The sequence below is a fragment of the Rhododendron vialii genome, chromosome 5a (assembly GCF_030253575.1).
Source record: "Rhododendron vialii isolate Sample 1 chromosome 5a, ASM3025357v1".
NCBI lineage: Eukaryota > Viridiplantae > Streptophyta > Magnoliopsida > Ericales > Ericaceae > Rhododendron > Rhododendron vialii.
The window spans coordinates 11,244,339-11,307,093 of NC_080561.1; the positions used below are offsets into that span (position 1 = coordinate 11,244,339).

General features: G+C 39.2%; 10 protein-coding genes and 2 long non-coding RNA genes across 17 annotated transcripts; 9 read left to right on the forward strand and 3 right to left on the reverse strand.

Moving 5' to 3' along the window:
- Positions 1 to 1,755: 1,755 nt before the first annotated feature.
- LOC131327558 (uncharacterized) lies at positions 1,756 to 2,889 on the forward strand. Its single transcript, XM_058360710.1, has 2 exons — positions 1,756 to 2,528; positions 2,682 to 2,889. Exons 1-2 carry the CDS (start codon positions 1,756 to 1,758, stop codon positions 2,887 to 2,889), a joined length of 981 nt encoding a protein of 326 aa, XP_058216693.1.
- Positions 2,890 to 5,700: 2,811 nt separating this feature from the next.
- LOC131327559 (uncharacterized) lies at positions 5,701 to 6,857 on the forward strand. Its single transcript, XM_058360711.1, has 3 exons — positions 5,701 to 6,322; positions 6,698 to 6,792; positions 6,846 to 6,857. The coding sequence occupies exons 1-3, from the start codon at positions 5,701 to 5,703 to the stop codon at positions 6,855 to 6,857; spliced, it is 729 nt and encodes a 242-aa protein (XP_058216694.1).
- Positions 6,858 to 7,392: 535 nt separating this feature from the next.
- Positions 7,393 to 8,091, forward strand: LOC131327110 (uncharacterized). The gene is made up of 2 exons (XR_009200194.1): positions 7,393 to 7,471; positions 7,897 to 8,091. It is a non-coding gene; the product is annotated as an uncharacterized LOC131327110 (long non-coding RNA).
- A 104-nt stretch (positions 8,092 to 8,195) lies between these two features.
- LOC131327560 (uncharacterized) lies at positions 8,196 to 10,693 on the forward strand. Its single transcript, XM_058360712.1, has 6 exons — positions 8,196 to 8,344; positions 8,460 to 8,476; positions 8,587 to 8,628; positions 8,719 to 8,742; positions 8,959 to 9,049; positions 9,148 to 10,693. Exons 1-6 carry the CDS (start codon positions 8,196 to 8,198, stop codon positions 10,691 to 10,693), a joined length of 1,869 nt encoding a protein of 622 aa, XP_058216695.1.
- A 27-nt stretch (positions 10,694 to 10,720) lies between these two features.
- Positions 10,721 to 13,815, forward strand: LOC131327562 (uncharacterized). The gene is made up of 6 exons (XM_058360713.1): positions 10,721 to 11,006; positions 11,228 to 11,286; positions 11,383 to 12,654; positions 13,185 to 13,337; positions 13,525 to 13,581; positions 13,789 to 13,815. Exons 1-6 carry the CDS (start codon positions 10,721 to 10,723, stop codon positions 13,813 to 13,815), a joined length of 1,854 nt encoding a protein of 617 aa, XP_058216696.1.
- A 1,066-nt stretch (positions 13,816 to 14,881) lies between these two features.
- LOC131327108 (replication protein A 70 kDa DNA-binding subunit B-like) lies at positions 14,882 to 16,378 on the forward strand. The gene is made up of 7 exons (XM_058360115.1): positions 14,882 to 15,171; positions 15,244 to 15,328; positions 15,412 to 15,536; positions 15,612 to 15,690; positions 15,797 to 15,926; positions 16,006 to 16,163; positions 16,269 to 16,378. The coding sequence occupies exons 1-5, from the start codon at positions 14,910 to 14,912 to the stop codon at positions 15,921 to 15,923; spliced, it is 678 nt and encodes a 225-aa protein (XP_058216098.1). The 5' UTR covers positions 14,882 to 14,909; the 3' UTR covers positions 15,924 to 15,926; positions 16,006 to 16,163; positions 16,269 to 16,378.
- A 2,612-nt stretch (positions 16,379 to 18,990) lies between these two features.
- LOC131327109 (uncharacterized) lies at positions 18,991 to 20,608 on the reverse strand. The gene is made up of 3 exons (XR_009200193.1): positions 20,397 to 20,608; positions 19,591 to 19,839; positions 18,991 to 19,385 (listed from the first exon to the last, which is right to left on the reverse strand). It is a non-coding gene; the product is annotated as an uncharacterized LOC131327109 (long non-coding RNA).
- A 2,616-nt stretch (positions 20,609 to 23,224) lies between these two features.
- On the reverse strand, positions 23,225 to 46,365 carry LOC131327106 (pentatricopeptide repeat-containing protein At1g52640, mitochondrial-like). 5 transcript variants are annotated; one of them, XM_058360109.1, is made up of 5 exons: positions 44,294 to 46,365; positions 24,285 to 24,554; positions 24,127 to 24,200; positions 23,583 to 23,772; positions 23,225 to 23,495 (listed from the first exon to the last, which is right to left on the reverse strand). In XM_058360109.1, the coding sequence occupies exon 1, from the start codon at positions 46,327 to 46,329 to the stop codon at positions 44,527 to 44,529; it is 1,803 nt and encodes a 600-aa protein (XP_058216092.1). In that variant the 5' UTR covers positions 46,330 to 46,365; the 3' UTR covers positions 23,225 to 23,495; positions 23,583 to 23,772; positions 24,127 to 24,200; positions 24,285 to 24,554; positions 44,294 to 44,526. The 5 variants fall into 5 exon arrangements, with proteins under 5 accessions (XP_058216092.1, XP_058216094.1, XP_058216091.1 ...); XM_058360111.1 differs by lacking the exon at positions 23,583 to 23,772; XM_058360108.1 differs by having other exon boundaries at positions 23,225 to 23,772.
- On the forward strand, positions 30,456 to 33,139 carry LOC131327563 (uncharacterized). The gene is made up of 2 exons (XM_058360714.1): positions 30,456 to 30,515; positions 32,183 to 33,139. Exons 1-2 carry the CDS (start codon positions 30,456 to 30,458, stop codon positions 33,137 to 33,139), a joined length of 1,017 nt encoding a protein of 338 aa, XP_058216697.1.
- Positions 33,524 to 35,233, forward strand: LOC131327107 (uncharacterized). Its single transcript, XM_058360114.1, has 3 exons — positions 33,524 to 34,121; positions 34,217 to 34,335; positions 34,429 to 35,233. Exons 1-3 carry the CDS (start codon positions 33,593 to 33,595, stop codon positions 34,630 to 34,632), a joined length of 852 nt encoding a protein of 283 aa, XP_058216097.1. The 5' UTR covers positions 33,524 to 33,592; the 3' UTR covers positions 34,633 to 35,233.
- LOC131327564 (protein DWD HYPERSENSITIVE TO UV-B 1-like) lies at positions 35,242 to 44,505 on the reverse strand. Its single transcript, XM_058360715.1, has 9 exons — positions 44,476 to 44,505; positions 44,294 to 44,386; positions 43,800 to 43,916; positions 43,020 to 43,659; positions 41,263 to 41,699; positions 40,667 to 40,861; positions 37,140 to 37,196; positions 35,625 to 35,687; positions 35,242 to 35,520 (listed from the first exon to the last, which is right to left on the reverse strand). Exons 1-9 carry the CDS (start codon positions 44,503 to 44,505, stop codon positions 35,437 to 35,439), a joined length of 1,716 nt encoding a protein of 571 aa, XP_058216698.1. The 3' UTR covers positions 35,242 to 35,436.
- Positions 46,366 to 47,334: 969 nt separating the features above from the next.
- Positions 47,335 to 54,682, forward strand: LOC131326475 (alpha-L-fucosidase 2-like). Of its 2 annotated transcripts, XM_058359264.1 has the most exons (10): positions 47,335 to 47,628; positions 48,516 to 48,661; positions 48,924 to 49,828; positions 50,785 to 50,917; positions 51,349 to 51,507; positions 52,519 to 52,743; positions 52,863 to 52,964; positions 53,079 to 53,214; positions 53,364 to 53,559; positions 54,164 to 54,682. In XM_058359264.1, the coding sequence occupies exons 1-10, from the start codon at positions 47,421 to 47,423 to the stop codon at positions 54,483 to 54,485; spliced, it is 2,532 nt and encodes an 843-aa protein (XP_058215247.1). In that variant the 5' UTR covers positions 47,335 to 47,420; the 3' UTR covers positions 54,486 to 54,682. The 2 variants fall into 2 exon arrangements, with proteins under 2 accessions (XP_058215247.1, XP_058215248.1); XM_058359265.1 differs by lacking the exon at positions 47,335 to 47,628 and having other exon boundaries at positions 48,528 to 48,661; positions 48,988 to 49,828.
- The last annotated feature ends 8,073 nt before the right edge of the window (positions 54,683 to 62,755 follow it).

Consider the following 62,755-nt stretch of genomic DNA (forward strand, 5'->3'; position numbering starts at 1 on the left):
CAGGAGAGAAAAAAAGAAAACGCAAAGAGAAGGATCGAAGAAGAGAGGATTTGCGTTAACGGAAGTTCTAATCTCGGTAGGTAACTCTTCGTCTCTTTTGCTTATTGATCAGTTAATATGTCTTGTAATTGAGATGGGTTGTTCTTGGGCATTTTTATTTGGAAAGAAAGGCCATGTTAGTAAATGATGGAAGTGGTTTGTTAAGTGAAATAATCTCTTTGTATGCAGATGATAGTTTAATTTCCTACCTAGCTGATAATTTTACTTGACTTGCCATAAAAAGGAAGAACCCTAGATTTGAACAGAGGTTTTGGAAACAGTTAATGGTTACGGGAATGGATCGAATTGGTGTAATCTGTGGTGACTTAGGCCTAGGTATTAACAATATCACTGGCCTTCAATTTAATTGAATGGTTTTATGCGCACTAATTTGTGGAATTGGACAAAAGAGCAGTAGACAAGGAAGAAGGAAAAAAACAAAAATAAAAGGGGTTTGGTTAGCAACGTGGAATAATAGTTCCTCAATGGCTGTCAAATAAGTATTTTTATCATGTGTGGTCGAGCTTATGGAAGTCTGTTACACACTAATTGCTATTCGCCTAATCGGATAACTTTTTGATTATGAAATTGACACTCTCTTATGTGGTCCGATGTACTGAATTTTATTACGTGGTTAGTCTAGAAGGAATTTGATGCTAGAGTAATGGTTGCAATCCTTTCAATTTATGGGTATCTTTGAAATCGTACTCACATGTATGGATTTATGTGTTACTCGTCAGGTTCGGAGGCGACTACGAGCACCGTGACTCCACGTAGGGAGTGAGCTCGTGTTGGTACCTTTTGGGTTGGGCCTCGAGGTGGGTGTTCTTATTTTTAATAGCAGAAGATGAGACACGGTGTAGAGTTATTTTTTGTTCGTATTGAAATGGTTAATATTTGGCTTGAGCTCCTAAGCGAGAATATGATCGTAGCCTTAGTGGCGTTATAATATGGCCTTAGTGGCGTTATTGATTATTGCCTTAATGGTGTGAATAAATATTGCCTTAGTGGCATGACGACTATTGCCGTAGTGGCGTAAAGAGTATTACCTTGTGCCGTAGATATGGGAATTGCCTTAGTGGCTTTATAAATTGCCTTAGTGGCGTTATAAGAATTACGTAACGGAAAGTTACTGCGGGGCTGAATAATCTTGTTTAAATTGTTTGATAGCACTTGTCTTTATTGCTTCTCTTATTACGAATAAGAACATTCACTGGGCAAGTTGACAGCTTACACCCCCACAGTGTTTTCTTTTCAGGTGCGTGACGGCACGCGGGTCCACTGCAGAGTCTAGACTGGAGTTGTGTATATAGTGGTCTAGCTTTTTGACTCTTTTGATTATGTGCCTATTTTTGGAGCTTGTATATGTTGTAAATACCCGTGGGCACGTCTTGTATGACAGTTGTTTCCGTATATTTGCAAGTTAAGTTTTTTTTTTTTTTTGAGTTGGACGCTTGGCTGGTGTTTTTATTTACTGTTTGAGCAGGGCCAAGGTGTGGGTCCATCCCATTTGGAAAATAATTTAGCGTGGTATTTTCCAAGATGGGGTGTGACAATTTTTGGTATCAGAGCCAATGGTTATTTGGTTCTGTAGACATTTTTTAGTCTAGAACTTGCAGTGGACCATAGGGAGTCTGTTGAGTTGGTGGTTAGCTTATCTTTGCATGCGTGGTAAATATTGAACTGCAATGATATTTGTTGCTTATCTTGAGTTCAATGACAGACAAAGTTATGGACGGTCAGGAGAAAGATTCAGGGGATCAAGCGGGTCAAGGTGACCCTAGTGCTCAAAGTCAATCGGATATCATGCAGGCTCTTGCACGGTTTATTGAGTTTCAAATGGGTGCACAAGCAAGCTCATCAAATCAGCCACGTAGTACAGTTCATGAACAGTTTATGAAACTTCAACCTCCAACATTCTCTGGTGGTGTGGAACCATTGGAAGCAGAGGAGTGGTTAAAGAGGATGGAGTATATTTTTGATGTCATGAGTGTTTCTGATGATCAAAAAGTTACTCTTGCTCCTTTCATGTTAAAAGATCAAGCTCGATTTTGGTGGGAAGCTACTAAAGGATTGCTCACTACACCAGCAATTGGGGAACCAGAGCCTTCAGTGCCAAAAAAGGTTACTTGGAAAGAATTTATCGCGGCCTTCAATGAGCAATACTTTCCTCTGTTGTATCGATATGATATGGAGCACGAGTTTTCAAGGTTGAGGCAAGGAAGTATGTCTGTTGCTGAATATGATGCTAACTTCATCAAATTATCTCGGTTTGCACCAGACTTAATCCATACAGAGGATGCTAAGTGTAGAAGATTTCAGTTTGGTTTGGATCCCGACATTCGAGCTGGAGTTGCTACTCATGAAGCAAAGAGATATTCTGACTTGATACACAAATCAAAGATTTCAGAAAAGAGTGTTAATGAGAAGAAAGAAAGGCAAGCACAATATAGGAAGGGTCGATTTGAGGCTGGATCAGCTAGACAAAGGTTTTAGGGATCTCAATTGAGCGGAGTTCAGGGTAGGCCACAACAGAATGTTCCATTTGGTGGTCACCAAGGTCAGAGTTTGCAGAAGCAACAACCTAGACAACAAACCAGTGTTTCCTCAGGTAGTGGTACACGGGATATTACTTGTTTCAGTTATGGAGCGAGTGGGCATGTGGCACGAGATTGTAAGGGAAAACAACAAGAGAGATGTTATCGTTGCAATCAATCTGGGCATAAGATTTGTGATTGTCCTGTGACATCTGTTGCTTCTCAATCGGTGGGTAGTGTGGCTGGTGGCAGTACAGCTTCATCTAGGACTCCTCAGAGAGGTGGAGGATCTTCCAGTGGACCTCGCACTTAGGCCAGGGTATTTTCTATGACTCGGCAAGATGCTCAAGCGACACCTGATGTTGTTACAGGTACACTTAATGTTTCTAGTAGGGATGCACATATTTTAATTGATACTGGCTCTACTCATTCGTATGTGTCCCTATCATTTGGCATGCATTTAAATCAGCCCCTTACATTATTAGATCATTGCTTATTTGTGTCTACTCCTATTGGGGAAGTGGTGGTGGTAGATGTGATATATAGGGGTTGTGTGGTACGTGTGGGTGAAAAAGAATTACTTGTGAATTTAGTGCCTCTTGACATGCATGATTTTGATATAATATTGGGTATGGATTGGTTGGCATCATATCATGCTTCTATAGATTGTTTCAAGAAAGAGGTAATATTTCGGGTTCCTAATGAATCTGAGGTTAAATTTTGTGGCGAGCGAAATGTTACTCCTACTTGTCTTATATCAGCAATTGAAGCCAGGAAATTGCTCAGAAAGGGTTGTGAATGTTATTTGGCACATGTGATAGATACAACAAAATTAGAGATGAAATTGGAGGATATTCCAGTGGTACGGGAATTTACAGATGTGTTTCCAGAGGAGTTGCCGGGAATTGTGCCGGATAGAGAGGTAGAGTTTTCTATTGAGTTACTTCCAGTGACTGCTCCTATATCTATAGCACCTTACCTAATGGCTCCTACCGAGTTGAAAGAATTAAAAATTCAGCTACAAGATTTGCTTGACCGAGGTTTTATTCAACCTAGTGTGTCGCCCTGGGGAGCTCCAGTGTTGTTTGTTAAAAAGAAGGATGGTACATTGAGATTGTGTATTGATTACCGTCAGCTCAATAAGGTAACAGTTCACAACAAGTATCCCTTACCTCGGATTGATGATTTATTTGATCAGTTGTAGGGAGCTACGGTGTTTTCAAAAATTGATCTCTGATCGGGGTATCATCAAATAAAAGTGAAAGATAGTGATGTTCTAAAGACTGCTTTTCGTACAAGATACGGGCACTATAAATTCCTAGTAATGCCTTTCGGGTTGACTAATGCTCCAGCCGTGTTTATGGACTTAATGAATCGGGTATTTCAGCCTTATCTTGACTCGTTCATTATTGTCTTTATTGATGATATCTTGATATACTCACGAAGCAGAGAGGAACATGTGAAGCATCTACGCATTGCATTGCAGATTCTACGAGAAAAATGATTGTTTGCAAAGTTAAGCAAATGTGAGTTCTGGTTGGATAGGGTGGTTTTCTTGGGACATGTGATATCTGGAGATGGAATTTGTGTTGACCTTGCGAAGGTGGAAGCTGTAGTTAAATGGGAATGCCCAACGAATGTCTCTGAGATCCGAAGTTTCTTGGGTTTGGCAGGCTATTATCTTCGATTTATTAAAGGTTTCTCAGCGATTGCTAGACCATTGACTAGATTGACTCAGAAAGCAGTGAAGTTTGAGTGGACTGACGCTTGTGAGCATAGTTTTCAAGAGCTAAAGGCTAGATTGGTTTCAGCTCCAGTTTTGACTATTCCTTCTGGCGCAAGAGACTTTGTTATCTATAGTGATGCTTCACACCAGGGTTTGGGATGCATGTTGATGCAGCGCGGAAAGGTAATTGCTTATGCTTCAAGACAATTAAAGAACCATGAACGCAATTATCCAACTCATGATTTGGAGTTAGCGGCAGTTGTGTTTGCATTAAAGTTGTGGAGACATTACTTATATGGCGAAGCTTGTGAGATTTTTACCGACCATCAGAGTTTGAAATATTTGTTTACATAGAAGGACTTGAACTTGAGACAAAGGCGATGGATAGAGTTAATTAACGATTATGATTGCAGTATTCACTACCATCCAGGGAAAGCTAATGTTGTGGCAGATGCTCTGAGCAGAAAATCTTCAAGTAGAATGGCATGTGTTCAATGTACTCATGTTGATATTTTTAAAGAGTTGACTTTGATGGGTGTGCAATTAGCCTTGACAAATACTAATGCTTTGATAGCTCATTTTAGAGTGAAACCTTTATTAATTGATTGGATTCGGGAGACTAAATATTGAGATCGAAAATTGAAAAAATATATCGATGGCGTGAGAGATGGGACGCGAACAGACTTTGTTATTGAGGATGGGTTATTGTTATTCGAAAATCGATTGTGTGTACCTAGAGACCAAACTTTGAAGAGAGAGATTTTGGAGGAGGCGCACAGTTTAGCTTATACTATGCATTCAGGTAGTACAAAAATGTATCGCGATCTTAGGGAGCACTATTGGTGGATTGGGTGAAGAGGGAGATAGCTCAGTTTGTGGCTTGATGTTTGGTTTGTCAACAAGTAAAGGCCGAGCATCAATGACCTGCAGGTTTATTGCAACCTCTTCCTATTCCTGTGTGGAAGTGGGAGCATATTACAATGGATTTTGTGACTGGCCTTCCTCGTTCTAAAAAAGGCTATGATTCCATTTAGGTGATTGTGGATTGATTGACGAAGTCTGCACATTTTCTACCTGTTAATACGACTTATACGATTGATCGGTATGCTAAATTGTATGTTGATGAGATTATCTGTTTGCACGGGGCTCAAGTGTCTATTGTTGCTGACCGGGATCCTAGATTTACTTCCAGATTTTGGTCGAGTTTGCAACAAGCGATGGGTACTACTTTGAAGTTTAGTACATCTTTTCACCCTCAGACTGACGGGCAATCTGAGCGGACTATTCAAATTTTGGAGGATATGTTGCGTGCTTGTGTATTGGACTTCACAGGCAGTTGGGATGCTTATATGTCGTTGATGGAATTTGCTTATAATATGCTATCAGACTAGCATTGGCATGGCACCCTATGACGCTTTATATGGTCGGAGGTGTAGAACTCCTGTATGTTGCAGTGAAGTTGGAGAAAGGTGGTTGTCGAAACTAGAGTTGGTTCAAGTAACTGTCGATAAAATTAAAGTGGTTCATGATCACTTGAAAATTGCACAAAGTCGCCAGAAAAGTTATGCAGATAAGCGGAGGAGAGACTTAGAATTCGCAGTGGGTGATTGGGTGTTTCTTCGAGTATCACCATGGAAAGGGGTTATGAGGTTCAAAAAGAAAGGCAAGTTGAGTCCACGATATATTGGGCCGTATGAGATCATTGAGCAGATTGGGTCTACGGCGTATTGCTTGGCATTGCCACCGGAGTTGAGCCGACTCCATGATGTATTTCATGTTTCCATGTTACGAAAGTATATTGCGGATCCATCTCATGTGTTGACTTCTGAGCCGACAGAGCTAAAAGAGGATCTAACTTATGTAGAGCAGCCGGTGGAAATTTTAGATCGTAGAGATCAAGTTTTGCGCAATAAGACTATACCATTGATGAAAGTCTTGTGGAGGAGTCGCGCAATCGAGGAGGCTACTTGGGAGACTAAGGAAAGTATGAGAGCTCAATACCCACATCTATTTTCTGAAGGTAAGTGAATTTCGGGGCGAAATTCTTTTAACGGGAGGATAATTGTGAGACCCGACTCTTTTTTTTAAAAAGAAAAGTAAATAAGTAGTCTTATTAAAAGTGAATTTTTTTGTTTTATGTGGGCCTCCAATGTGGATTCCTAAAACTATAGGGATGTATTTGTAAAAAAAAAAACAAAATGTGTGTGCTGGTGTGCACGTGGAAGGCAAAGGAAGTGCTTGTGTGCATGTGTGGGATATATATATCTTCTAATAGAAAAAAAAATACAAACAGAAGAGAGAAAAAAAGAAACATACAGGAAAGAAAAAAAGAAAACGCAGAGAGAAGGATCGAAGAAGAGAGGATTTGCGTTAACGGAAGTTCTAATCTCGGTAGGTAACTCTTCATCTCTTTTGCTTATTGATCAGTTAATATGTCTTGTAATTGAGATGGGTTGTTCTTGGGCGTTTTTATTTGGAAAGAAAGGCCATGTTAGTAAATGGTGGAAGTGGTTTGTTAAGTGAAATAATCTCTTTGTATGCAGATGATAGTTTAATTTCCTACCTAGCTGATAATTTTACTTGACTTGCCATAAAAAGGAAGAACCCTAGATTTGAACAGAGGTTTTGGAAACAGTTAATGGTTACGGGAATGGATCGAATTGGTGTAATCTGTGGTGAATTAGGCCTAGGTATTAACAATATCACTGGCCTTCAATTTAATTGAATGGTTTTATGCGCACTAATTTATGGAATTGGACAAGAGAGCAGTAGACAAGGAAGAAGGAAAAAAAAAGAAAAGGGGTTTGGTTAGCAACGTGGAATAGTAGTTCCTCAATGGCTGTCAAATAAGTATTTTTATCATGTGTGGTCGAGCTTATGGAAGTCTGTTACACACTAATTGCTATTCGCCTAATCGGATAACTTTTTGATTATGAAATTGACACACTCTTATGTTGTCCGATGTACTGAATTTTTATTACGTGGTTAGTCTAGAAGGAATTTGATGCTAGAGTAATGGTTACAATCCTATCAATTTATGGGTATCTTTGTAATCATACTCACATGTATGGATTTATGTGTTACTCGTCAGGTTCAGAGGCGGCTACGAGCACCGTGACTCCAAGTAGGGAGTGAGCTCGTGTTGGTACCTTTTTGGCTGGGCCTCGAGGTGGGTGTTCTTATTTTTAATAGCAGAAGATGAGACACGGTGTAGAGTTATTTTTTGTTCTTTGAAATGGTTAATATTTGGCTTGAGCTCCTAAGCGAGAATATGATCGTAGCCTTAGTGGCGTTATAATATGGCCTTAGTGGCATTATTGATTATTGCCTTAGTGGCGTGAATAAATATTGCCTTAGTGGCATGACGACTATTGCCTTAGTGGCGTAAAGAGTATTACCTTAGTGGCGTAGATATGGGAATTGCCTTAGTGGCTTTATAAATTGCCTTAGTGGCGTTATAAGTATTACGTAACGGAAAGTTACTGCGGGGCTGAATAATCTTGTTTAAATTGTTTGATAGCACTTGTCTTTATTGCTTCTCTTATTACGAATAAGAACATTCACTAAGCAAGTTGATAGCTCACACCCCCACAGTGTTTTCTTTTCAGGTGCGTGACGGCACGCGGGTCCACTGCAGAGTCTAGACTGGAGTTGTGTATATAGTGGTCTAGCTTTTTGACTCTTTTGATTATGTGCCTATTTTTGGAGCTTGTATATGTTGTAAATACCCGTGGGCACGTCTTGTATGACAGTTGTTTCCGTATATATGCAAGTTAAGTTTTTTTTTTTTTTTTGAGTTGGACGCTTGGCTGGTGTTTTTATTTACTGTTTGAGCAGGGCCAATGTGTGGGTCCATCCCATTTGGAAAATAATTTAGCGTGATATTTTCCAGGATGGGGTGTGACAACAAGCGTCGAAGAATTCCATATTGTCAGTTATCACAAGAAGAAAAGGACAGAATAAATGCCCGAAGGAGAGCTTTATATGCCGAAAAAAATCCCAAAGAGAGAATAGGCTTTTCCCAGTTGAGATACAAGAACAAGTTAGTGCAGAGGAAAACATCGAATCAAGCTTAGGTTATGGCTCCATAGCAGAACTCTCTTATAATGAGGAAGACATTCCTAATGATCGTAATGTTATCCATATGACTCCTATAGGTATATTACGCTTCCTGGTTATTCGCAAATTTGTGTAGAGGTTTCTCAAGGAAATCTCATATCTATTTTATCTTTCATTACTTAATTTTGACAAGTACTATTGAAAGTAACTGATAATGCTTAATAGGTTCTTCTGTTATACCATCAAGTTCAAGACACCATGATGAATGTACGCTATCTAACAATTTTCCATATTTTATTTTACTTAGAACATAATCATAGAGCAAAATTTAATATTATCTCTTTGAATTTTCTATAGGTATGCTCGATGACATCTCCATAGGTATGACCCTAAACGCTCGCTACATTCGTATATAAGATGCTGTTAGTAATATGTGAAATTTAAATATAGGTGTAACAATGGATACGTTCACTACAGCACCAACTGTATCACAATGAGCTATACCAATGGAACCATACAAACTATCATCTATACAAGATTGTAAGCATTGTGGTGCCAGAAGATTCCCATATGAAACACCTAAGTTTTGTTGCTCAGGAGGTGAGGTTTGCCTTTACCCAATTACTATTCCAGTCGAGCTTCAACAGTTATATTCTGGTTTAAGGGCAGACTCATCCCACTTCCTCCAGTATGTAAGCCATATAATGAAATTTTTGCATTTACATCCATGGGCGTGCATCTGGACCCTGTATATGCGAAACGAACTAACGGGATTTAAACATTCAGAGCACAAGGACAGATCTATCATTTCATTGATAGTCTTTATCCTTCTGAGGAAATGCCATTGTATCTCCAGCTATATTTCTATGATACACAAAAAGAAATACAACTTAGAAAAGGTGATAAAGATAAATTGCAGCCACATATTATCTCAGGTCTGATTAATACGTTAAGGGCTAATCCATATTCTCAGTTTTTCCGGAGTCTTTCTGATTTGCCAAATATCGATGAATGTCAAATTATATTAAAAACAAATCCTAGAGCAGAAGACTCCACTACTTTACCACCGACTGTATCGCAAGTAGCTGCTATCTGGATAGAGGATGAAGGTGCCACACAATTACAAGAACGTGACATAATTGTTCGCAAACAAGAAGATGGTCATAGTCAGAAAATCAGTTATTACTATGGCTGTTATGATCCTCTCCAGTATCCACTTCTGTTCCCATCTGGTGAGCCCGGATGGCATCAAGGAATCAAGAAAGTTAAGGCATCAAATACCATGAAATTTTGCTCAGGGCAAGGCAAAGTACTGCCAAACCAATCAGCAACAGCAGAGGAGTTAATAGATATGTATGTTAAAATTGAGACATCAAGGTTGGATTATTTCAGAAATAAACAAGAGGAGATTCGAGCCGATTTATATCAAGGAATTGTTGATAGCATTAGTCAAGGGGAATCTGATCCTTCTAAGATAGGCAAACGAATTGTGCTCCCAGGTTCATTCATAGGAGGACCAAGGGACATGCGCAAGCGGTACCTAAATGCAATGACTTTAGTAGAAAGGTACGGCCAACCTGATCTCTTTCTTACAATGACATGCAATCCAAATTGGCAAGAGATTAAGAATGAAATGAAGCCACATAAAGAAGCTCAAAACAGACCTGACTTACTATCAAGAGTGTTCAGGAGTAAATTGGAACATTTGCAAAAAGAGATAGTAAAGAATCAGCTGTTTGGTCCTATTGCTGCATATACATTTGTAGTTGAATTTCAAAAGAGAGGTCTTCCACATGTTCATATGCTGCTGATACTGAAAAAGCTGTTCAAGCTCAACATAGTTGCGAAGATTGATGCATTCATCTCAGCTGAAATACCAGATAAAGAGAAGTACCCATATTTATATGCGATGGTTCTAAAGCATATGATGCATGGGCCGTATGGAGAGCTAGATATCACTAAGGTCTGCATGCAGAAAGGGAAGTGTAAGAACAACTATCCAAGAAGCTTCTGTGCAGAAACAACTATTGATGCAGATGGTTATCCAATATATAAAAGGCAAGCAACTGGTGAACAAGTTCAGATTCGAGGCCATATGCTTGATAATAGGTGGGTTGTTCCGTACAATCCTTATTTATTGGCTACATTTGACTATCATATTAATGTCGAGGTTTGCTTTAATATTAAAGCAGTCAAACATCTACACAAATACATATATAAGGGGCACGACAAGATTATTTACCGCCTAGCTACTTCAAAATTCCCAGAGAACATTGATGAGATCCAGCAATTTCAAACCGCAAGATGGATATTGCCACCTGAAGCAGTTTAGCGAATTTTTTGATTCTCACTTCATGAAATGTCGCCAGCTGTTATCAGTTTGCAATTGCACTTGGAGGGCTGTCAGTTGATACCACTAAAAAAAGACTCAAATCTACAGAATATCGTAGATAATGAGTTCTTATCCAGAACAATGCTTACTCAATTTTTCTGGATGAATGCTCACAACGACAAAGCAAAAGTATTGAAATTACTATACAAAGATTTCCCCCAGCACTTCGTGTGGAACAGCCCATCAAGATCATGGACAGAGCGAAAACAGCAAGAACTTGTTGGCCGAATCATCACAGCAAATCCTAGCGAAGGCGAAAGATATTATCTTCAGCTACTGCTTACTTATATCCCAGCGCCTACATCATATGCATATTTGAGAATAGTAAATGGCGTTACCTTTGAATCATATAGAGAGGCAGTCTACTAGAAGACGACAAAAGTAACGAAAAATGCATGGAAGAAGCATGTACAAATCGAATGCCATTCTCATTGAGGCAACTGTTCTCTACCATTCTTGTTTATTGTGCTCCAGTGAATCCATTGGAGTTATTCTTCAAATTTGAAGACGATATGGTTGAAGACTATATCTCTGTACAGAAGATCAGCAAAGATGTTGCGAGACAAATTTTACTCCAAACATTAAACACAGAGCTAGAGTCTATGGGCAAAAATCTGAATCATTTTTAGTTATCTCAGCTTGTTACTTCGGATTCAACAAAGAAAGCAACACCAAGGGAAGTAGAAGATGAAATAAACATTCCTATATCAGAAGATGATCTGAAAAGCCCAGACGTATTAAATGATGAGCAGTTAATTGCCTACAATAACATATTGGATGCTGCTTTTCATAAGAAGCCCAAATGTTTCTTCATTGATGGGCCCGGAGGTACTGGGAAGACATTTCTTTATCGAGCTCTACTTGCAGCAGTTCGTTCGCAGCATCAGATTGCATTGGCAACAGCCAGCTCTGGAGTTGCTGCATCAATTCTGCCAAATGGAAGAACTGCGCATTCCCGCTTCAAAATTCCAGTTAGTTGTGAAGGCAAACTGTGCTGTAGCATATCAAAGCAATCTGGCTTAGCTACTCTCATAAAGGAAACTACACTTATTATTTGGGATGAAGCATCAATGGCAAAAAAGGAATCAATTGAAGCTTTAGATTACCTGCTACGAGATCTTATAGATAACGACACATTATTTGGAGGAAAAGTTGTGGTTCTAGGAGGCGATTTTAGGCAAGTATTACCTGTCATTCCAAAAGGAACTAGGCATGATTGCATTAATGCAAGTATAGTGAGATCATACATATGGCAATCACTGATCAAGTTCAAGCTCACACAAAACATGCGTGCAAGGATTGATCCAGCATTTAGTGCATACATTCTGCGAATCGAAAATGGTCTAGAAAAGGAAAATGAAGCCAGAGAAATCAAACTGCCTACATCCTTGGTCATACAACCAACCTCAACAATCCCATCTTTAGATCAATTGATCCAATTTGTCTTCCCATCTTTTCACATTGACACATTAAACCCACTCTCTTTGACTGACTCAACCATTCTAACCCCCAAAAATGAAGCCGTAGATGAAATCAATGAGATAATGCTTTCGAAATTCCCAGGGAAAGAGCACACCTACTTAAGATTTGATGAAACAACTGATCCAACTCAACAAGGACTCTACATTGATTTCTTAAATTCCATCACACCACCAGGAATGCCATGCCACTGTCTCCGACTAAAAGAGAATAGCCCAATTCTATTACTGAGGAACATAAATCCATCCCAAGGGCTATGCAACGGCACAAGATTGATATGCAAAGAATTTACAAGCCATTTGATTACTGCTCAGATAGCAGTAGGAGAAAGGAAAGGTACTACGGTATTCATACCAAGGATCCCTCTACGACCAAATGATATCCAGCATTACCCAGTACCATTCACATGTCGCCAATTCCAGGTGAGAACATGTTTTGCCATCACAATAAACAAAGCTCAAGGTCAAACTTTAAATTCCGTTGGTGTATATTTGCCCGAACCTGTTTTCTCTCATGGCCAACTCTACGTTGCTTTATCCCGAGCAACAACAGTAGCCAAAATAAAAGTCCACCTTAAGCATTCAGAAAATGATCCATTGTCATGCTTCCAAACTAAGAATATTGTATACAAAGAGCTCCTAGAAGAAGCTAACTGTTGATAATTACAATACCTAAGTCGCAATTATGAACATACTTAGCTACAATGCAAAGCCCAAAAAAAGGTATATCCTATAACATTTACTCATATATTACATTTATTAATACATAGCTGCATTCATTTATCTGCTCATTCTGATAAATAACTGTAACTGCTCAATATTCGATGCTTCTACTAACGCGTATCTTACATTTATCAATACATAACTGGATTCATTTCTCTGCTCATTTGGATATATAAGCCTAGCTGCTCAATGTTGAATGCTTACATTAACACATACCTGTAAATTTGCAGGTCCAGATGGCCCCAAGCATTCTGCCACTAAGCAATGTCAACCTCACAACCTCAAACTATGTAGTTCAAGCCATGGTAATCGAAAAGAACATTCCAAGGATGTCAACCTCGAGCAATTCGCAATATCAAAGGATAATTTTGCAGGATAAAGAGGTAACACATCTAAAAATTCAATAATGATCCATATATTATTGCTCTTTAATCTGCTACTGCTATAATGATTTTACTAATGTCAGATGTTCTTTTGCTTATGGCCCAAAATTAACTGCTACTGCTGTTCAAAATGAAAAAATGATCTGCTATCTGTCATAGCTTCTAATCTTTAGCTTTACTATCATAGCTTCCTGATCTTCACCCTACGGACCTTGCTTACCTGACTTGCTACATTTGTTCATCAGTATGTTTTGCCCTATATTTTCCTGTTTTTCAACTATTGTAGTTGATTTGGTTCTGTTTCCTGAGGTTAATTTGTTATCAACTCTGGTATTATTTTTACCTTCTTCTTCCCCACAGAGACTACAGTACTACACCAAGTTTGTATAAATTTAGAGATGCAGTGATATATGAACATGATATTGAACTGCTCTTTCCTTTTGATCTTCAGAGCTATCATACAAATGGTTCCAAATAGTTTGAAACCCTTTCCCGTAACACTTCTACATCTACGTTCTACGTGATACTTAAAAGGCTCGAATATATGATCTTGCACATTCTTTGTTGAACATTTACGCATTTAATCATTTATTGAACTTCAGTGCAAAGCAATGCATTGTAACTTATTCAGTGATTCCCTCTTGCTATAAGATAACAAAACTTCATCCTCATGCTCAATATTCTGCTGCCTCTATTGTACAAACCTCAGAACATAGTGTCCTATGGCTTCTTCCAATGCCTAAATCTTGATGTGCAGAAACAAGTAATCGGATCTGCTTTCCAGCTTGAACTTCACATGTAGCTGTTACCTCTGATGCCCTCATATAGTTAACAGTTAACAATATCCAAAAATTGTTCATCTGTAGTCAGAAAATTCAGATGATTGAGTACATGCTACTGTCATGTATTCATTCAGTCCTATATATATCAACTTATCTAGCTTTGCAAAATACCTATGCAGATTCTCAGATACTTAAACATTGCAGCAAGGATATAGATTTAAGTACTACCTAAGCAGTAAAATCCATCTCTCCAAAGTTTAATGCACCATTAATCTAACAGTAAAATCTTACCCCATACCTATTTAACTCTGCCCTGCCAATTTAGTCTTCCCTCCCCAATATTTTATTCCTTCATTGTGGACAGTATTTTGAAATATCAATGTGTACTTTTTAAATTGATCCAGTTTCAATGTATCATCGGATTCTATTGCTTCTATTGTACAAACCTCAAAACATAGTATCGTGTGGCTTTTTCCGATGCTTAAATCTTGGTGTGCAGAAACAAGTGGTGGAATCTACTTTACAGCTTGAACTTCACGTCTAGCTGTTACCTCTAATGCCCTCATGTCATTAACACTTACCAATTTCCTTCCTTAGATGATATTGTTATAAGAAAATCCAAAAAAAATTCATCTGTAGTCAGAAAATTCACATGATTCAGTACATTCTACTATCGTATATTCCTTGAAATTTCAAAGCATAGTTTTTTTATTCATGTGATTCTAATGTATAGTTTGTTCCGCAAGCACAAATTCATGATAGTACCTACACTCTTCAACAGGGCAACAAGATGCAAGCAACCATCTTTGGATACAACATCAGAATTCTGCAAAATACACTGAAAATGTACCATACATATTGCATAACAAATGCTGCTGTCGGCCAGACTTCAGAAAAATTCCGTTTTCTGGAAAACAAGTACCAATTGGCCATCAATGCTTGCACACCAGTTGGAGAGATAGAAATTGACGGCCTCACACTCAGAACATTGAGATACAACTTCACTCCAATCACCGCTATTTCTCAAGTTCGAGTCTCCGATCCAAAAATAGGTAAGTCACTATACCACTAAAACTCCTTTAACCAAAAAGTAAGAACTAACTAATATTACAATTCCTTTTTAGATGTGCAATTTGCAATTTTAGAAGTTGGACCACTAAAACTTATCAATGATTCATATGTCGTGGATGTCCGAGTAGTTGATCAAGGGTAAGCCATACATAAAACCCCTAATCAAAATTATTATTTGTACTGCCAACAATGCTAACCAAAGCATTACAAAATACCATCAGCATGCAGCCAACAATCATATCACTGTGGGATCAATTTAGTGAATATGAAGCACGTGCAATGGCAACTTTACCAGGATCTTTCCCGGTAGTAATTGGATTGCGCTTGAAAACTTCCACATATTATGGTAATATAATCTTTACTCACAACAATCAATAACACATTTACATACAAAAATTCCCATATAGTTATATCCATGCAGGTTTGACACTTGCCATACGGAACACATCAAGTTTCATCTTCAACCTGCCAATACCAGAAGCAACTGCGCTACAATCATGGTAATCAATCTATTACCTAGGCAACGAAATACAAACTCTACCATTTCTATATTTAGCTTAAACAAGTAAAGCTCTGCAGTCTTCACATCAAAAAGTACTATTGCAGGTGTGTGGTGAATGCCAGCAAGATCAGAGAATTTCCAACAACACCATCACAGCTTCTTCTGGCAAACCCAACTGAAGAATCAGATGAAAAAATCACAAAGATTGCCAACCTTCCGGTGATCGTATAGAAGGTACCACCTATGCCAAATCTCATCCTCTAAGCAAATAGTATCCTTGCCATAACACTAAATACAAAGCTATACATTGCAGGTAGAGTTCTTAACCGTCAAAGGCATCGCAAGAGTAATTGATTTCGGACAAAAATTCTATCACCTAGCTTGCTCACTCTGCAATAAAGCAACAAATGCATATGGAGACGACAACTTCTGGTGCAACTATTGTCTCCAAAAAGTACCAGCTCTCGCAGAGTAAAAAACTCACTCCCAACTATATCAAATCTTCCAACCAAAACAAAAACTACATTAGCTAATCAAACAACGAACAGAACTGAAAAAAATCTTCTTTACTTGCAGGATCAAATTCAATGTCCAAATCACAGATTCAACTGGAAATATTGAAGCAACAGTCTTTTCCAAAATTGCATCAGAATTCTACAGCCTTACACCAGCAGATTTAACTGACGTAAGACAAGCATACTTCCTCTTTTAAATCTAATGCATACAATATCGTAGATTACAGAAAAAATGCATACATCCTGTTAAATTACAAAAGAATCTGAAACACTACTCAAAGCAAGGACAAGTGCTCTTCCTAGTGCTTCACAAACTGAGTGCACCAAAAGAATGCACCATCACATTGAAGGCCCACATGTACAATTATGCCGGAGTCAGCCAAATAAAATTCAAAGTCCATTCCATCTCCACCACAGACATGACAGAATCACAAAACCGTTCAGAGGCACTCCTTGCTCTGCCTTCAAATGCTCCAAATAAGAAAAGCAAGACCACAGAGCACAATGCAAGCTCCTCCTCCTTCCCAGCTATGGATACTCCAACAGTAAACAGCCCAACGGAAAACTCTGCTGCAACAGCTGAACAAACATCTGAGAGCCACAACGACAACAAATAGGGAGCCACCTCCGACATTTGCAAACCTACCCAAGCTTTTGCCTTGAACAACTTGCAAGCCATAGACTTTTGCTATGTCCAAGGAAAGTAAAATCTACTTTAGTACTAGCCCTTTTGTAATCTATTTCACTGCTAGCCCCTTTGCAGATACTTATGTTAATGTACCAAACTTATGTAACCTACTCTGGATAACCCTTTTGCAGTCATAAATATAACGTACTTATATGCAGCTAAATCACCAGAAAATTTAAAATCGATCAATTCAACGGGCAAGGCACACGTGCCTTGCACGTAGCAAAGTACCTAGTTTGGTTGGATAATTTGGTTCAACTGGATAACTTGGGGGATACTCATGTAAGTTGGCGTCTATGAATAAAAATTAATGATAAAGTATTGTCACACCTCTTATATAGTAATGAAATAACATTGTCAGCCCTCTTATTATTTTCAAGTTTCTGTTGTGTGGACGAATCAAATATTTTGGGACGGAGAGAGTATTTTCTTAGAGAAATGGAAGGTCAGATTTTGATCGTTCATTTTTGTTAAGATAACTATTATTTGGCCAAATAGATAAATATTATTTGTTCGAATAGAAACAAGTATCTGATCAGCGAATTTTTTTGTAGAATTAAATACACATGAATACTTACAATGAGTTTGGTGTGGTTTTAGTTATTCCATGGAGTTTTCATTCTCATACATTAATGGCTTTGTTGCAAAAGTGAGCTAGGGTTGTTGTGCATCAACCAAATATTTCATCGAATCTATTCAATTTCTATGCAGCTCTTTATGTGTCATTATCTATATTATAAAACAGAATGATTTTTCAAAAAGATGTCTATGCATTCAAACAAAGTACTAACATCTACAACCCTCCGATAATATTTTCATGTTATGGTTTGCCCGTTGGATGATTTCCTTTTCATAAGATACAGATAATATTCTCCAAATAAATCTACCCCTCTCTTCTCACTTTTAGGTAATCTATCTCTATTTAAATGTTTCTTTTTATAACGGATAGTTTTTTAAGTTGGGACAGTATTAGGGCCCAATGTGATTTTAAACACGGACATCCACTAGTCTTTCTATGAAATTTGATGCACCTTATTTGTACAGATAATGTTTAGTGTGGTAAATTGATGGTGACACGTTTGGGGTGGAAAACTTAGTAAAGTAAATCACGTGTCATTTTAAAAAATAAAAAATGAATGAATTTGGTTGGCTTTCAATCAGAGAAATGAGTCTGTATCACAGGATTTCATCATTGTTTTAGGACTGGGGGGAGCTGCTGTCCCTTGAAGGGACAACAGCGTGCTGTCCCGGCCGAGGGGGCCCCGCTCCGATCTTACTCCGATGATCGAAAACATTCACTTCGTAGAGCTCGTCGAGTTGAACAAGTATGGAAAAAATCAGTTTGGTCGGATATCATTAAGGCCATGTTTGATAAGTGTGTTAGGACTTGGGATAAGATTGCTAATCCTATGGGGTTTCTAACTCTTTGTTTGATTGGCAAATTAAGGATGGGATTGAGAAGAACATGGGATTAGTAATCCCACACTTATATAGGAATACTAATACCATGCTCTCCTAAGCTCCCTCCTACAAAATGACCACCTTGCTCATGATTTTTTAACTCAATACCAATAATGTTGAACATGCTTGGTGTTTGAAATGGTTATTGGATGTCTACTGTTTTCAAGCAGGACAACGTATCAATTTTCAGAAATCAAAATTATTTGTAAGTCCTAATATGGGGTTGCCTGAAGTTAATAATCGTAAGGAGATTTTTGGAGTCCGGTGTTTGGATAAACCTGGCATATATTTGGGGTCTAATATGGATTTTTCAACTAGACTTACAAGATACTTGAAGATATGACTCGTGTTCTAGGGTTTTATTGGAATGAAAATGAAAAAAGAATGATGGCAGAAAGTAGCGTGTGGAATGAATATATCCAAGTAAGTCATAATTAATGTGTTTTAATTTTGCGTGAACTAACTTTTAATCAATCTTTTGGTAAATATCTCTCCTTGTTTCTTTTCTTTCTTTTTTTATACTTAGGCTGTTCCGCGAGCGAGGAACATGAGGCACATGCAATTTCCATATTTCAAGGATTGGCACTTTAGCTTTGGGGATGAGTTGGCCGAGAAGACAAAAGTTTGAAAAAATAAATTGCTACTTATGGACTTTTATCGCCTATGTAATGTTACTCAAATAAATAATTAGATTTATTACAATAAGATGTTATCTGTTTTGTTCTCTCATTTTTTGAGTCCCCAAAGTTCAGCTTCCATACTGGTGCGGTCATGAAGCTTCCATACTTGAGACGGTACTGATTCTAGGCACAGCCAATGCATAGAAAGAAGGATACATAGTCACTTATAACTTTGTAATGAGATCAACGTTCACCTTGGTTGTACCAGTACAAAGATTGTCACACCAATTTAGAACCGAGTGCTAGCAACCAGGATAAGCGGGGTATAAATCCGTAAAGGGACAACTAGCAAACTGAAAAGATTTTTGCACTCACAATCCACAGCCACTTTGATGATTTGACAGCCCTCCTGTGCACATGATTGGGCCCCACCATGTAAGACGGAGGGAGGATCATGGTATATCAAACAAGACGTTTTTATAAATTTCCAAAACTTTTCATGAATTAGCAACTTAAAATATAGCTCATTTTTCGAAGCCAAAACAGCCAAAGAGTAATTAGAAGTCAACTGGAAACAGTGCCATGAATAACAGGTAAAAGATACAAAACCATACCATGTCTCCATTCGCAACACTTTGATTTCATTGAGTCTGGACATCAACAAGCATGTGAGCACGTCATGAAATGTCAAAGATGCCCACCAAATGTTCATCCACAGCCTGAATTCCATGTTAAACCTACTCAAAGACTGAATCAACAGGCATAACCATTCCAAAGATCCATGGAAGACTATTTGAACCTCCCATTACAATCAAAAGGTAATGCATGTGCAGGAATCAATCACCTTCAATGCCATCTTCTTTCTACTTAAGATACAAAACAAGTAACCATAGGCCCAACATAAGTGGATTTTATCGATAAGAATGACATTATACATACAAAAATCAAAGATGAAACCAGCAACTATGCACAGGTTATCGTAGATAATCAAAAGGGTTGAGAGAGACAAGGGATCTGTAGATGTTCCTTAACGTGGAATTGCTCAAAAGCACTGCTTCTAGTTCTTGATGTAAAATGTATCACATGAAATGGGACCACAAATAAAATACAGGACTTGACTGAAAGGATCTATGATCCAAACATAGCCTTAAGTATAAGATGATGCCATCTTTCAAATGATCCTTCATAACATGCAGATTTCTATACACAAGAATTACAAGGCAAAAATTAGTTTAGTTTTAAGTTAATTTGAGCAGAGGATGGGGCGCAGCCGCACAGGATATCTGACAAGTAAAATATGTTATAATAACAGCCCCCTCTATACACGGTTAAGCGGTTATAAAATATATCAAACCCATGACTCTTCCAGAAAACTAAAGCAGTATTCATCAAAAATAGGAGAGCAAAATCCAACCCTTACCTTTCAACAAAAGCAGATTAACTTTTTCGAACCTTTCCCTTGATGCCTCCTAATATTCGTATTGCAAGTAGAAACTGAGCACAAATGAAATCAAGGACTTAGTGGATTGAACTGAATCGTGTGAGACATATCTCAAATTGTACAATTCCAACGCAAAACTATACGAATTGTTTGCTTGGTGCATTGAATCAAATCGTGTGATAGTGGGAATCAAGGTTAACATTGTCGGTGATACGGCCATATATCGGCCGATAGGTAAGTAAATAACAGTATCGGAGTTCCAAAGAATGGGATAAAAACATAAAAAGCTCTTTATTTAAAACCCTGTCAGGAATCATGATATTTGTAATGGAGATCAAGACAACCATAATGCATCATCCAGCAAAGAAACTTGATGTGCTGAAGCATACACACTGCAGGAAAACAAACAGTCCTTCACATGTAGAAACATGCATATCTCCTCCATAGTTTCGGCCAACAGATGCCTAAACATAAAGTATAGACACAAGAGAGCACCTAAAGAATTTTAGGTTGAGACATCACATATGAACACATGAAACAGTAAGATACATTGTACAAACACATCTGATGCTTCCTATACCCCAGAGAGAGAGAGAGAGTCTCATCCACTGGCTGCCATTTGTGGGCTTCCTTCGTGAAGAAATTGTTAGACTTGTCCCACATCACTCATCTAAGCCACCCAAGCTTGGTTAATAAATTCTAAAGGCTACTCCACCTATTGCCAATTGGTTTTAGGTTGGAACCCTCCAAGAAATCTAACATGGTATCAGAGCCAAGTCTTGGGTGGTCTCACCTCTCGTGGGAAGTCTCTGTCATCTCTGTCGCCCGAGTCAGTCAGTCAGCTCCTGATCTGTCACCTCCACGTGCATCCGGGCTGCACGTGAGGGGGAGTGTTAAGACTTGTCCCACATCACTCATCTAAGCCACCCAAGCTTGGTTAATAAATTCTAAAGGCTACTCCACCTATTGCCAATTGGTTTTAGGTTGGAACCCTCCAAGAAATCTAACATGGTATCAGAGCCAAGTCTTGGGTGGTCTCACCTCTCGTGGGAAGTCTCTGTCATCTCTGTCGCCCGAGTCAGTCAGTCAGCTCCTGATCTGTCACCTCCACGTGCATCCGGGCTGCACGTGAGGGGGAGTGTTAGACTTGTCCCACATCACTCATCTAAGCCACCCAAGCTTGGTTAATAAATTCTAAAGGCTACTCCACCTATTGCCAATTGGTTTTAGGTTGGAACCCTCCAAGAAATCTAACAGAAATCAGTGTGTGCCAGCCCGTAGTAGTCATAACATTAGAAGCACTGGTCCTTCCCATCTGAAATATGTAAGCTTCCGCCGTAGTTTTCCCCAACAGATGCCCAAAACATAGGTACAGCATAAGAGAGTTACTTGAAAAAAAAAATTCAGGCTGCCAAAGTGTTTTTCCCCAACAGATGCTTAAAACATAGGTGTCACGCCATAATTGAATTACTTGGGGAACCAGGCCAACCATAAAATATGAATACAGCCCCACCCATACAGAAAACAGGAGTAAAGAACAGTTTAAGTCGCTGAACAAACCTGAAGCTGAGGAAAGACCACATTGTAAACCTGAGAGAAAAGTTTTGACTCTATAGTAAACCTGCCAGAACAGAACTAAATTTCCATAAGCAGCTTAGCTAGACAAAAAGTAGATGCTCGGAGAAAATGGCAAGCATTGAATGACATTAAACAATAAACTAGTTCACAGAAACCATCCACCCTCCAGGAAAGGTGCTCAAAGGCCAATAGTTTCAAGTTTCAACAAATAATCACCGGCTTAAGAGTGTGAGAGTCTGCAATCACTGAAAAAGTGGTGTGCACTTAGTCAAATAAGCATTGGTCGGACCGTCATTTGCATAATTCCTCCACAATGAAACAGTTTTGAAGCAAACAAAGTTGAAACATAACATAATCGAGAGTGGACAAAATAGTAATTGCTGAAAAGTGAAAACAGCACTGTAAAACAGAATGATCCATGTCCAAAGAGACTAACAACTACCAAATTCATGAGGAAGGAAGCACATGGCATATTTAAGCACCTAAGGAAAGTAATGAATCAAGTGATGTAGAACATTTATGTCGAAAACCCCCCCACCCACAATCCCCCCCCCCCCCATAATCCCCCCCCCACAATCCCCCCCACGTCTCTAATGCGATATGGTTGGAAGAAAATAACGGGGGCTGCTTTGTTATTGTAGTATGGCTATTTTTATGGTTTTGAACTTGAGGGAGTTGATGAGTAAATAAGATTCAAATTGTCTCAATAAGAGGGGATCAAGATGTGAGAACCTTGTGGGTTTGTCAAGGGTTACGGCCCCACAAGGAAAAAAACTTCTCTCATTCACCTCTTGGAATCAAGGCCCCTAAAAGTTGTAGGACTTCCTCCCCCTTTCATGCTCCCACTATTCTCCTTGTGGAATGAAGGCCCTAGTCACTCTAGGGTCTCCCTTTCTTGCCTCTCCCTCTCCTTATCCCTTGATGTAAAAGTAAAACTGCAGTTACATGTTAAATATCTCCTTGTGGAATGAAGGCCCTAGTCACTCTAGGGTCTCCCTTTCTTGCCTCTCCCTCTCTTTATCCCTTGATGAAAAAGTAAAACCGTAGTGTTAAATCTCTCTCTCTCTCTCTCTCTCTCTCTCTCTGTGTACTTTTCCTCACTTTTTTTTTTCAGTTTGGGTTTGCCATATTAAGGAAAAAGCTTCACATGCAGGAGAAGATATTTTTACCAGACTTCATATCATTCATGATTTCTCATTAAGCACTATTACCTTTTAAGAAGACGAAAGGAAACATAGATCTCCTCAATATCTGTTTCTACTCTCAGCTTAATATACTGCTTGAGAAGATCACATAAGCAACGAATAGCATCATCCCATCCATCATTACTTGCATCCACAAGAGGTTGAGATTCTGAAAGAGTGCATTGTAAGATAGAAGACAGACGACCAGTCGATCCTGATCTGTAATACATGTCCGCAAGAGTCCGAAAGATGCAGCAATTGCTATGTTTGAACATCGTAACCCATTCCGGTGGATTTCCAGCCCAAAGTTCTTTGCCTGAAACAGAAGACTGATTTTCAGGGGACTTCAGGCCTAATAGCTCCTTAGATTTGGATGAAGGATCCAAATTAACATCTGACACACATTCTGGCTGCCTATGAGCAGGAAGCAGCTGGAGTATGTCGACTCTCAACTCTTCAGGCAGTTGTTGTAGCACTGAGGTATCCACTTGACTCAGAGATGAAGGCATTAAATCAAGTTTATTAGAAACTTCAGTCGATATGCCCATATTTGAAGGTCCCGGCAGAATTTTGTCAAGTGGATATTTTTCTTCCTAATATAAGCAACAGTAAAGAATCAATATCTCACATTATAAATCCTGCAAGACTATGAATGAGAACTTTTGGCTCTTGCTAAGTTTACTGCACTAAGGGCGCAAATAGAACACATTTTTCTTATTGACTTTTGAGCATGCAGCTTCTCCTTCAATGTTACATGTGAATTGCTGGAGAAAAAATCCCCACATGTATCAACTCACACTGTGATGGAAACTGTGGTCATATTCTTTCCTCTCATTTATTGTTTAATCAAAGCAGCAGGTGCATAATCTAAAGAATTTAAGGAAGCAAGAAGGCCCAAAACCTATTGTTCAATTAAACAAAATTTGAGAGCAAAGTGAAAATGATACCTTATCCACCACACGGTTTTCATTTGCACAGGCTGGATGATGGTAAAAGGTTCCGCTACCCTTCTTTAGTGGAACTAAATCGCCAAAACGATGATGCATTGAGGGCACTGGTACAAAGAGTAAATGCTTCATTTGACAAGTACGTGAGAAACAGTTACCTTGTACTCTTTTCTATGCAACACTTTTGCCTTTCTTTTTTGAAATCAAATTGATTAACTTCCCATCATAAATGTCATTAATTTCTGAAAACAGATCCGGAGGAAGACTTGCTACAACTCCCAAATCAAGATCACCTAAAGCTGGTAGGGTTAAATCGTGGTTTAAAGGAGCTTCAGAGTTCGATGGGTTAGTCCCAATTTGAACTGAAGGCCCCATGAAATCCGTGCTCAGCCGACCCATGCTTTCATCAATGTGTTGTTTATCAACTTCTGTAAAATGCAAAGTAAGGACACAAATGTGGTTTCAGTTATTTAAAATTTATTCAAAACTGAAGATACATACAAAAAAGACATTCTATATAACTCCACTCCTGAATGTAACACTCTTTGGCCAAAGTTAGGGGCAGATCCAAAAGTACCATGTAAATTTTGGCTCGAGGAAAGATATTACCACTCAGAAAGCATGCATGCAGGTGTTCTCTTAAGGCAGTTCAGAACAAAAAGGTGTTCTCTTTGGAAGAATAGATCTAGTAAGTGGGGATGTTCCGGTTATCTCAGGAGTAGATAGATTAAGAAATAGCAAGAACAGACATGTAGCACATTGACCATATATAACTACCCCAATAAGATTGTTTTGGCAGTCAAAACAAGGGAAGGGAACCTGTAATTCGCAGGCTAAACTCGTGCCCAGGGACCACCTAAACCCCTATGCCAATGCCAACCCCGAGGTATGCTACCACCTCAGTAAGATTAACCACCACAAAAAGAACACGAAAAGTAATCAACATACAAGGACTTATCGTTTGGATTTATCTGATAATCAACCAAAAAAGATCTACAAGTTTTCTTAGAATTACCTGACCAGTAACTATGAGCAACATTACCTGACCTAGTTCAAAAATATGAATTGAAATTATAATCTTATGTTTAGTATAATTGGTGGGTCCCATTAATTGGCAGTCAAGGCACATGGAATCAATTGTAACTCCTACTTGCACGTGAATGATCTTTGCCAAGGCAAATTGGAAGCTGATTGGTGCAATACGCATATAAAAAGGCAGTAGGGTTAACCCTTGGGGGTATCACAACATCAGGGAGGAGTTTAGCTAAGAACCGAATACGGGAGACGGCGAACACCACTAGCCCAAGGCCGGCTAATTCCATTCTCTAGGGGAAGATGAAGCCCCGTACCAAGTAACTTTGTAATATATTAGGTTTAGGTTTTAATATTCGGATAGATTGTTTAACTAAGAACCTGTTCCGTTTCGATCGGACGGAATGATTTTTTATGGTTTTAACCGATTGAGTATTTGTGTGCATGCTTTCAAATACGAGTTATGCAATGGTTTTCTTTGATTGTGGTTGGAGTTTTGAGATAGATTATGCTCGTAAGACAAATCGTGCCGTTAGGCGGCTAGACCGTGCTTTTGAAACTGTCCGTGCTATGGGATAGTTTATACCTTTTAACAACTCAATTATTTTCTTAATGATTATCAAAAGGGTTTGCAAGCCCTAGCGATAATCCCTTCTTATTTGAATATTTAAACTAGCCTATGCATGTCGTAGTTATGCGGTCGGAGTGGATTCTAAACCCTAGATACTTTCCTCCATTGTTTCCAAATCTTTCAACTAAATGGCTCTTTAGTTTAATTAGCTCTTCAAAACAATCCAATCAATCAATCTTTTCTTTTCCGAATTAATTTAGAAGTTGATCGAAATTATAGTAACTTAGCAAATCTGTCCCTGCGGATCGACACTCAGTCTTGACCACTATTATACGGAGTAGTAGTTAACTCCAAGTTTTTATAAGTTTATTTTTGACACGGTACAACGTGGTCAGTTGCAAACTACTCTTTTGGGATGTGGAGTTGGCAAGAGTTGTATTTTTTCGAGAGTAGGCGATTCGAAGCGAGGTGAGCTCATGGGTTGTCTACAAGCCCCCGATTTGCAACTCCCGTGGCGCTATGGCCAAGAGTATTGCAAGGCAATAAATCTATAGGAGATCCGATGTGAGGCGAGCTTATGGGTTGTTTACAAGCCCCCAATTAGGCTAGGCTTGTGGCTCCCATGGCGTTAGGCTAAGAATATTGCTAGACAATGACTCTGTGAGGGACTCGAATGCAAAGCGGTCTATCCAAGCTTCTTCTTTTTTTTAAAAAAAACATAGGAACGCATTGATTAGGCTTCCAAAAGGGATATCCAGTACATGTTGTCCATGATGGAGTTCCATCCATAAAATGGAGCTTGCAAGATTTGGAACTTATTTGTTTACATGAAATAAAGGTGAAATGGAATCAAGCTCATTAAGGGTTGTATGCTTTCAACCACTTCGAATTGATGGGGGCCATGACGCCTTCCAAGCCGGGATTAGAGATTCTGTAATAGCCATTGGCGTTAACTTCCTTCACCACAAAGGGGCCTTCCCACTTGGCTGCAAATTTGGAAGCGGAGACTAATCTCATGATGAGGGGGGCTGCTTTTAAAACCAAATCCCCCTCCGTGAATTGCCTCGGCGTCGTAGGCTCGGGCTATCCTTCGTTGGTAGACTCGAAGGTTAGCGTGAGCCTTATCTCTTCTTTCGTCGACTGCTTCCATTTCACTCGGCCTTGTATCTTGGAGGACTTCACTTTGGAGGGACATGCAAGCGGAAGGTATTTCTATCTCCAAAGGCAAGACTACCTCAGTGCCATAGACAAGGGAGAAAGGAGTCCTTTGGGTAGGCCTTCTCTTGGAAGTGCGATACGCCCATAAAGCCATAGGCAAAGCATAAGCCCAGTCTTTCTTATGATCTTCAGAAGCGTTTTATTGGTTGCCTCCGCTTGTCCATTTCCCTTGGGATAGTAGGCTGTGGATTTGTCCTATGAGGCGAGAAGTTGTCCGACTTGACGATTGACAAATGGCATGCCATTGTCAGAAAGAATGGCCTTTGGGATCCTGAATCGGCATATGATGAATTCCTTGATGAAGTTAGAAACAGCAGCTCCACTAGCCCTTCGAAGGGGGATTGCCTCCACCCATTTTGTGTACAACTCTGTGGCAGTAAGAATCCAAATGTGTCCTCTACAGGGAGGGGTGATTGGCCCAACCAAGTCCATCCCCCAAGTGTGGAATGGCCACAGAGTCCCGATAGCCCACAGGTCAATAGCGGGTGAGTGAATCATATCGTCGTGGACTTGGCAAGCCTTGCACCTTCTGACATATTTTTTGGCATCTTCCTCTATCGTGGGCCAATAATACCCGACTTGAAGTAGATGTTGGTATAGTTTGGCTCCTCCTTGGTGCTCGGCTCCATGGGCGACTTCTAAGGCTTTTGAAATTTCAGAGCCAGCCAAGCATTTGAGGGGTTGTCCCTCAAAACTTCTTCAAAAGAGTTCTTCATTATGGACAAAAAAAACTTAGAAGCTCTCTTCTTTATTATTGCCATATCGATCCGATCAAGAGGTAAAGTGCCATCGGATAGGAAATGGATGAAGGGTTTTCGCCAATCAGTGTAAACTCCAATGAAGTTGCATTCCACCTTGGATGGAGTTTCTCTGCACTTGGGGCGTCTTTTGCCATGGCCGGCCAATAGTATATCCTTGGCATTGGAGTCATCTATAGAGGCTTACATCTCCGGTTCCGCATGACCGTCCATGGACTTCTTGGATTTTGATTGTGGCCTCCTTTTCCCTAATGCAACAAACAATCCTCTGGATCCTCTATAATATAAGACTCCTTGGTAAATGGTGAAGTGCTTTAAATTGTTAAGAGTCACAGCAGTGGAGGAATTTTTGAGCTCGTTGGCAATTGGGGTCCTCCAATCTTGAATTTCTTCCTCAGGAGAAATCTCTGTCACAGAGCAAGGCACACCCCTCTTGATTATTTCAATCTTTGTTACTGCGTCTGTAATTGCCACTTTGGAGGCTAGGGTGGCTAGCGCATCGGGGTGACGATTCTCTAAGCAAGGTGCACGTTCCAAGCGGAGTGTGTCAAATTTGTCCGTCAATCTTTGCACTATGGTCATGTATGAGGCTAGCGGAGGTTCTATTATTGAATACTCGCCATTTGTTTCCCGCAGAACAAGTTTGGAGTCACCTTTGATGCAGAGGAGGGTTATGCTGCAATTCAGGGCAGCCATGAGGCCGAGGAAGAGTGCTTCGTACTCACTTCATTATTGGAGCAATGAAAGTCGAGTTCATAAGAAAGGTTGATTTTTCCTCCACTTGGAGATGTTAAGACTATCCCTGCACCTCTGCCCTTGGTTGTAGACGAGCCATCGAAACTCAAGCTCCCCTCTCCCACCTCCGCTTGGGAAATGATCTCCACTCATCTCCTGATAGCTTTTCAGATGGGGGCTCGTATTCTTGGGAAATGAGCCAGGAGATCAGCCAAGGCTTGGCTTGTGACTGCTCGAGGAGCTTTGCAGATCATCTCATATTCCGCCAAAGAGAACAACCATCAAGCCGGCCTACCAGCTAAAGTTGGGCGGGTTAGGAGGAACTTGATTGGATAACACTTGACGAGGTGGAGAGTGTAGGAGAGGAGATAATGATGCAACTTTTGTGTGGCAAATACAAGGGTGAGGCAATGTCATTCAATTGGCAAGTAGCACGATTCTGCTCCTTGTATGACTCTGCTGATGTAATAAATTGGTCTTTCAAGCCCATCTACTTCTTGAGCTAACAAAGCACCAATGGAGCGGGAAGTGGAGGTAATGTAAAGGAGGAGTGGTTTCCCTTGTTGAGCGGGAATCATCGTGAGTGGTGAGGTCAAGGCTGCTTTAATAGCCTCGAAATCCTTTTCATGCTCCTCTATCCAAATAAATTGAGCATCCTTCTTTATGAGAGTGCTGAATGGTGGCCATCGCCTATGTTTTTAAAATCGGACCGGTGAGGGAACTGGAAAAGAGACCGGGTGGACCGGTCACCGGTTCAACTGTGGATCACAGTTGAACCATTATTGAACCGTGACGTCATATATATTTAATATACAAAAAATACATGTATTTAACTATCAAATATATATAAAATTATATGACGCTCATATGTTTCGTCAATCCCACACCGCTAGTTAGAGGAAAAGGGGAAAGTGTTCTTCCTTTATTAAGCCTTAGCCCTGCTCTCATTCTTTACTAGGTTGCGGAGGAGCCTCACGACACTACACATGTCAACGAATGCTCCACGACGCGCCTAGAGTAGTTAAAAATTTTAAGTTGTTTGGGTCATTAAACTCGCTCTGGTTTTGCCGGTTCACCGGTTCGACAACGATTTTGAAACGGTTCTCACGATATATGCCGGTTTTGTAAAACAAGTGATTTTGGTGATGCACCAAACCGTCTTAGAGACCGGTTGAACCGGCCAGTCCGGTCCGGTTTTTAAAACATTAGCCATTGCAAGGATGAACCTGCATAAGTAAGATGTTCGCCCTAAGAATGTTCAGAATTCATCCACATTAGTAGGGCGAGGCATCTCTTTGACGACGACTATTTTGGCAGAGTCAAGGTCGACTCCATGGCGATGAACAATGCAGCCTAGAAACTTGCCGGCTGTGACTCCAAATGCGCATTTTAGCGGGTTCATCAGAAGTCGACACTTTCTACAGCTCTCAAAATCCCTTTGGAGGTCTTTGAGATGGGTCTTCTTCTTTGGTTGATCACCCGATCATCTACGTAAAATTTCAGTATCTTGTGGAGTATATCATGAAAAATGGAGGTCATAGCTCGTTGATACTGTTAGGACTGGAGGGACACTACACACACAAACCCACACAGTGATTTTAGAGAAAAACTCCCTTTGTATATATATTCACACAACGTATATACAAAGATGAAAAAACTCTCCGGGAACCACACGTCAATTTTTCTCTGGGGTGCCACAGACTAGTCCCCCACGAGCCTCACACTCTCCCTCACATTATGTCACACCATACTCTAGGGTTTACCAGAAACATATATATAGGGACTCCAAGGGTAAATTACGCTCAACACCCATCACTAAGGGTGTTAAACAAAATAACCCCACCACTATGGGTGGACCCCAACAGATACGTGGCTCTAGCAATTTTTAGTCCGAATGGCATAATGATGAAGAAGAAGTTGCCATTCGGAGTTTGGAAAGAAGTTTTGGGAGCGTCTTCTGGAGCCATCTAGATCTGATTGTATCCACTGAATCCATCCATGAATGAGAACATGTGATGGCCTGCGGCGGAGCCCACGAGCGTATCAATACTTGGAAGGGGGAATTTGTCCTTCAGGCAAGATTTGTTCAAATCTCTAAAATCCACATAACCAATACATTTGTGACGGATCATGTGGTGTTCAACCGTTGGTACCAATCTTGGTTCGTCTGAATGGTACGCAAATTTGGTCACCATAATCCAGTTTCATGAAGTATGATGCAATCAGAGTTTGGTTCTATATATCTCTGACAACCTGGAGAGCAATTCTCCACTTGATATGTAGGAAAACACATTCAGTATATACAACTCTTTACCGAATGTGGGGATGTAAAGGCAGCCAAAAATGAACACAAGATGTAGCAAATGGTTTGAGAGAGGTAATAAAACTTCCGAAAAACATAGTATCACAGTGCATTAAAGCAAGATAATGTAATATAAGAAATTCGGAGCATGGAAAAGCCCATAAACTATAAACACAGTAATGCTGAGACATTCAACTCTAACTGTCGGCTTGATTCCTTCTCAACTCTTGGACATTATATATGATATGCTGGGCAAAATACTTACACATCTCCAGCGATCATTTGTTAAAGAGACGCTTTTCGGGAAAAAGTAAGTTTATTATTTACATACAACATACAAAATACATAATACATAATACAGAACAGTGATTTGAAAAGCGCGAGGCGCAGCGCAGCGCAGCGCACGTTCTGCGCTTCAAAAAATGGTGCTATAGCGGAAAACACGAAGGCGCAGAAAAGGCGCCAAGGCGCACGCTATAGCACAAGGCGCAGAGGCGCCGAGGTGCACGCTTTTTGTCTGTGATCCAAAAATTGATCCAATGGTGCAGATTCAGCAGAAAAGACACGCGATGCACTGAATAATATTTGCTTTTAAGTCTAATTTCAACCCTAATCAGCTGACGATCATACACGATCAATACCCAGCAGCAGCCGAGCAGCTTCAGTGACAGGCGATCAACGATCGATCGAGACAGCAACCTCAGGCATCAATTTCACTCTTCAGCGACGAGGTAACCTCCTCCTCCTCCTCCTCCTCCTCCTCCGGTACTGTTACAGTGTTACTGGTTTTTCTTCTTCGTTGTTCTTCTTCTTCTTCTTTCTTCTTTTTCTTCTTCTTTCTTCTTCTTCCTTCCTGGGCAATTTTTTCTTCTTCTTTCTTCTTCTTCTTTCTTTCTCTTTAAACGCCTGTTTCTTTTCTTCTTTTTTTCTTTTTTAATTTTTTTTTACCTCCTGGGCAATTTTTTTTCTTGGACCAAGTGAGTTCCAAACTCACAAAAGGATAGAGACGTGTTTGGCATGCAAAAAAAAGAGCAGCATTCCCAATTTTCTCCCTCTCTCTCTCTCTCTCTAGTAAACTGTCTTCATTCCGTCCATACTTCTTTTACTTGTACCATGAAATAAATTAATTCAGTCGCATTTATTTCTCTTACCATACATTTTTTTCTGTTTAATTACATTCGGAAAATTGAAAGACGGAGCATAACAGATTAGAAAATTTAATAAGAGCAATACTGGTCCATTTGTGTGCACACACAGTACTATGCCCATCAATACATTGTTCACGTTCATTACCCCTCTCTCTCTCTCAGTCGCTCCCCATTTGAGTCCTTCTGTTTTCTCATTAATTACCTCCTGGGCTGTTCTGCTGTTAGATTTTTTGATTTTTTTTTTCCAGCAGCTATATGTGTTTATGGTATTATTTGTACTTGTTAATTGTAGATGACATCTGAAAATTCTAGTAAAAAGGACCCCGGTTGGAAGTATTGCGAAAAGGTTGAGCCACACAATAATACCAAGTTGAAATGTATATTTTGTAACGAAGTGAAAAATGGGGGTGTGTCAAGAATCAAGCAACACTTTGCTGGAGGAGCTAAAAGGAATACGGCGGCATGTCGCCGATGCCCACCTGAGATTAGAGAGGAGATGAGGGAGTTTATACGTAAAAGGGATGAAGCAAAGAGTCAAATTAAGTCTATACCAGATATTGATGATGCAATGAATGATGATGATTATGACTTGGACCTGGATGATGATATTATTGAATCCAATCCCCGTTCTAAGAAATCTTCTACTCACGGAAGCACAACCTCCGCATCTATTCATTCTAAGCCTAAGAAACCAAGAAACATAGGGCCTCTCGACATTTACTACACTCCTGAACCAGAGGTGGTGGTGGAAAATAGAAAAGCCAAGGGCAAACAGCCAAAAATTGATGAGAATGAACCATATAAGAAAATTTTGAAAGACCGGGCTCATCAGGCTATTGCAAGGTGGATATATGATTGTGGGATACCTCTAAATGTTGTGAACAATGATAGTTTTGCGCCAATGATAGAGGCTATTGGGCAATACGGTCCGGGTTTGCCCCCACCAACTTATCATCAAATGCGAGTCCCTCTTCTAAAAAAAGAGGTAGAACATGTTAACAAGTTGATGGAGGAGCACAAAAAAGACCAAGAACAATATGGGTGTACGCTAATGAGCGATGGGTGGACTGATAGGAAAAATAGAACATTGATGAATCTTTTGGTGAATTCTCCGAGGGGGACCATGTTTCTGAAATCTATGGATGCGTCTGGAATTGTAAAGGATGCAGAAATGATATATGAATTGCTTGATGGGTGGGTGGGTGGAGCATATTGGAGAAACAAACGTGGTTCAAGTTGTTACGGATAGTGCTGCGGCAAATGTGGCGGCAGGTGAGAATTTTAATTTGCTATTTGGTTGTGTTACTTGAAGTTATGAACAATTAAAAATCACTTATTATTCTAGGCTTCTAGTTCTAACTTCTAACACCACTTATTTATAACAATTACCAAGGAAGTTGTTGGAGGCAAAACGACCTCACTTGTTTTGGTCTCCATGTGCTGCCCATTGCTTGGACTTGATGTTAGAAGACATTTTTAAGTTACCAAATTTGAAGACAACTTGGGAAAGGGCAATAATGATTCATGGTTATATTTATAATCAACCTTCTTTGTTAAATATGATGAGGCAATTCACCCAGAGGAAGGAGCTCGTTAAGCCGGCAAAAACTCGGTTTGTGAACGAGCTCCGGCAAAAACTCGGTTTGCAACCGCTTTTTTGACTTTGCAAAGGGTTTATGAACAAAAGGGAAACTTAAGGAAGATGTTTACTTCAGAGAAGTGGACCAATAGCAAATGGGCAAAAGAGCAAGGAGGAAAATATGTAGAAAAAGTCATGTTGATGGCCTCATTTTGGAGGAACGTGCTCCTTGCCCTCAAGTTCGCTTCCCCACTTGTTAAGGTACTTAGATTGGTTGATGGAGAAGTCAAGCCTCCAATGGGATACATTTATGAGGCTATGGATCGGGCTAAAGAAACTATTGCAAATTCCTTCAATCAAAATAAGGAGATGTATGATGAGGTCTATAAGATAATCGACAAGAGGTGGGAATCCCAATTGCATCGGCCTTTGCATGCAGCTGGTTTTTACTTAAATCCTGAATTTTTTTACAAAAATCCAGAGGCTTGCAAAGTTCCAGAAGTCATTGGAGGCCTATACAGATGTATCACAAAGTTGATTCCCAATAATGATACACAAGACCTTATTTGTGCCGACTTGATGAAGTATGAGAGAGCTGAAGGACTCTTCGGTAACCCAATGGCAATAAGGCAAAGAAATACAAGGGCACCAGGTATCACCATGTTAACCTTAATCTAGTAACTAATTTAAGTCCTAAGAGTTGCACTTTAAGAATGTTTTCCAATATCAATATTCTATGGTGTGCAGTTGACTGGTGGGCCTCATTTGGTCATGACACTCCCAACTTGCAAAAATTTGTCGTCAAAGTTCTTAGCCTTACTTGTAGTTCCTCAGGATGTGAGCGTAATTGGAGTGTCTTTGAGCATGTGAGTATATGATAATCAAGTTCATTCATTGACTTCCTTTAGTTATGTATGATCATGAATTTAAATCCCTTGTATAATTAATTGTTAATGCAGATTCACACAAAAAAAAGGAATAGACTAGCTCAAAAGCGTCTCAATGATTTGGTATTTGTTAAGTACAATAGAGCATTGAAATGTCGATACCTCAAACGTGATCGCATTGATCCTATATCCTTGAAAGATATTGATGAGAGCAATGAATGGTTGGTTGGGAAGATGGAGGAAGAAGCTGTGTTTGAGGGTGATGATTTGAATTAGGATGATGTTGCTTTAGCTTCTGGAGCCGAAGAACCAAGGAAAACAACCAGAGCATCAAGTTCAAAGTCAACAGACTCAACACCTATCGCGAAAATGGCAAAACCAACTCTAAAGGCTAAGGCTTCAAGAGGAAAGACATCTCTTACAGATGAGGTGATCGAAGAGGGAGAATGGGAGACGGATGATGAGGAGGAGGAAGATGTGGAAGGATATAAATCAGAATCATCAGATGATGATGATGAAATTGAAGATGAAGTTCTTGGTTCTGAGAATGATGATTAATGTCTATGCATGACTAGATTTTATTGCCTTTAATCCTTTTGTTATGTCTCTAAGGCCAAACATTATTATGTTAGCTTTTCATGGATGATATGTTATGTTTCGTGTTTGGTACTTTCGTTTAACCATTGACATGTTATGTTTTATGACATTTAAAAGTTTTACAAGTGTGTTTGTGTTGAAAACTTGTTCTAATAAAATTTGCCTCGTTACGAAGGAATTTTTTTTTTTTTGCGCTTCGTGACAATAAAGCGCGCGCCGCGCCTTGCGCTAAAGCCCTAGGGGACTGTTGCGCCTCGGTACGCCTTTCGCCATTTAAAACACTGATACAGAACATAAATTCATGGCCATTATTACAGTACTTGGCTGACAAATAAAAGGAAACAACACTAAGTATACAATACATTTCTTCAATATCTGGACCCGAGGATACCTAGCAAAACTATTTACCACTAATCATGAGAAAGAAAATCATAGAATATGCAACAACAATTTATGTACATTTTGGAGTTGTGCGCATACCTATCAACCTCCCATGCTGCAGGACAGGCGAGAATGCAGGCCATCAGAGTCTTCTTTGGCATAGTCGCTTGACGCAAGCAAATTCACCTGCATATTTCAAACTTCAGCTAGTTGAAAGATTCAAAAGAAGATTGAAAAATCAGCTCCACAAAGAAGAGGGCAAACAAAAAAAGGCGAAGGCAAAGAATTACCTTAACAATTTCAGAGTTTGAACTGGGACGTATATAGGCTGCTAAAATACTCATATTAAAGTCCTGGGAATAAAAAATAGGAAGCAAATAATCACTAAAGATCAAGAAAAGAAGGAATTTCTTAGCATATAAAGCTCTAAGATGCATATAGACATTTGGTTTATCAATGAAACTAAAAATACACACTCCTGGGAAATTGTCTCTTCATTTTTGTGGTAAGTGGTTATCCACTTTCAAGACAACATTAAAGTTAACCCAACAGTAGTTTGAAATTAGAAAAATAATTTAAGTGGCTGTTCTTACATCATCTAAGCCGAAATAATCTAAACCAAAGGAGCAGTTCGGCTACTTTATCTTCGCATGCCCATCATGCACATCCGCATATTTATACAGGTTCATTATTTACTATTCTTCGATAGCTACAAGTGGGCACATATGCATTTAAGGAAAAACCTAGACTATAGTCTTTTCTGGTCATCTTCCTCCTTAATAGCCTAGTAGAGAGACCTACACCTAAATCCTCTGTAAGTAATCGCAAATAAACTAATCAAAAGAATGCCCAAAAATGGATGAACTGTACCAGATACATTTCAATGCCCTAAAGAGACCCAATATCCGAAAATAAAAAGGTAAAGAAAATAGAAAAAGACAGATCAAGTTTCAAGTATATAAAAAATCAAACATCCGTGGAGTAGAAAAACAACGAATCGTGAAAAGACACTTTTAAGGTCTACGATAGGCAATAAGCCAATTTTATATAATCCCCAGTTGTAGCTGATGAAGGCTTAGTGTTCTGTGGACAAAAAAGAGGTAAAAGTTACAGAAAATGGTATGAAACAAAAGCTGAATAATACATCTTTAAATGTAATATATATCACCAACATCATCAACTAGGAGAAAATTACCTATGAAGTATGAACCATGAAACGAGGCTAGTTCCTTGGAAAATCACATTAAGTTTTGACTATGTTCAAGCCAACAAGACAACCATTTGTATTAACCATCACCGTTTTGGATGTTGACACTTCCAAGAGGAGCAATATCTTGAGTCCAACACAAAGAGGTAGAACTCTCATACAAAACATCTTATTCGGAAAAACCATTATTGAGAGACAAAAATTGCCTTTGATCCGAGCAGAGTAATCACCAACCAGTATAAATACAAGCAACAAAGTTTTTGTGCCTCAATAAGTAAATCCATGGAATGGTTTGTGAAAATCCCATCATTCTCAAATCTGTAGCACCTACTACTGGTGCAAGGATTGGCAGTAAATGGAAATGAGGAAATAGAGCAGCAACCACTTCTTGCAAGAAGTACTAGACGAAATTGGGTGGGAGAAGGAGCAGAAGGTAAGGTAAAAAGAAGAAGCACAAGAAAAAAGAAATAAAACTATGTCCAGCAATGTCCTCCTCTAAATATGCAAATCATGGGATGAACTGGACTTCCTTTCACTATATCGCTTTAAAAATTGAAGAAAAGAAAAACCAGAGAGCCTAACAAAGTACAGAACTCACCCTGAATGGATCACCCCTCAAAGACTGCACAAACATCGAAGCCTCTGCCCCTTTACCCTGCATAACAGCAAAAATACAATCTTTGTAACTGCAGAAATGGTAATGCTTTGGACAACAGATCAATATTACACAATATATGGGAGCAAAGTAACATCTAGAATCAACAACTAATCTGATATCCCACCAATTTAATAACATATACTCCATGCAAATGACTTTCCTTTTTAATATCAGCACCTCTCTCTCTCTCTCCACACGTGCATGCACTTTTGTTCATTGGAGCATATGTACAAGGAAACTCTCTCTCTCTCTCTCTCTCTCTCTCTCTCTCTCTCTCTCTCTCTCTCATGCGCGCACGTTTGTTCATTGGAGAGCACGTGCAAGGAAAATAAGGAGATCCCAAGAACCTTAGAGAAAGGAAACTCAATGGCTCTCTCTCATGCGCGCACGTATGTTCATTGGAGCGCACGTGCAAGAAAAATAAGGAGATCCCAAGAACCTTAGAGAAAGGAAACTCAATGGGCTCTGGAGAGAAATATTAATAAAATAGCACCATACATTTAGGTGCCACTGCTCTCATCCACCCTTTTGAACTCCCTTTTTTTAGCAGGATCCCTTATCTTGCATTTCTGATGAAAACCTATAAAGTAGCTAGCAATATTCATACTTCCAGATGCGAGCAGTGGCACCTAAATGTATGCTGCTATTTTATTAATATTCATACTTCCAGATGTAGTCCTTCCGCAATTTTTTTTTTTTTTTTGTAATTTATTAACAAAAAGGCATAAAGGGAATGCTGCCCGTATACAAGAAAGGCCACAAGACAAAAAAGCCCTATACACTCTCCTAAGAAGTTCAAACCATTCTAAAAATTGGGCAATAGAACCAAAAAACTTTTAATTCTAAACAAAGGCTTTTCGACCCCTTCAAAACATCTCAAGTTTCTTTCCCGCCATAAAACCCACATCAAACAAAGCGGAATCAAGGCCCAAACAAGCAAAATTGATAAACATTTGAGATTCTTTTTTCTCATGAATATCAACCTTGATTAACTATTTAGATTGTTCATCCATTTTAATAGCAAGATGACATAGTCTCTTGGTAGATTAATGTTCTCATAGAATGTGTGGTGATCTGAGAAGCACAGACACGTTTACTAGCCTCACGTATCTATGTCCGACACGTGTCGGTCAAGGACCCAACACGACACTCTCCGGACACGTGTCAGACATGCCTAAATATGTCTAATGTATATATTCTATATCTTTTACTCGGACACATTGAGGATTCTCTAGGACCCGTTGGGATACTCTTGGACATGCTAAGGACACATTAGGAAGTTACAATATGTAATTCTTATACCTCCATAGATGTATAGTTCGTGAAAACTTATATAGGGACCGTTGATTTGTATCATCAAAGTATAAATCTTAATTTGAAAAGAGATAATGTTTTTCGATGTGTCCGTGTCCTAGCTTTTTTACTTTTTACAAAATGAAGTGCCCGTGTCGTGTCTATATACCATGTCCTTGTCCGTGCTTCTTAGGTGGAGGTCATAAGAAGGTGGATAATCCACAGATTGCATGGCCACATAGTTTCTTAAGACCTTGAAGGTTGCTTTTCTCGTATCTGGGTTCCATCTTTTGAATGAACTCAGCAATGGTAGTTAAAGATCACATACAGAAAGCATTGCAAGAGTGCCCCTTGTCCCTCTTTTAGCAAGAGTTTCTTCCCCATTTTTTTTCCTTCTTAAAATATTATGGGAAACTCGTCCTAGAGCGCAGAGCAAGCAAACTGAATGTTACTCCATTAGAGCTCCAGTTCATAGTCATCACTTGTGCTCCCGTTTCTGAGCTTCCTGCATTGTTGTTTGTTTTAGGCCCTCACTGCTGGAAGCCTGGAAATATACTTTACCGTATGGTACTATACTAGGCAGTTATCCTTGTTCCACATATTGTACTTATTAGAAGGGTCCCCAGAAAACAATTGAGCATTGAATTAAAATGGAGAAAGTTTGACACACTTGTCGTTAGGAGCTCTGGCTGAGAAACATGGTTTCTCTAAATGGCGACATTCCAAGGATTAAAGAAGCAATGAGACAGAAGGATTGCTTGGCAAAAGGAGTCTAGAGTTGATGCTTGAAAAGAGCAACGATTATTGCACAACATCAATACACTACAGAATGCATAGCCCACTAAGACCATTTGTATGGATAAAAGTCACAAAGGTCATAATGCAACTTACATAAGCCATAAAATAGTTATAGGAACTGCACATCACTTTCATTTGATACTGCACCACAACAGCATTTGCAGATACTTTCACCTCTAGCCATCTACAAAAAAGTTCTAGGAACTACACCACGATAGCCTTTGCAATTCCCAATAAATACAAGCTAGCTGTCCAGACTAAACTTTTCACACTGCACAAATACTTCCATAACATGGCACCGGACACCACACTAATTAGATGGTTCACTTCACTAAAAAATACCTGCTTTAAAGAAATCTCATTATTCAACAGTATGGTGTAGCTTAACTCATTTTCACTATCCAATTTTTGCTAATTCCATCAATCTCTTCTTTTACCCATGTTTTGCAGGACTCTGCAAGGAACTACCACTAAGTGCATCAAATTTATGACATGCAACATCTAGACACAACTGCTCCATTTGCTTTGTTTTGTTTTTGAAATACCCAACCATGCACTCCACAATGCCTACATCACGAAAAGAGCCACAATATGAAAGGTAAATAATAGAGACATATTGTGATACAATTTTCATTTCTTCCTACGCTTACGAGCAATATAAAACCACAAAAAGTTAACCACCTAATTAAATTTGGCAACCCAAATGCTCATGGAATCCCTTTTCAACTTGTGGGAACATAAATAGAACATCTTTCTTGTATTCCAGTGCTATTTGGATGTATATTACAAGACATCATATTTTCCATATCATGCCACACTAAAAAGTGGTAAACAATAAAACAAAAGATGGCAGAGCAGGGATACTTTGATGTTCCACAACCAAATGAAATTACCATACTAAGTTTGAAAGAAACACTTTTTTTATTCACTTTGGAAAACAAAAGGAGGAGATTTTTTTTCATTTGTGCATTTAAGCATGCAATATATGCAGCCATGTTTAGACTGTATACATTGTTGGGTGCATTTTCCTAACAATTTAAACTTTTGGGACAATTGGTAACTTAACATGGTATCGGAACTTAGGTTGTGATAGGTCTTGAGTCAAACCTCTTTGCCTACATTTATTCCCGTTTGCATTATACTTCTCCCCTTTGCATTCTTTTATTATATGTATGAATGTATCTCCAAGCCCAAGATGGATTGCACGTGAGGGAGGGTGTCAGATAGCTTGATATAAATTGTTGAACCCATTTCCTAACAGCTTAAACTTTTGGGACAATTGGTAATTTAATAGAGACATGAGACGATCTTTCATTCATCATCCAACAGCACAGTTACACATGGAAGTGCAACTCAAGAGGAACAAGAAGATTTACCTCCAATGATAAATCCCTCAGGCGTCTTCCAGTTTGAGCAAAACAAATACATACTACATTTTCATCACAGCTTCCACTGATGACAAAGTCTCTTCCATTCATGTAATAAGAACGAGTGTAATTTTGTGAGCTTCCTGTTGAAACTATATTAAAGTCCAGATGAAGCCTCCCATCAGCAGCCAAAAGTTGTTTAACCTAATAACAACTGGACGTTAATAAATAATAATAATTGACGGCATGATGCAACACATCATGGTTACACTTGTGCTAAATATCCCATGTAAGTGTCCATCGAGCGTAGCACATTCAATCCAATAAAAAAATATCATTTTCTAACCCTGAAGAGTAAATGATTTCCACTGGAGATTCAAATTCAAAAAGCATACATAGAAATGACAATTGATGCTAAAAAAGAAAAGAAACAGAGAACAAAAGAATGGGGGAAAATAACAAGTGGAAATAAAGACAGAGAGAAAAAAGATGCAAGCTACTATATCCAATTATCCAATCAAAGGGGTCATCGTGATTGGTATATGAGGATTAGATGCGAACAATGTAAACTCATGCAGTTGATTCTCAGTTCTCTTAAAAATTACCTCATTGTCAACCGCTGACACAAGAAGATTGTGGTCATCGGGGGAAAAGCATACCATCACATTTCCTCGAGAGCTTGCAGCCGTATAGCAAGGGAAAATTGGTTTTTGTCTCAGATCCCACATCTTAACATCCTGATCGAAGGATGTAGCAAAAATGGAAGGAGAATGGTTTGCAAACTTAACAACATTAATGTGCTCTCGGTGCATGTCAACGAACACTTGCAAACGTCTTCCACAGCCAATGTCATACAAAGCAACATTTTTCGAGTACCCACTTGCGAGAAACCATTCATCCGTTGAGTTTACATGAACAGATGTCAACTGATCAAACTCATCAAAGGTAAAAGAACGGGCAATGGAATTGGTTCCCTTGTTTCTTGAAGAAATGGGCTTGATGTCACACAATTTTAGTGAACCATTGTCCGAACCAGCAATGAGATGCAATTGATCAACAGAAAAGATAAAGTATACAAAATGAAACTTGAAGTCAACAACAGCAAGGCAAGTACGGATGTCGAAATGGGCTTGATGTCACACAATTTTAGCGAACCATTGTCCGAACCAGCAATGAGATGCAATTGATCAACAGAAAAGATAAAGTATACAAAATGAAACTTGAAGTCAACAACAGCAAGGCAAGTACGGATGTCGTTGTATTAATCTGATTCTATCATGAATTAACCAATTTGAATATCCACAAAAAAGCCGTCTTCAGAGGGGAATTTTGATCTTAAGTTCACGTCAGGAATATAAAGGCATAAGACTAACTGCATTGGTACTGAAACATTTGTTATGCCAATCACTCGCTTAAGTGATGGGATTTCCCTCTATTTTGCAAGTTCCTTTTTCTAACAAAATCATTGGCCCAACCATTTTTCCATTACATCAAGTTCCATTAAGACAGCCCTGCTTATTGATTCCAACTGAAAAGTCTCTAGAGGTAACTGGTAGACTTTTCTTCCACAAGGTTCATATTCCTATTAGAAGCCGCCGAAAAGCGGCACAAACTGTGTTGGCACTTGGGACCTTAGCTGGATTTGATTGAGACCTAGATGAACATGATACCAGCCGAGAAAATTAACTCAAGTAGCCTCTCACCTAAATAGCTATCTTCCATATCCTCAGCAATGTGCATGTTGATTGGACCTCACAAAATTTTATCTCAGTTTTTGCGTTTATGCTACCTTTGAGAAAAGATCAAAATGAACAAGCTATTTTCCCATGGAACATAATTCAGCTGTGGTTTACAGATTGTGTGCGCGCATGTATGTGGGAACCAAGCTATCACATTCTTGAACCTATCATGTGATACTTTAAATAACCCTGCACTCGAGACATAAGATGATTGTTTTCATACGTGCCAAATGTGTATTTGCATTATTTTGATGGACAGAAGAATTAGGGAAAGGGAAAACTATACTAACAAATAATTAAACTTGGGTTATTGAAGAGCGAAGTCAAACCCATAGGGACTTGTGCTTTTTATAGGAAAAACATACTAATTGAACTTAGGTTAACAAATTTGTGATTTTTTCTATAAAATAAAAATTAAACTAGCAATGGGAAAAACAAAATAACAAATAACAAAGAATTAAACTATCACGGAAGAGTAAGTAGAGATTACCGGTTGAGAAAAGTAACTAAGGTTTCAGAATCCAAACCCATGACCATTTTTATCAACCAATCTTATGCAATGTGGTGGCGAACCAATACAAGTCTAACTTATGTTGATTGGATACAGTTTGAAAGATACCATACCTTGGATGGATACCTTTTGAGCCAGCATAGTCCCAGCACACTATTCATTCTTCCCAGTGATGGGATGTAACTAACAATTTTTCCATTTTCATGATTGATGACAACTACTTCCCCATCCAAAGTACCGAAAGCCATAAGACTCGAGTCAGAAGGATGGTATTCAAATTGCCGTGGACGGAAACTTCTGCTTTCATCTCCTGAAATAGAAAGCGGATGCAAGAGAGGCCAAGAACCAACTTTTGCAGCGGAAAGTGACCTGGAAAAGAAACATTGAGACTTTGCCGAAACATACAATGGCTTCCGCCTCCAATTTTGTGAGTTTGTACAGCTAGCTCTAATTTCACGCTTATGCAAGATACTGACAACACTCTCCTTATTCTTCCTCTTGTATGGAAGGTACTCAAAGTGTTGTGAAAAGATACCATTGGCTCTCTCTTTATCAGTTTTTTCAATGGACAAGTTATCGAGAACTTTCAAATGTGAAGCTACCATGTACTCTCTGTAATGTTTCACATAGCATATTGGTGAAGGATGACACGCAATATACTTCTTCGGCACTGTAGATGTGGTGTGTCTAGAGTTGGAGGACTTTGAGGAGGACCCATCCTCATCTTGCATTGCCAACATCCCAAAAGAGATCTGCCATGACAAATTCAGAAGTTGCATTACCAAGTACTAAGCACTATTGAGAACTATTATATCACCAATTGCCCCCAAAGCTTTACGAAATAGACCTAACAATGCCTATCTGCTAGCCAACACCCTCTTTTAGGTGCAACCTTTCTTGCACGTGTAGATGCAAACATCCGTGCATAGAGAGAAGCAGGATGCAAATAGAGAAGGAAAAGAAGACTGGATAGACTTGAATCCAAAACCTTGTAGAACCTAAAGTTCTGCTGCCATAATAAATCACCAATTATACCAAAAGCTAAGTTGTTAGGAAATGAGGCCAACAACGTATATCAAGCTATCCAAAAAAACTACACAGGAGAAGGAGGTTGTTGGACACCACAAGCAAACATGTGAAGACATAGTTTCTTTAGAACAGAGTAAGTAATGCTGGAAAATGTACCAACAAAGAATCACTGCCAAAAAAATAGATGAGTTCAAGAAACATAACCATTCTCGAATCCAATAAATAATCTTGCACGTGCTACAACATAAATCTATTTCAATGAATGTTGTACCCTACAAAAGGGGTACAATTTGTGGCGGCATTCAACGTTTTCATGTCAAATCATTACGAACCAAATGTATGATTACATATGTTTACCTCAGTTTGCAAATCAACCAACCCATTCCACTGAGGAATGACATCAGAATAAACAGTCTCATTCTCAGAAATATAGCATGCAAGCACATGAACCTTCAACATATTGAATGACAGACTGGAACATGATTGTAATAGCCAATATGAGCCACCATTAGGTCTGAAGTCATCTGTAACAAACAAACTCGGAGCACAGAGGATGAGACAGCCACCATCTCATAATAAACTCTTTGCCATTACTCATCACTGTCGTCCGAGCTTTCTCCTTCTCTTCTTAGTCTTGCACCGCCCCTCTCACCTCTCATAATATTAGACAGCTCTTGTATGGAACAAGAGGTACTTCTTTCCATCTTATCCGCAAGTATGTGTGTCTGCTCTGAAAACCCTAACCCTATCAGTCGGTTCCTCAACATTTCACAGGTAGAAGAATATGGTGGTATTCCTTCATCAACCATTATTTCAAAGTATCTACATGCATCCTCTAGTTTTCCTTTCTTCTTACAAAAACTGTGGACCATCACAGCATATGTGGAGGCTGAAGGATAAAATCCCCTCTCTTCCATGCTCTCCCAAACCTTTGTTACTCTGTCAAACCTCCCTATCCTAATTAGCATTTTGATCACCATATTATATGTATGCCGGTCGGGCAAACACGAATCTTGGTCCATTCTTGAAATCAACCTAAGAGCCTTGTTGACTTCATTATGATCGCAGTGGCAAGCTAGGATGGTATTGTAACTCCATACATCTGGTCTCTCACCTCTCTCTATCATCTCATCTAGTAGCAGGTAAGCCTCTTCCACCCTATCATTCTTACAGAGTCTTTTGATAATAGCATTGTAAGTGTACACATTTGGCACAAGCTCATATCTTTTCATTCTGTCCAGAACCCGAAAGGCCGAATGAATGTCATTTGCATCACAAGCAGCATGAATGAAAATCGAGTAGGTAAATGCATCCGGTTCAAGTCCTTTAGACCCCATCTCGCGGAACAGCTTATAAGCTTCTTCCACACTTCCTCCTTTGCACAAAGACTGTAACATGCTATTATAAGCAAGCAAATCCACACAACACCCGCTCTCAAGCATTTCATCAAACACTTTACGTGCCTCACCTGATTCACCAATATCACCCCACCCTCGCATCAAAATACTGTAACTTTTCGCACTAGGCTCAACCTCAGACTTAACTCTATCAAAGAAACCCTGGGCATGCCTAACATGCTTCCTTTTACAAAGCTCATACAACAACTTATCAACATCATCATTGCCAAACCCAACACCAAAATCCGCCATTTTACCAAAAGCCCGAATCGCATCAGCAGGTAAATTAGCTCTACTGTACGCTCTGAAAACAACCCAGAAAATTTCCGGCTCGATTTCGCAACACTGAGTGTCCTTCCACTCTGCAAGGAAATCCCATATCAACGGGAACTGTTTGCTACTTCCTAAGATGCTAACGAGAATGTGATGGGTTTCTTTTGTGGGTTTGAAACCCGGGTGGCGGAGGGCCCAGAGGAAGAACCTGTGGGCTGAGAATCCGAGGTTTTTACAACGTTTGAGGACTTGTTCGACCAAATTGGTGGAGATGTTGGGGGAGAATGGGGTGAGGGCGGATTCGAGGTCGTGGTGGGGGTTTCGGTAGTCGCTTAGCGTTCGGGAGAGGTCGTTGACGAGTTGTGGAGGTGGGTCTGGGTTAGGGTTGGGGTTTAGTGGTTGAGAAGAGAGGGGTTGGGAGGAGAAGGGTTTAGGATTGTGGTGGTGGGTTGGGTAGAGATGAGAGAGAAAATGGGGTTTGGGATTGTGGGGATGAGAGAGATGGAAGCGGAGGTATTGGAGGAGATGGTGAGTGATTGAGGAGGAAGAGGAGAGTGATGCGATCACCATTGATGATTCAGGAGGCTTACCATTACAGAGTTCAGATGGTTTCCCGATTTGCTTCCTTTTCCCAAACTTCCTATTTCGGTGATGAGCAGTGCAGAAAAAGAACATGCGTTTCACTTTTCCGTAAAAGTTGTTCCTTTTTAAAAAAAGAGTCATGTTGAAATGACCATATTGCCCCTCATCCCAGCTCAACTTCCCCGGACTATGCCCTCCCGCGCCTTTCCCTCTTCGTTGACGCACATAGCAGACGCCTCTCTCTCCCCCCCTCTCTCTCTCTCTAATCTTCTTCTTCAGATTTGGCCGAAGCTCGATACATCCTAAGCAAATTGGTTACAGAAAGGAAAATTTTTTTGTCTAGCCTCTAAATTATTTCAGCACCCAACAGCCTAGGCAAACGCCTGTTCAAATTCCAAAACTACTTTTGATTATAAATAGAAAAAAGCAAAACAGTAAAACCACCGACATCCACGTCGAAATCAGCTGGAAAATCGAAATCAAAACCACCGGCCACCGACATCCAAAATTCACGAAATCAAAACCACCGCCAAACTCTATCGAGTTTAACTTCGATTTGGATACACTAAAAATCAGCCAAAAAATCAAACATACACAATATTTAAAAATCCAGCATCAAAATTCAGTTGGAGTAATCTGAAAACCTTTCGAATCCGGCCACATTCCTCGCCGTCGCTGCGGAAAACCCAAAAATCGTTAAACCTGACAAAGAAGGCAAGAGAGGGAGGGTAACCTTTCTTACTATCGCCGGAGCCAAACGACGGCGACAACGCGATAAAAAACACAGATCTGATGCTTGTGAAGACAAGGGGGAAGAGAGAGAGGGGGAACTCACTGGGAGCGAGTCCTACAGTCGTACGACAGAACGAGCGAGCTACAGTAGCGACTGCTACGATTGACGGCCCGTTCCGACTTCTGGAGAGGGGGAGAGAGAGGGCAGCGAGGGCGAGATGGACAGGGACTTCTGAAAAGGAGATGAGAGAGGGCTGCAGATATGAGAGAAATATAGGGCAAGGACAGTATTGTCATTTCAATCGGAGACTGTGGAGACCTTCGGCCAAAACGTCGTTTTAGCTGGATATTGTTTTTAAAAAAAGGAAAGGCTCGAGAGATCTGGGACCAGCCTTCTTTTTTTTGGACCAAAAAAAAAGCCACTTTTTCTAAAAGTGGAACGACGCCTCGCAACAACTCCCAGCGTACACCCTCCCAACAACTCCCAACTCCAGAGTACAATGGAAGATGGTGAATGGGTTCTGGTACGGCACCCCTCAGAGAAGGATTCCTGTGAACCAACCGCACTTGATACACAGACTTCGAACGCTCTCAAGGTCAGGTTCGCCGGGCCAGCCAAGGACTGGACCGATGCCATTCCGATCGGCAATGGCCGACTCGGTGCCATGGTGTGGGGCGGCGTTGCATCCGAGACTCTCAATCTCAATGGTCATAAACTACCCCTCAACCCCATTTTTCTCTGCTTATTGTCTTTGTTTGGTTCGCAATAGAAGAAAAACTTAAAATAGAGAGCGGTAAATTGTTAATTTGTGTTGGCTTTGCCGGAGGATCAATGAAATGTCACTAAAAATTCACCAAAATGGTGGAAAGTTGATTTAGTTTAGCGTTGTTGGGTCATGTGTGGTTCTTTCACTTGAATTGTGTGTTTTGGGATTTTCCTCTTGAGCAAGTGAGTAAGACATTTTTCTGTTTATATTAGTTCATGTTGTTAACTTAGAGCATCTCCGGTCTTACTCAATTTTGATTAAAAGCTTCATTTGGTATGAAGTGCTCCATGGGCAAACCTAAATATGAGCATAACTTCGAGTAAGTGATTCATTAATGACATATCTGTTCATTGTTCGACGGCCTAATCGTTCATTGTTCTACAGTTCTAAACAATATTGGTAATGCTAAGTTTTTTGAAAAATCAATTGAGATGTTTATTCTCAAGTGGAATTTCTAGTAACGATTTTCTGAGAATTATATAGATGTAGGGTTTAGAGTTCACTTTATTGTCTTTTTGGTAGTTGGAATTCAACGGAGGCCTTTTTGATCTATTTGGCTGTTTATGCATAAAGGTGGCACGTAGGAACTTTAGATTCAACCCCAAAGTTTAAACTATATGGTGGAGAAGTCCTAAAACATAATGCTAAGGGATGACGTATTCCACTCTCAACTAAGAGAATAATATTATACAAGATAGCATTCCCAAACAGCTGTTTTCTAGTAAATTAAGGCATTGTCTAAATATGGACATGAAACCATATAGTTGCAGATTGGAGCCATTGGAACATGTGTCTGTGCTTTGAATGATACGCACCTTATTTTTGCAGAGGACACGCTTTGGACTGGCATTCCTAGGAACTACACAAATTCAGATGTTCCAGAGGTACTATCTGAGGTCAGGAAGCTTGTTGATGATGGCCAGTATGTTGAAGCTACGACTAAAGGGGTCAAATTGTTAGGCGACCTTTCTGAAGTATGTTGCCTTTGTTACCTTGTTGAATTTTTTTTCCTTCTGAGAAAGATCGCTAAATTTTCTCAAATTAATGTGTAACTTATAGACTTGGATAATACGTAAACAGTAAACCTTGTTTCCCATACATCAGCAACTCCCCTTAAAAGATACTTGCAAAAGTCCTACCATTTATCCATATCGATGATTGACCTCATGCCATAACAAAGAAGGGTTCCTATTGTACATGGACTAAGTCTTAGTAATTTTTCGTGTGATGATGAAGGTTTACCAGCTTCTGGGTGATATCAACCTAGAATTTGATGATTCGCATGCTGCATATGATGTAGAAACATATCAGAGAGAGCTGGACTTGGATACTGCAACAGCAAAAGTGAAATATTCCGTAGGTGAAGTTGAATTCATGCGGGAACATTTTGCCTCAAATCCAGATCAAGTGATCGTGGCAAAGATTTCTGGAAGCAAACGAGGGTCTCTCTCCTTTACGGTGGCTGTAGACAGCAAGCTACATCATCATTCATATGTAAATGGAAAAAACCAGATTATAATGGAAGGAAGCTGCCCTGGTAAAAGAATCCCACCAAAAGTGAACCAAGATGACAATCCGAAGGGAATTCAGTTTTCTGCTGTTCTAGATTTACAAATTAGTAACGGTGTGGGTGCTATACATGTTTTGGATGACAAGAAATTAAGGGTTGAGGGCTCAGATTGGGCTGTTATGTTTCTGGTGGCATCATCTTCATTTGATGGACCATTCACTAAACCAGTAGATTCGAAAAGGGATCCTACTTCAGAGTGTCTAATTGCACTGAAAGCAATCAGAAACTTTTCATATGCTGATCTTTATGCGCGGCATTTGGAAGACTATCAAAAACTTTTTCACCGCGTCTCACTGCATCTTTCAAAAGGCTCCAAGAGTGTTAGAGAAAATGAGTCTTCAGATATGAAAAACCTTTTGCCTTGTGCGATTGATGTATGTTTAGAAGGTAGTGGCAATGGGATAGTTTCAACTGCGGAGAGGGTGAAATCTTTTAAAGCTGACGAAGATCCTTCTATGGTGGAGCTTTTATTCCAGTATGGTCGATATCTGCTTATTTCTTGTTCACGACCTGGGACTCAGGTGGCAAACCTGCAGGGTATATGGAACAAGGATATCGAACCAGCATGGGAGTAAGCTCTCTCTCTGGTCTTGCGCATTATTTTGTGCTAATTCTGGTTTTCCTATATGATGAAGTGATGCTATGTTATCAGCATTCCCCAATTTACTACCATGGTATTAGGATAATAGTTTGTTGTGAATGCTGTCTTGAAGTCAACCTGTTTGATGCTCATAACGCGATCACGATCCATGGCTGGATTTTTATTGACCCGGTTTATATCGTTGGATTTTCTTATATAAAGGGGCTTTTGAGGGCTCTAGGCTTTTATCCGGGAGAATTCAGATATTGTTGGCTCATGGTGTTTTTCTCTGTTCATAGTGACTCCTCTACAAATCTTCGCCACTGGCTTTACCCGATCCACATATATCCTTTTGTTCTGTGTGATTGGTCTTTTTTCTGTTTTTATTAATTGTCATAAATTTGGGGATCTGTGAAGTAAAAAAAATGATGTAAACACTCTTTTTTAGTTTTTGTTGTTGGGGTTGGGGTTGTAGCTACTCTGTTTGGTTCATTGGTAATTTGTTGATGTGTTCACAGTTGCTCATGAATTATGACCATTAATTACAACCCTTACACATAGGGAGCTCCAGTTTGCTCTGAACTGCGTCATTCACACGTGCATCTATTCTTATGTTCCTTGATGCGTAAAAAGTAAGAGGTAGATGTATGCAGAAATATTGAAGTGGTTTGCAATTTGACCTCATTGTTGAGAGAAGTGGATATTTGCTGTCCAAGGACTCCTCTCTACAGAGGCTGCTCAGTTTATGTACCTGCCTGAATAGATTCCTGTTTATTGCAGCATAACAACAAATTTATCTCTTTCATTGACTTTTTACATAAACATCTCATCTTGTATTACTCATTTTATTTACCTGGCTGAACAGTTTCCTATTTGCATAAACGTCTTAGCCGGACGGTTACTTACGTGACCCTCTCTCTCTCTCTCTCTCTCTCTCTCTCTCTCAGGTGTACTCCTCACTTGAATATTAATCTTCAAATGAACTACTGGCCTTCCCTTCCTTGCAACCTTCCTGAGTGCCAGGAGCCCTTGTTTGACTACATATCATTTCTGTCAGTCAATGGGGCTCAAACGGCCCAAGTAAGAGTTTCTTTTTCCTCGTGTATATTTACGCTCATGAACAATTATTCTTGTCATCTTGTGCTATCATATTAAAAAATGTGAGCATGTAGTTATGCTTCTTATTTCTTGCCACCTCAGAGATGCTCCATGCATTTTAAATTTGAAGATCATACTCTGTAGGTGGCCCCATGGGGGCACTATCTTGTCAACTAGTCGTAAGTATGATGTGAGCCTTGGTTTCCTTCCATTTGGAAAATGTAATGGCAGTAATGCAGTCAATTCAAGTGGAGAGAATCACAAGGTTTGAAAGGTTGTGTGATATTTTTTTTAGTGTTCCAAGTCCTCGTGTGAATTCTGATTTAGTCTTTTCTGTGAAAAATATTTTTAGATGTGCGCTGCATGTTTACTGTATGGACTCTATCACTCTAGTTAGTCACAGAACGTTACAGGTGAACTACAAAGCAAGTGGTTGGGTTGTACATCATGTATCTGATATATGGGCGAAAACATCTGCACTGCAAGGAAAGCCCGTATGGGCTTTATGGCCAATGGGCGGAGCATGGCTTTGCACTCATCTATGGGAGCATTATGCTTATACAGCGGACAAAGTGAGCAACCTTTTTCCTGTACCTATGTCCTTTGTTTTTTTGCCCCCAGCGAAATTTTGATTGTTGCAGAAGATCTCGCCCTCAGAGTTGTTGATATTTGCTTTATTTTCCTGATCATGATTTATCTTGGCATATCATTTTTCTTCTGCTGGAAATATATGATGTGTATTTGATATCATGATTTGTTCCGGGTAAATTTTCTGCTTCTCTTGCTGTTCATATTTGCCATCAAGCGGTAATTTATGATATCTCAAGTTCTGGTTCAAAATTAAGTTAGTCGTTATCATTCCTTCACTACAAGTAGAAATTTTTTGCGCATAGTGGTTGATTCATATGTGTACAAAAAGCTACATAATTGTAGTGATGTTGAAAAATTGGTAGCTGTGGGTGGATACTGGATAGTGTTTCAGAATAAGGGCCCAATACACAAAAACTGGATGAACTTATGATTTTCCAGAGCAAGATGTATGTAGAAAATGGTTGGGGACGTACATAGTTAAAGATAATTTTCCCTTGCTACTTTGAAGCATGTTGTGTTGGAGTTGCTTGCCTACTGTCCCTTTTTTTTCTTCACTTACGTGGTGGCGTCATACTGCTTTTGAACTATCATCTGCAAGAAGACAAGGTTAACCAATGTAAGGATCTGCTTCTATGAATAGACATGATAGCCTTGATCTGTTGGGAAATTTAGCCCTACATAATTGGAGTTAAATGGCTAGAAGAAGATTCACAGCTACAGCCCAAGTGATTGGAAGTCTCAATGTGCATAGTGTATACATGTTAGTAAAGGGTGTTTAAGTTTGTTGTGCAGCTTGTGCTAGATGTTTAGCAATCACCAACATGTGAGTCAGGATTAATAAATCTTTTCGTTTAATGTCCTTATTTGGGAATATAACAGTTCATCTTTTCCTCTTGTATGCACTTGCATTGATTTTGCGATAGAGCATGTATTTAGTTTTGCCCACAGGTTTAAACCCTTAAAGTTATGCCTAATCCTTATGGCATACATAGGGTTATCTAGAGAAAAAGGCATATCCGTTGCTGGAAGGATGTACTTCGTTTCTGTTGGACTGGTTGATTGAAGGCCAAGGAGGATATCTTGAAACCAACCCATCAACCTCTCCAGAACATGACTTTATTGCCCCGGATGGCAGGACTGCTAGTGTGAGCTACTCATCAACCATGGATATGGCAATCATAAGAGAAGTTTTCTCTGCAGTTGTTACCGCTGCCGAGGTAAAGCTTCTATTTTAAATAAGCAAAAACTTTCGTTTCTTCTCCTTTTCCTTTATCTGCTGTTTCGTTTTTTGATTATCTATTTCCAGTAGATGGCTTACAGATAGAAATGTGAACAGGTGTTGGGTAAAACTGAGGATGATCTGATCGAAAGAGTTCGTAAAGCTCAACCCCGGCTTTATCCAACAAAAGTTGCTGGGGATGGATCCATTATGGAATGGGTGTGTGAAAAACTTCAATTTACACTTTCAAGAATTTGCACTTCTGATAGTTTGAAGGAGATTAAACTCCGCTGCCTTTTCTTCTTAGCTGCACATTTGTCTCTGTCATGGCAGGCCCAGGATTTTAAGGACCCAGAGGTGCACCATCGGCATCTATCACATCTATTTGGCCTGTTTCCAGGACACACAATAACTACTGAGAAAACTCCTGACCTATGTAAAGCTGCAGCTTATACGCTCCTCAAAAGAGGTTAGTGAACGGAAACATGAGAAGGATTGTTTCACTCTTTCTGACTGTGCATGCAAACAGAATGTCATTATTCATTGTGATCTGCTGAGGAAAAAAAAAGCAGTGGTGTTCAGCAAACAGTGGTTCAATATTTTCATGTCTGGAAACAGGGGAGGACGGTCCAGGATGGTCAACCACTTGGAAAGCTGCTCTATGGGCACGTCTTCGCAACAGCAAGGATGCGTACAGGATGATCAAGCATTTGTTTATATTGGTGGAACCTGATCATGATATCGGTTTTGAAGGTGGACTTTACAGTAACCTCTTCGCTGCACACCCACCTTTCCAAATTGATGCCAACTTCGGGTATGCAGCATTCTTTTTATCTGTCTATCCTTATCAACCGTTTCCAATTCCTTTTCCTGACTGGCTAATTAGATACCTAAATACACCCATACTAGATTTGTCTGCAACATCTCTACGATATTCTTTTAAATTAAGCTTGTATTTTTAAATTGTATTTTGCGTCTCATATTGTCAATGTATATAAATTGCTGAATGTGACACCAACTTTTCAAAAAATGACCACTTTCTCTAAAATTACTCTCCCACTTGCAATTGGGCTTATGGCCATGAAAGTCTTTTCATTTGTTTCAATCATAGTTTTTCTAACTGTTGGGAACCAAAAATACAAGGGAACCTCTCTCCTTCTGAACACACAAGTCAAAAAAGGTTGCGTGCAAATACCAAGTGTTAGCTCTTACTTTCTTCTACATTTTGCTACTCACCTCTTTCTTTGAGTTTGCTTGTATCCTTGGCCGCGTTTTAATGTTAAACAGGAAGCAGTTGATCTGTGTAAGCAAGTCTATATCACTGTTTTGTTCAAATTGCTTTAAAACCAATCATTTGGAGTCTAGACAAGTATCCAACTAAATTACGGAGCTGCTAAAATTGTAGTTGTTGGTATCAGGTTTTCTGCAGCAGTATCTGAAATGCTTGTCCAGAGCACAATGAGGGATCTCTACTTACTTCCCGCTCTTCCACGAGATAAATGGGCTAAAGGCTGCGTAAAAGGATTGAAGGCGCGCGGGGGTGTGACAGTCAACATAAGCTGGAATGAAGGAGATCTTCAAGAAGTCGGCCTTTGGTCGAAGAATCAGAACTCTGTTGAAAGATTACATTACGGAGGAATTACGGTCCCTGTGAAAATGTCACCTGGGACTATTTACAGGTTTGACGAACACTTAACATGCGTGAAGACATACTCTCTGGAGGAAGCAGGTTTTCCGTGAATTATATAGGATCAGAGTGTTCTTATGAAGAGCCTTCTTTTTCTGAATTTCTATTTAATATGCAGTGAACTTGGAAGACCTTCAACTTGATGTACCATTTGTCGATTTTTTTTATAATAAAATATTACTTTGCGATTAAAAATACAAAACAGAACTTGTAAGACTTCTTTGGTAGCAATTTACATTTTCTTTGGGTATTTGTAAGAAAGGGTTGGAAATTCAGAAATTTTCCTTTTTGGTAGGGATGAAAATTTTAACCGAAAAACCAAACCAACCGACCGAACCGAACATTTTTTGCTTAATTCGGTCGGTTTTAGTTTTGTGTAGGTTCGGTTCGATTTCGTATTTTAAAAAAAAATTGAACTTCGGTTCGGTTAGGTTTCAAGGAAACCCGAACCGAACCGATAACATTAACCAGGCTTCTCTTTTAATCCCAGACGTTGAGATGTCCGTGTAATATGCATATTTCTTTTTCCCATGTACGTGTTAGGAGATCTGACCAAGAGACCCCAATACCCTAATTTCTCTCCACTTTTGCCCACCGCCTCTCACCCTTCCCCTTTGAAACTTAAACATCTCTCTCTCTCTCTCTCTCTCTCTCTCTCTCTCTCTCTCTGTGTGCCTACAAGGAATATCTTGGTTGTATAATGAATGAATGTTCGAATCTTTTGTATTTGCTGATTTGGGACAGTTCGTGAGCCTTCAAACCCACCATTGAGGATGGAACTTGATCTCTCTCTCTCGAAACCTACACAGCCATGCCCTAATATCTCTCTCCCTCTCTCTCTTTGAGCGCACGAAGATAGAAGAACCGAAGAATAGATCACAAACTCTCTCTCTCTCCCCCATGATTTGGTTTTTGGCGTAGTTAAGCCCAAAACCGACCGAACCGAACCGATAATAAATAAACCGAACCGAACGGTTTTCTTAAAAAATAATCAGTTTCTGTTCTTGATAATTGAAAACCGACTATATCGGTTCGGTCCCAAAAGTTGCAGAAAACCGACCGAACCGAACCGATTTCATCCCTACTTTTTGGTGTTACATACTAGGAAAATAAATGTTTTTCTTTCTTCTTGTCTTGACAAGATGACAAGTGCAAACACTCGAATAATAAGCATAGATTTAGGAGGTGACTATTCGCAGCTCTCTATTTTCTCCCTTAGCCCGTTAAAAATTTTCAACTAATTACAACATGACCCCTGATGCAAAATGACCTACTTAACCTTATACCTATATGTGAAATGACCTACATGCTCTTATGACCAAAACCCTAAATTATCTTCTTCCCCCTTCCCCTTAAAAATCATCATTCACGTTTAAAAAACACACACCAGGCAACTGTTCATCTTCTCTTCTCCTCTCTCTCTTCTCCTCTCTTTCTTCTTATCTTCATCCTCTCTTTTCTCCTCTCTCTCAAATTTTCCGATGGAGGAGGAGCAAGGGCCAAATATTGTATCAATGGAACGTTCAAATCCTTCCATTGATCCATTTTTTGACCCACTTGTAGGTTTGGATTTTGAAATTGAAATTGAATCAAATTCTATTGGCAACCATATGATGCCAAATGAGAAGAAAGATACTGTGATGGACATTGTATCTTGGAAGCCGCGTGAGGAGGTAAGTTTTTCCATTTACAATGGCCTCTGCTTTGTTGTTGTGGCGTCTGAGTTTGCAAAACACAGTTTTTCGATGCGTCTGGTCTGAATAGAATAAAGTAAGTAATTTCAGTAGCTAACCATTGTAAAATATTACCATACTCAGTTAGTTACCGAAATTGAGATACATTTTCAGCATCCAATTACCGAAATATATGTTTCTTGTTTTTGTTATGTGCATTTCCGACATGTAGTTACCGAAATATAATCTTATTTTCAACAGCTATTTACCGAAATGTATGTATGATTTTCGTATATAGTAGTTCGACAGTTTTATCGAAGGTTGAACATATTTTCGACATGTAGTTACCGAAATATAATCTTGTTTTTAACAGCTATTTACCGAAATGTTATGTATGATTTTCATATATATAGTTCGGCAGTTGGTTACCGAATTTTGTACATATTTTCGACATATTGTTACCGAAAGTGATCTAATTGTTGTTATTGTATATATACACACATGTATGTATATACTCAAAGAGAGAGAGAGACTGACGAACACACACACACACACACAAAGAGAGAGAGAGAGAGAAGGACACCTTGAAGAGAGGCGATGGTGCGGCGGTGGTGCGGTGGTGGCTATGGAGGTAGAGGTGGTGGCTATGGGGGTGGGAGACGGTAATGGGGGGGCGGGGGCTCAGGGTGGGAGTTAAAGTGTAATTTTTGATAGGGAAAGGGTATAATGGGAAGATCAGGTACATTTAATGGGTTATATGGAGAATTTTTTTTGTTTTTAAAATATTGGAAATGGGCTAGGTGAAGAAGTGGATTAAGGGAGAAAATAGAAAGCTGCGAATAGTTGCCCCCTAGATTTATTCACCAAATACTAATAGCTTCACGTGAAAAAGATTACATTGATTCAATGTTTTTATCCTCGAAATTAATTACCGAGAAAATTTCTTTTATATCCCTTTGACTTTAAGCGAAAATTCAATTTGGTACTTCACCTTTCAATTTGGACAAATAAATACTTTCACTTTCGATTTCGTTCCAATGTCATCCCATACTTGGATGACCATTTTTATTTCGTTCCAATGTCATCCCATACTTGGATGACCATTTTTAAGGGGTAAATTTGCCATTCCACTCCTCCCTCAAAACCCAAGTCTCTCTCCTCCCCTCACCCACCCCTTCCTCCCTGGTGTCCTTCTCCTCCGTCCACATTTGGCCACCCCACCTCTTCAGCCAAAAGCTCCAACCTTTCAACCGATTTTTGCATTACCACCAATACCCATACCAGTATTGTGCTCCACACCACCAAATTCCATCGTCCAGTATTGTTTGTTCATACGAAGAGTTGTTTAACATCATTGTTTTATTTCTGTTGGATTCGCTAAAGGAGGATCTGCACCCACTGTTGCAACCGCCCTCTCCGATCACTGGCGGCCAAAAATCTGTACCTGCACACGAAATCACTTACTTCCGATCGTACACGGCTAAAAACTTATACCCACCACCAACCCAGTCGAGCAAATAGTTCTACCAAGGCAAACTGGATCTTTAACTTTTTTTTAATCCTATTTCTAATAAATTAACCACAAAGAATAGAGAAGAATATGACCCAATGTAACCAAACTCAATTCTAAACTCAAGTGGATGGGTGAGATGGTGTAAAAGAAATTAGATTTTGAAAAAACAAAACGTAGACATTAGTTATAATTGCATGATAAGAAAAATTGATGAAGTATTCTCAAATCCCAAATCTCTAATTTTGTAAGTATTGTCCCCAATTATTGATACCCAAATTGCAAGGGTTTGGCAAATTGATAGGCCAAAAAATTGAGGGAGAAGATGGAGTAGGGTGGTATCAATCAGAGATGGAGAAGGGCTATTGTGAGGTGGTGGAGGTGGACAAGTAGAATGCTGCTTGAACTCTGGAGGAGGAGGGACAAGTCGGCCTTTGGTGTAGGGACAAGTCGGGAACGACGGGATCTGTCAAACTCAGTTGGAGTAGAGCTCGTCGGCTTTGGAGGAGAGGGGTGGAGTCGAAGCTTCCCTTCCGTTGGTGGCGTTGTCGGTGGCAGAGACGGCGGTGGTCGGCAATCACCCTCCTCTCTCTCTCTCTCTCTCTCTCTCTCTCTCTCTCTCTCTCTCTCTCCTTCCAGAACTGTTTTCAATTTTTCCAGCGTGTTTTTTTTTATCTTAAAGGGAAGAGGGAATGGGCAAATATACCCCTCCTATTGGCTCACGTGCCAGAAAATAGGGGAATTTTCCGTCCAAAAAATAACGCCATCCAAGTATGGGATGACATTGGAACAATATCAAAAATGGAAGTATTTATTTGTCCAAATTGAAAGATGAAAGACTAAATTGAATTTTTGCTTAAAGTCGAAGGGATATAATAGAACCTTAATTACTGAACAAATCGAAGGGATTTATGACAAACATTATTGCAAAAAAACAAAGGAAAATCGGAATCGGCACCCTCATCTCTCTAGATGGCAGGCCAGTGAGTCTAGTCTGGATCAAATCTATCGAGAAAATGACGACTCATGATGTGATTTGATAATTAATACCCGTCAAGGACATTTTTGACATTCACAAATGTTCTCAGCATGTCGTTGTCGGGTATTAATTATCAAAATACATCATTGGCCGTCATTTTCCCAAATCTATTCGTAGAGATGATTTAGGCCCCATTCCAGTTTCTTTCAAAAAGTTTTTTAAAAAGGAAGGTAATTTTAGGTTCAAAAATCATGTGTTTATGCAAATAATTTTTCTACTAATATGGATCTTGTTTAATAGATTTCATTGAGATCTTTTAAACGATGCAAAAAAAAAACAAGAAATTATTTTTCATTTTCATTATATTTGAGCTTAAAATTAAATTCTTTTTGAAAAAAAAAGCTTAAAAAGAAACTAAAACGGGGCGTTACACATATCTGTTTATTAATCCTATATATAAGGGGGTGTTTGGAAGCCTACTTTTTAGCTTTTCATTTTTAGCTTTTTGGCTTTTTAACTTTTTGGATTATGGTCAGAATATGTTTTGGAGAATGAATGAGTGTTTGAGAGATGTGCAGAATATATTTTGAAACAGTAGTAGTGTTTGGTAGATGAATGATAAAAATGAATTATGGATTTGTTTTTTACCAAGTTGCCCTTGGATTTGTTTTTTCATATGTGAGGTGTAAGGAAGAAATTCGATATTTTTTATTTGGTATTTTAGAATTTAAATAATAAGACCATGTTACAAGTAATATTTGAAATAAGAAATTCCACCACTTTAATTTAACGCCAAACACATACCTCATAATATAAACAACAATAAAACAAACACAAACCCTTAATATTAGCAAACAAATTAAAGTACCAACTAAAGCAAAAAAAGAAAAGAAAGGGAAATAAGTGGATTTGTCGTCTGGTGTGAACATGTGAGGAAATAAGTGGATAAAAGGAAGGAGGGCAAAACTGGTAAATAAAGGGAGGAGAAGTGGGTATTTTGGTAATTGACCGGAAAATGGGAAAAGGCAAAAATGTGAAAAGCACCTTCGGAGTAGATTCTGGGTTTTTGCTTCTAAAATGAAAATCCATGAATCCATTCGCCCAAAATGAGTTCTCATAATGGGGTGCCTGTAACGCCCCGATTTTTCAGAAGCAAAATAAAATACTTTCTTAATAAAATTTTGCTAAATAATTATAATTTTCAAAAAATAATAATAGAGGTTTAACTATTACAATCCCAAAATAGATTTACTGAATCAAAATACATTAACTTCAGAGCCGACTCTAGGCTTGACACTGATTCCAAGCGAACTCGATCTCTATTCCTGGTATTCCTCTTGTGTCCAACTGCTTCTCCATTGAATCCTGCACCTTCTAGCAAATTGATCACCAAAGCAACCAATTTACCATAATACAGACGTATCCGTGAGTGATAAATCACCCAATAGAATAATCCAATCCAACTACTCATCTTACTTTACGGTTAGCAAACAACAGGATAATAATAATGTGAAGAAGCAAAACAAGGGTTTTTCACATAAATTGGTTTATTACTATTCATTAACCTATCGTGTGGTCTAAGATCTCATCCGCGAGATCTTTCCTCCCCAACCGCTAGCCATGTCCCGTCCCATGAGATCACTTCCTTTTGCTGTCGCAGATATGCATAAGTTGTGTACTGAGCATGCATCCCAATAACTACAACAAAGGGTAAGCTTATCATGCCGTTACATAACTAGGGTTCGCCTATCTTATTCACCATTTCACAATCATCACTGGACTCCCGCCGGTTTCAATTCATCAATCATCACTGGGCTTACTATGCCAGTTTCAAATCATCATATCCAACTCATTACATCTCAAAATTCTGCCTGCAGGCAATCTAAAAATAAAACTTTCTAATTCATCCATTACTTAGCATCGTGTAGATGAATTCTATTCACATACCACCCTATGTCGCTAAGATCCAATCTAGCATATAAATCAAGAGTCAGAGCAATATACAAATAATCGCAATGATAATTGAAATAAATAATAAGCATAAAAATCCCGTAACGCTTTATGAATGGGCCGTTGCCCTTAATCTTGTATGGCCAAGAAGTAAATTTTATTAACAGAAATCTTTATTTATAAAGAAAAATAATTTTGTACAATTACTAGTAAGTTTAGGCTTATTTTAGTATCTTTTTAAAGTACTTTCTTATAATACTAATATAATAGATGAGGGTCAAATAATACTTTATATTATAATGACATTATCATTGTTTTTTTTTTTTGTTACAAAACCTATTTAACATTTAAGTTGCAAAAATAAAAGTAAAACTATTATCACTATCTAATGCTTTTATACAAATAAGACATTTAATAAATAAATAAATAAACAAAACAAAACAAAACCCTTTTTTTTTTTTTTGCTAAAGCATAGAATTTAGTAAATATAGGGGCTTAATCGTAATTTAGTAATGACTGAAAATTTCTGTTTTGGGCTGAAACACTACACTTAAATAGATAAGGGGATAAACTATAATTTTAAAAAATGACCACAATGAACAGTGCATTTTAAAAAAATGACGGCTATGAATAGTGCATTTGCAGGAGAATGAGTTCGCGTGGGTTTTTGTAAAATCAACGCACGGGTTCGATTTTTTTCACTTCTAAACATTAAAATTAACGTCTTAGGACCTTAATATACTTACTTAGAAGAAGGTAGGAGAGGGATTATAATACCTCGAATTCGATCGAAAAATACGGCGAACGGTTTCGGTGAAATTTGAGCAAACGGAGAAGATGACCGGAACGATAGACTTTATTTCGGGACTGACTTCGGACAAGTGGGTGACGTGTGAACTGAATTCGGGTTTGGGTTAACCGGAAACCCACCTCACTTTTTTTTTTTTCTTTTCTGTCTCAATCTCCATGGGCGGAGCTTGAACTCCCACTAATTTTTTTTTTTTTTCCCCAATGGCGGTGGTTTGGTGTGTTTATTTCTAAAGGGAGGGAGAGGTATTTATAGAGGTGGGGTGGAGTGGAGAGCAACGAGGAAGGAGGTAAGGGGGGATGGTTAGGGGGATAAGGGGGATGGTTCACTTGGGGTGGAAGGAAGAGAGAGAGAGAGAGAGAGAGAGAGAGAGACACACACACACACACACGGCTGAGAGAGAGGAGAGAAAAAAATTTGTTATGGAAAAAAGTTAGAGTGCATATGGCACATAATACACACATGGAATTTTAAACAATTCGATTTAAACTAATATAAAGTACATTTTATAATTAATTAACTATCTTAATAAAGAAATAATTTTTTTTGTATAAAATTATAATTTAACTTATTAGAATTTTGGGTCATTATAACATATGGGTAAAAAAAATATTGACATATACTAGTCAGTTTAATTATTTAATAAAATTCAAAATACAAATGTTTATTAAAAAAAATTAGGGTCGTTACAACCTACCCCCCTTAACAAAATTTCGTCCTCGAAATTAGGGTGAAAGTTATGGTGGAAACTGACGAGGGTAGTTGGCGTGCAAAGTATCTGCTCATTTCCAAGTTGATTCCTCAATTCCTCGATATCGCCAAAGAATTCGGACAAATTGAATGATTCTACCTCGGATACACATCTCACGGTAGTCCTGAATTTTCCACTAGTTATTCTTCAAAAGTCATGTCTTTGTTCGACGTTTTTTTCGTCTGAAAGATCAGCGATCTAGTTCTTTTGTTGGCGTAGCTCTTTTGCCGACTCTGCACAGCCAGAAGTTGTTGGCGAATGGTGTTGACCTTTTCTGTCACATTTCAAACTAATTTTTGGTCCTAATAGGCTTACTTCTTCCAATTTTGTCCAACAAATCGGCGATTGACAAGGTTGCCCATACAAAGCTTTGTATGGTGGCATTTCTATGTTGGATTGATAGTTGTTGTTGTAGGAAAACTCGACTAGAGGCAGATGTCGCTCCCAGCTTCCTTACAGACATGAAGTATGTCTTCTAAGATCTGGATCATCCTTTTGAAATTCCCGTATGTTTGTGGATGGAAGGTAGTGCTGAGACGGAGATCGGTTCCCGACGTTTTCTGTAGGCTATCCTAAAAAGGGTTGACGTAAATTGTGAATCTCGATCACATACAATGGATACGGGTACACCGTGTCACCGCACGATTTCTCG

Coding starts and splice junctions, on each gene's coding strand:
- LOC131327558 (XM_058360710.1), top strand. CDS start 1,756: ATGACAGACAAAGTTATGGACGGTCAGGAGAAAGATTCAGGGGATCAA. Junction 2,529..2,681: donor GCTGGATCAGCTAGACAAAG/GTTTTAGGGATC, acceptor TACTTGTTTCAG/TTATGGAGCGAGTGGGCATG.
- LOC131327559 (XM_058360711.1), top strand. CDS start 5,701: ATGGCACCCTATGACGCTTTATATGGTCGGAGGTGTAGAACTCCTGTA. Junction 6,323..6,697: donor CCCACATCTATTTTCTGAAG/GTAAGTGAATTT, acceptor TAATCTCGGTAG/GTAACTCTTCATCTCTTTTG.
- LOC131327560 (XM_058360712.1), top strand. CDS start 8,196: ATGGGGTGTGACAACAAGCGTCGAAGAATTCCATATTGTCAGTTATCA. Junction 8,629..8,718: donor TTCAAGACACCATGATGAAT/GTACGCTATCTA, acceptor AATTTTCTATAG/GTATGCTCGATGACATCTCC. Junction 9,050..9,147: donor GACTCATCCCACTTCCTCCA/GTATGTAAGCCA, acceptor TTAAACATTCAG/AGCACAAGGACAGATCTATC.
- LOC131327562 (XM_058360713.1), top strand. CDS start 10,721: ATGTCGCCAGCTGTTATCAGTTTGCAATTGCACTTGGAGGGCTGTCAG. Junction 12,655..13,184: donor TCACATGTCGCCAATTCCAG/GTGAGAACATGT, acceptor GTAAATTTGCAG/GTCCAGATGGCCCCAAGCAT. Junction 13,338..13,524: donor TAATTTTGCAGGATAAAGAG/GTAACACATCTA, acceptor TTACTATCATAG/CTTCCTGATCTTCACCCTAC.
- LOC131327108 (XM_058360115.1), top strand. CDS start 14,910: ATGCAAGCAACCATCTTTGGATACAACATCAGAATTCTGCAAAATACA. Junction 15,172..15,243: donor AGTCTCCGATCCAAAAATAG/GTAAGTCACTAT, acceptor ATTCCTTTTTAG/ATGTGCAATTTGCAATTTTA. Junction 15,691..15,796: donor GCAACTGCGCTACAATCATG/GTAATCAATCTA, acceptor GTACTATTGCAG/GTGTGTGGTGAATGCCAGCA.
- LOC131327563 (XM_058360714.1), top strand. CDS start 30,456: ATGGCCTGCGGCGGAGCCCACGAGCGTATCAATACTTGGAAGGGGGAA. Junction 30,516..32,182: donor AGGGGGAATTTGTCCTTCAG/GCAAGATTTGTT, acceptor TGTTAATTGTAG/ATGACATCTGAAAATTCTAG.
- LOC131327107 (XM_058360114.1), top strand. CDS start 33,593: ATGTTTACTTCAGAGAAGTGGACCAATAGCAAATGGGCAAAAGAGCAA. Junction 34,122..34,216: donor AAGAAATACAAGGGCACCAG/GTATCACCATGT, acceptor TATGGTGTGCAG/TTGACTGGTGGGCCTCATTT. Junction 34,336..34,428: donor ATTGGAGTGTCTTTGAGCAT/GTGAGTATATGA, acceptor TTGTTAATGCAG/ATTCACACAAAAAAAAGGAA.
- LOC131327564 (XM_058360715.1), bottom strand. CDS start 44,505: ATGGTGGCTGTCTCATCCTCTGTGCTCCGA. Junction 41,700..43,019: donor CAAAAGGTATCCATCCAAGG/TATGGTATCTTT, acceptor ATCAATTGCATC/TCATTGCTGGTTCGGACAAT. Junction 35,688..37,139: donor TGAGGGGTGATCCATTCAGG/GTGAGTTCTGTA, acceptor TTTTATTCCCAG/GACTTTAATATGAGTATTTT.
- LOC131327106 (XM_058360110.1), bottom strand. CDS start 46,329: ATGACTCTTTTTTTAAAAAGGAACAACTTTTACGGAAAAGTGAAACGC.
- LOC131326475 (XM_058359264.1), top strand. CDS start 47,421: ATGGAAGATGGTGAATGGGTTCTGGTACGGCACCCCTCAGAGAAGGAT. Junction 52,965..53,078: donor ATGGATCCATTATGGAATGG/GTGTGTGAAAAA, acceptor CTGTCATGGCAG/GCCCAGGATTTTAAGGACCC. Junction 53,215..53,363: donor TTATACGCTCCTCAAAAGAG/GTTAGTGAACGG, acceptor GTCTGGAAACAG/GGGAGGACGGTCCAGGATGG.